This window comes from Dasypus novemcinctus, chromosome 8 (assembly GCF_030445035.2).
Source record: "Dasypus novemcinctus isolate mDasNov1 chromosome 8, mDasNov1.1.hap2, whole genome shotgun sequence".
In the NCBI taxonomy this organism is placed as follows: Eukaryota; Metazoa; Chordata; class Mammalia; order Cingulata; family Dasypodidae; genus Dasypus; species Dasypus novemcinctus.
Genome location: NC_080680.1, coordinates 88,257,300 through 88,316,722, shown reverse-complemented (window position 1 = coordinate 88,316,722; position 59,423 = coordinate 88,257,300). Strand labels below are relative to the sequence as shown.

Genomic DNA, 59,423 nt, shown 5'->3' with positions numbered 1-59,423 from the left:
AAAGACTTGTACATGAAAGAATATAGAAACTTTATTTGAAATATCAAATAAATCCATCAATAGGTGAATGGATGAATAAACTGTGGTATATTCATATAGTGGAATACATACTGCCTAAGAATAAAAAGGAATGAAGTCCTTATATATGCTATGACATCGGTGAGTCTCAGAATAATTAGGCTGAGTGAAGGAAACTTGATTTTTAAAAATGTATATATAGTGTATTATTAAACCCTGTATTAATCAGCCAAAGGGGTGCTGATGCAAAATACCAGAAATCTGTTGGCTTTTTTTTTTTTAAGATTTCATTCTTTTTTTTTTTTTTAAGATTTATTTCTCTCCCCTTCTCCCCCTCCACCCCAGTTGTCTGTTCTCTGTGTCTATTTGCTGCGTGTTCTTTGTCCGCTTCTGTTGTTCTCAGCGGCACAGGAATCTGTGTTTCTTTTTGTTGCGTCATCTTGTTGTGTCAGCTCTCCGTGTGTGCGGTACCATTCCCGGGCAGGCTGCAGTTTCTTTCACGCTGGGCGGCTCTCCTTAAGGGGCGCACTCCTTGCGTGTGGGGCTCCCCTGCGCGGGGACACCCCTGTGTGGCAGGGCACTCCTTGCACGCATCAGCACTGCACATGGGCCAGCTCCACACGGGTCAAGGAGGTCCGGGGTTTGAACCGCAGACTTCCCATGTGGTAGACGGACGCCCTAACCACTGGGCCAAGTCTGTTTCCCTATTGGCTTTTATAAAGGGTATTTATTTGGGGTAAAACAGTTACAAGGCCCTAAAGGGTCCAGCTCAAGGTTACTTCTTCACCAAAGTCTGTTGCCCTGTGTTGAAGCAGGATGGTGTGTGACCTCTGCCTGGTCTCTCCTTCCCTCTTCCTCTTAAGGCTTCATGCGCCCAGCTTCTTCTGATCTCAGCTATAGGCTGGCATTGGGCTTGTCTCTCTTCTTGAGGCCTTAGCTGTTTGAGCCTTCTCCTTTCTGTCACATGGCAGGACCAAAATGACCAAGCTCTCTCCTCTTTAGTATCTTCTTCTGTGTGTCTTCTTGAGTGAGTGTCCATTTATATGAGCCCACCAAGAGGGCAGGGACTTAAAGTGAGTTACACCAGACTGACGTGTTCAAATCGAAACTTAATTTAATCAAAGACATCTCCGCTGAATCTAATACAATCAAAGGGTATCACACCCAGAGGGATAGACAAGTTTAAAAACATACCTTTTTTTTGAAATTCATAAATAATATCAAACTGCTACACTTCCTTTATATAAAATTCTCAGGTGGCGGACTTGGCCCAGTGATTAGGGTGTCTGTCTACCACATGGAGGTCCGCGGTTCAAACCCCGGGCCTCCTTGACCCGTGTGGAGCTGGCCCATGCGCAGTGCTGATGCGTGCAAGGACTGCCCTGCCACACAGGGGTGTCCCCGCGCAGGGGAGCCCCACGCGCAAGGAGTGCACCCCTTAAGGAGAGCCGCCCAGCGTGAAAGAAACTGCAGCCTGCCCGGGAATGGTACCGCACACACGGAGAGCTGACACAACAAGATGACGCAACAAAAAGAAACACAGATTCCTGTGCCGCTGACAACAACAGAAGCGGACAAAGAACACGCAGCAAATAGACACAGAGAACAGACAACCGGGGGAGGGGGGAGGGGAGAGAAATAAATAAATTAATCTTTAATGAAAAAAAAATATGTAGCAGCAGGTGTAGTAACTACTATGCCTGTTTTTTGTTTTTTTTAAAGATTTATTTCTCTCTCTTCCCCCCCCCCCCGCCCCGTTGTCTGCTCTCTGTGTCCATTCACTGTGTGTTCTTCTGTGACCGCTTCTAACCTTATCAGCGGCACTGGGAATCTGTGTCTCTTTTTGTTGTGTCATCTTGCTGTGTCAGCTCTCCGTGTGTGCGGCGCTATTCCTGGGCAGGTTGCACTTTCTTTTGCGCTGGGCGGCTCTCTTCATGGGGTGCACTTCTTGCGTGTGGGGTTCCCCTACGTGGGGGACACCCCTGCGTGGCAGGGCACTCCTTCCGCGCACATCAGCACTGCGCATGGGCCAGCTCCACACAGGTCAAGGAGGCCCGGGGTTTGAACCGTGGACCCATGTGGTAGACGGACACCCTAACCACTGGGCTAAGTCTGCTTCTCTACTACTGTGTCTTAAGTGCTGATATTTCAAGTTATCTTCTACTACTATAATGTGATATGAGAACACCTTTGCTTTCTACTGATGTAACTGTCAACAGGTATTGCTGACAGTGTGGTTACCTGCACTTGCAAATGAAGGAAATGCTTCACTTTTTCCATAATAAAGATGTCATTCTGCCACCCCCCCCAAATTGGGAAAACTGGGTGAAAGGTACACTAGACTTCTCTGTACTATCTCTGCAATTTCCTGCTAACCTATAATTATTTTAAAATAAAAAAATTACAAGATAACTAAAAAATTTAATTAAATTTTTTAAAAAAAGAACATTGAACTCTAACAAAAAAAAATTAAAAGAAGCATAAAAATTGCATTGGGAAATTGGCTCAAGCATTTGGGTGCCTGTCTACCACATGGTAGGTCCCAGGTTCAGTTCCCTGTGCCTCCTAGAGAAGACAAGCAAGACAGCAAGCTGACAGGATGGGCTGGTGTGGCAAGCTTATGCAACAAGATGATGCAACAAAGTAACGCAACAAGGAGACAACAAGAGGAAACACAATGAAAGACCCAACAAGGGGGAGAGTGGAGAGGGCTCAAGTGATTGAGCACCTCTCTCCCACATAGGAGCTCCTAGGTTCAGTTCCCTGGTGCCTTCTAAAACAAGATAAGCAGGCACAGAGAGCATACAATGAATGGACACAGAGAACAGACAGCGAGCACAAACAATGAGGAGGGAGAAATAAATAAATAAATAAATATTTTTTAAGAATTGTATTAGAAGGGAGCAGGTGTAGCTCAGTGGTTGAGCGACTGCTTCCCATGTATGAAGTCCCAGGTTCAATCCCTGGTACCACCTTAAGAAAAATTGTATTAGAATCTGTCACATTGTTCGCTGAAAAGGCTGTACCAATTCAACTCCCTTTAAAGTTGTCAAGAGGGAAACGGACTTGGCCCAGTGGTTAGGGCGTCCATCTACCACATGGGAGGTCCGTGGTTCAAACCCCGGGCCTCCTTGACCCGTGTGGAGCTGGCCCATGCGCAGTGCCAATGAGCGCAAGGAGTGCCGCACCACGCAGGGGTGTCCCCCGTGTAGGGGTGTCCCCCGCGTAGGGGAGCCCCACGCACAAGGAGTGCACCCTGTAAGGAGAGCTGCCCAGCGCGAAAGAGAGTGCAGCCTGCCCAGGAAAAGACAACGGGGGGGGGGGGGAATTAAATAAATAAATAAATCTTAAAAAAAAATAAAATAAAATAAAGTTGTCAAGAGAGGTCTGTTTCCATGGAGCTGCCCTGGATGGTGCTTCAGAGGTAATCACCGGACATTGTAAATCCTCACAGGGCCCACTTGATGGAATAGAGGAGAGTATGGGCCATGATGTGAACCAATGTATATGAGGTGCAGAGGTGCCCAAAGATGTACTTACCAAATCCAATGGATGTGTCATGATGATGGGAACGAGTGTTGTTGGGGGGGGGGAGAGGGGGGGTGGGGGGGTGGGGTTGAATGGGACCTCACATATATATTTTTAATGTAATATTATTACAAAGTCAATAAAAAATAAAAAAATTAAAAAAAAAATTAAAAAAAAGAGAGGTCTGTTTCTCCACAGCCTACCAATGGTGGATTAATAAATATTAATTATTTTCTTGAATCTAAGGGGCATGATATCGTTGTTCTCTTCATACTCTTGTGTATTCATGTAATGTAATGTCATTTCAGGATTTGCTGGATCATTTTTATTTATTTATTCTTTGAAGTGCCTGCTTATAAGCCGCTGTCTTACTTCTTTCAGGTGTTTGCTTAGCTGTCCCCTCAGAGTGGTTTTCCTGATCCCGTTATTTAAAATTGCATCTCCCTTAACCCCATACTCTCTATTCTTGCTTTATTTTTTCCTCCATTTATCACCAGCTGACACACTATTCAATTTGTTTATCTTATTTAACATCTGTCTCCCCGTACTAACACATAAGCTCTAGGAGAGCACGGATTTTTGTGTTTTGTCCCCTGCTAAATTCTCAATACATAGAACATGCCTGGCACATAGCAGGCACCCAGCAAATATTTTATGCTTTTTTTCCCCCTTGGAGTGGGTTTGTCTTTTTCTTGTTAATTTAAGAGCTCTTTATATGTTAAGGACAGTAACTTTTTATCATAAAGGATGCAAATATTTTCCCCTCTTGATGTTTGCCTTTTACTTTACCCTCAGAGAAAGTTTTATGTAGTTACATGTCTGTCTTATCTTTCATGGCTTCTGGACTTTGTGTCTTCCTTGGAAGCATCTTTCCTTCTCCAAGGTTATAAACATTCTTCTCTCCATGTATTTCTTTTTCTTTTTAAAGATTTATTTATTTCTCTCCCCTTCACCCCCCCCCACAGTTGTCTGCTTTCTGTGTCCATTTGCTATGTGTTCTTCTGTGTCCGCTTGCATTCTTGTCAGCAGCACCTGGAATCTGCCTCTCTTTTTGTTGCGTCATCTTGCTGCATCAGCTCTCCGTGGGTGCAGCCCCACTTCTGGGCAGGCTGCACTTTCTTCGCGTGGGGCGGCTCTCCTTACGGGGCGCACTCCTCGCGCGTGGGGCTCTCCTACATGGGGGACACCCCTATATGGCATGGCACTCCTTGCACACATCAGCACTGCCCGTGGGCCAGCTCATCACACAGGTCAGGAGGTCCTGGGTTTGAACATTGGACCCCCCATGTGGTAGGCAGATGCTCTATCCATTGAGCCAAATCTGCTTCCCCATATATTTCTTCTAACATTATAGATTTTTTCCCATGTAGAGCTTTAATTCACCTAGAATTTATTTTTGTGTTGGATGTAAGCTAGGAATAGAACTTTATTTTTTTTCCAAATGATAGCCTAACTGTCCTAATGTCATCTGGCTTGTATTTTTCTTAACATATTGTTTGTATTTTTTCCTTGTTTTCCTAACCAACATTATAAAGGGTTGTCTGGCTTTTTTTTTTTGGTGGCACTGGAGATTGAACCTAGGAACTCATATGTGGGAAGCAGGCACGCAACCACTGAGCTACATTCACTCCCCTAACTTTTTATTTGGAAAAAATACTAATTTCCAGCTGTGCAATTAAGTCAACGTTTATTGACTTCTTATATTTCATATGAAGAAATGTATCTTCATATTCTATAGGAATATTTAGCACAGTGCCTAACATGTAAAGGAAACAAATCATTTATGGAATGAGTGAAATAAGGAACTGATATGCACGGCCTGTGCCAGTTTTGGATAATGAACTCCTGGTGGGCAGGCACCTGAGAGCTGGACACAGTGTAGAGATCATATAGTCCAGTGGACATGAAAGAAACCCCACAGGGGTTCCTCTGGGTTCTTACCCAGAGCAGATGAATTGAAGTCTGCACTGGGATGGTCATGAAAGAAAACAGGTTTACTAATGCCGGTGAAGGACAGGCTATTGAGGTGTCTCAAATCTCCCTTCCCAGACCAGGGGAGCAGACGTTCTTATTGATTCCAACATGGAGGGAAGGGTGGTTACCATCACAACGGCAAGTACACAGAGGGGGGAACCTAGTTCTGAAATCACCAGAAACAAAGGTAAATTCAGTCTAGAATTACCATCACAAAAAGGTATACACAAGGGTGAGGCTAAGTCAAGAGTAACATAAATAGGGGTGAGACCTATTTAGAATGTCCATCACAATAGCAGATCTAGGCTAAATTCTGTCAGTTTCAGGAATTTCAGACATTAACTTTTTCTTTTCTTATATGTGCATCTATACAATGATTTTTTTTTTTTAAAGATTTATTTTTATTTATTTAATTCCCCTCCCCTCCCCAGGTTGTCTGTTCTCTGTGTCTTTTTGCTGCGTCTTGTTTCTTTGTCCACTTCTGTTGTCGTCAGCGGCAGGGGAAGTGTGGGAGGTGCCATTCCTCGGCAGGCTGCTCCCTCCTTCGCGCTGGGCGGCTCTGCTCATGGGTGCACTCCTTGCGCGTGGGGCTGCGCATGGGCCAGCTCCACACGGGTCAAGGAGGCCCGGGGCTTGAACCGCGGACCTCCCATGTGGTAGACGGACGCCCTAACCACTGGGCCAAAGTCCATTTCCCTACAATGATTTTGTAATCCTAATTATTTGTTAATTCTTATCCCTCCGTTGCAACTCCTTCCTCTGTTTTGTAAAATTCCCAATTTGGGGATAATCTCTGTGTGTTAACGTTGAATTTTTCTAGTATTTTAATATTTTCTAGTATTATAATATTCTAATTATATAATTATGTAATTATATAATGCTTTAACCTTTAACTATACTGTGCCTTTAAGCTATACTGTGTTTTTCTTGTGCTACATAAAAGTCAAGGAAACACAGAGTTGTCCTCTACTACCAATTTTTACTGAGCCATCTCTTCTGCGAAAGTCCTGTTAAAGGTCTTGCGGATTCAGCAGTGAACAAGGCCTGCGTGGGTCCTGTCGCACGGGAGGACGACATTCATCAGGCATTATGCAATAGTTAAGTACAGAAGAGACACATGTAACTAAGAGGACACTGTGGCAAGCATATTGCGCAAAATAGAAGCCGAGGCCCAGGGGAGCACAAAGTCTAGCCCTTCTCACACTTGGGCGCCCCTCCTACCCGCTCCAGCGGCGGCAGCGTGAGGGCAGGAGGAGGCGGTACGTGCGCGGGGCGGGGCGGAACGCGCGCGCTGGTAGCCGGGTTTCCGGCGGGAGGCTTTTGGGGAGCGCCTCTCGTCCCTGGGGGGCGGTGGCGGCGGCGGCGGAGGCGGCGGAGGCGGAGGGGGTATCCGGAAGTCAACACCATGTCGAGTCTGCACAAGAGCCGGTAAGGGGCCACGGGGACTAGCTGGTTTATACCATTCCCGGGCGGGCCGTTCCCTCTGTCCACGGAAGGCGGAACGCGGGTGCAGCCGGGAACCGGGACCACCCACCCGGCTCCCCGACTTCAGAAATATGGGCTGGGGCGCCCACTTTCCAGCTTCGCTGCCTGGGGGCCTGAGGAGCGACGACGGGGCGGGAGCACCTCTTGCTCCAGGTGTCACCCCTTCTCTCCTCCTCACCTCAGGCACCTGGTTTCTCCCTTACCTTCTTCCTTATCCCAGGGCCTCGTTGCCCATGTTCTTTCCCTTTCTGCCTTGTTACCCCGCTGTTCCGGTACCCTGTTCAGATATTTCCCAACCCCTTACCCCGTTCTTGCCAGGGATACTAGAAAACCTGGATCCTCTAGTCCGTTCTTCTCCTGGTCAGATCTTGCAGCATTGGCTAAATTTTGCTCACGCTTCAGTTTTGCTCCAGGACTTGTTTTTTTTTTAAAATCTTTTGTCCTTGCCTGCTGTGGGACCCAGAGGTCTTATAATGACTGTATTTTTGAGCCTGGAGAGCTGCATGCAGATTACACACGTCTCTTGTCTGTGAGTCAAATTACTCCTGGTTCCTAGGAGTCATTGAGTTCATGTGGTAAGGTGCTATGGGCTGGGCCTGGCCAGCAGGAAGTGCCTCGTAGATGCCCGCTAGCGAGATATTATTAACAATGTGTCTAATTTTATGGTGCTCTTTTGAGAACCTCTAGACAAGAGTATCAAGTTTCTTCACTGGTATTTATGTCTCTGGGCTTAGTGAACTAAGTGATAATGGGAATATCTTATCAACAGTTCCCACAAGTTTCCTTTGGTGAGGACCTGGACTGAGCTTGCCATCTTTGTGTTCTGAAGTGGGGTAGGGGTAGATTGGAGACTGGTGGGGAGAACTGTGGGCCCCATACTTGGGCACTAAGTCTGCCACCTTGGGAACTGAGTGTGCTTCATTTGCCTTTCCCTTCTCACTTCTAGGATTGCAGATTTCCAGGATGTCCTGAAGGAGTCCACAATTGCCTTGGAAAAACTCCGGGAACTCAGTTTTTGTGGTAAGAGGCAACACTGCATTTTCAGGGTTTCCTTGGGGGCAGTGTTGTGGCTAGGATGGAGGGGAAGATGGCCAGTACCACACCTTGTCAATTCTGGGGATCTGAACAACTAGTGACTGCCCTGAGCTTGGAGGGGGTTCCCAGAGAAGTAATGGTTAGCATGGCAGTAGGCCTTAGACAGGAGGGAGGTGCCAGGTTGCTGAGAGTAACTGCAGAGGACCCCAGATGGGAGGATAAGAGTGGGGAGACCTTTTGAGCCTAGAAGCAGCCTTTCCTCATTCCTCAGCAGGCTTCCTGTGTTGTTAGCCCCAGGGTGGATCCTGGTTTTCTCCCTGACTTGGAATCAATGCCAACTGAGGTAACAGTGAACTTTGGTTACTAGTGAAATTCCAGCTTTGGGACCCTGACTTTAAGGAGCTGAACCTCACCAATGTTTGACTTTACCCTTCTTGGCATGGTTAACCTGCCAGCCCAGAGATTACCTACATTTTGTTTGTCTCAAAAAATATCCCAAGGTGTTCTTTGTGGCTTCTTGTCCCTGTCCTGTCCTGTACTTTGCCAGCAAAGAATTGGAGTTGATTCCCTCATCCTCATACAGATTCTCAGGTGGGGACATTAGCTCATGTTTGTGGTACCAAGAACACCATAGCAACGGCATTTCAAATGAAGATCCTGAGACTATTGAAGAAGTTTGTCTTTCTGTAGGCCTGAATGATCTTGAGGGATTCTGGGATCTGTGCTGGACTGAGGAATCTGCTCAGATCTCAGGGGTGGCATTCTGGGGTAGTGGTTCAGAGTTTGGGCTCAAGAGTCATTTGGACCTCTGTTTGAGACCTTGATTGTCATCGTTTCACAGATGGGTTTACATAGCTATAAGATGAGAGCAATGATACTAATCTTCCCATTTTAACTGGTTTTATAATGAGGATTAAGTGATATAATGTCTGTGAAGCACTTAGCATTCATAGCTCAGTTTATATCACACATACTTATGGAATACTTTTTGTGTGCCATGCCCTGTGCTAGGCACTGGGAAACTAAGACAGATGTGCTCCCTGTCTTCTTGGGGCTTAATTGGTAGTAGGGGTTACAGATATTAAGTACACAAATTAAGTTATACAGTTCCAATTGTCATGAATGCTCTGAAGAGGAAGTCAAGGAGCCATTATGGTTTATAATAGGGAAGAGATGGTAGTGATAAAGGCTGCTCTGAGGAGGAAAGATTGAGGATGAGAAGATGTTATCCTCAAAAGAACATTCCAGGAAGCAGACTTGGCCCAATGGATAGGGTATCTGCCTACCACATGGCAGGTCCACGGTTCAAACCCCAGGCTTCCTTGACCCATGTGGAGCTGGCCCATGCACAGTGCTGATGCGCACAAGGAGTGCCCTGCCACGCAAGGGTGCCCCCACGTAGGGGAGCCCCACATGCAAGGAGTGCACCCTGTAAGGAGAGCTGCCCAGTGCTAAAGAAAGTGCAGCCTGCCCAAGAATGGCGCTGCACACACGGAGAGCTGACGCAGCAAGATGATGCAACAAAAAAGAAACACAGGTTCCCGGTGCCACTGATAAGGATAGAAGCGGTCATAGAAGAACACACAGCAAATGGACACAGAAGAGCAGATAATGGCGGGGGGGGGGCGGGAATAAATAAAGATTAAAAAAAGTTTAAAAAAAAAAAAAGAACATTCCAGAGGGCACTCTGGACTGGGGGCTGAGGCCATGGAGAGAAAATACCCACAGGATTAGCATCTAGTCTGCTGATCTTTTTGTTGGAAAATGATTCTTGAAAAAATACTTCTTGCCAAGTTTGTTCCTGCCAACTGGCTCTTGAGGTGGAGGACTGGGGGGTTTGGGGACTCTGGCCTGGGGCGTGACCTTTGCCTGCTGTGTCCACAGGCATCCCCTGTGAGGGCGGACTGCGGTGCCTCTGCTGGAAGGTGGGTGTGCCTGGGGTGGGGCTTCTGCTCTGCTGAGAGTCCCTGGGTTCCTGCATGGGCTGTCCCTACCCCCGGCCCTTTCTCCTGTCCTGCACCTTTCCTTGCTTGCCTGAGGAAGCTTTTGTGGGCAGTTATAGATTTTCTGTTCCTCTTGACATCCTTCAGGATCTCTTGGGGATGGGGCATTTCCTAAGGCCAGTGAAGCCCTCTGCTTTCTGGTCTATACAGTGTAGTGGAAGTGAAGCTTATTGGAACAAAACAAAGGCCACGCTTTGCCCAAAGCTATTAGCTGAGGTGGGAGTGGAAGCTCAGTGTCCTGGTTTCCAGTGCCTTCAAGCACAGGGTTGTACTATCATTTGGAAGTGTCTGTGTGAGGAAAAGCAGAGAAAAGGGCTGGTTTGGGGTAAAGGAGGAAACAGTAGGGAGAAAAGGGGAGGCTACCCTAAGTTCCTGGGTTTTAGCTCCTCTTGTCTTCTTTGGGCTTTATCAGACAGTCTTCTCAAGGCTTGTCAGCCTCCAGCCCTACCTGAGGTTGGGGAGTGGGGGGAGTTGCCAGAGCCTTGGTTCACTCTCTTTGTGCAGGTTCTCTTGAACTACCTCCCCTTGGAGAGAGCCTCATGGACCTCCATCCTGGCCAAGCAGAGGTAAGACCCTGAGGGAGGGTAATGATAGGAGGACCTTAGTATCAGGCAGAGCAGCTGATCCTGTTTCCTGCTGCTTTGGGCTACCTGGGCAGGACCTTTGGGAATCACCCCTCTCTCCCACTTCTTTTCTGCAGGGGGTTGTATTCTCAGTTCCTGAGGGAAATGATTATCCAGCCTGGCATTGCCAAGGCCAACATGGGAGTGTCCAGGGAGGATGTGACCTTTGAGGACCATGTGAGTAGGGGTTGGCAGTGGGGATTAAAGATACAGTGTAGGGAGAGGTGGAGGCTTTGCAATAGCTAAGGTCCCCATCCCCAGAGGACAGGTGCAACCTGGCCTTGGTCCCCTCCAGATCCTCTAGTATTTCCCTTTTGTTTAGTGCTTAGTCTCTGAAGACCACTGTCTCTCCCCTCCTCTCCCTTGGCCTGGCCAGACTGCAGAAGCCCTGGGCCCAGTCAGTGATATAAATGATAGCTGGTTTATATAAATAAGTGGTGTGCTGTGTGCAGCACTGTGCCAAGTGCTTTACATGCATTTTCTCCTTTAATCCTCATCTCAGGTCTGTGAGGCCTCAAAGGTACTGTGGTTTCATAGTTGAGGAAAGGTAAGAGAAGGGCAGGAGTGAGGATAATCTGCCATTCTGTGGCCTGGAGGAGCATTCTGAGATCCTCCCTGTGTGTTTTGTTCTGGAGGAATTGGAGATGAATTGGCAATTCAAAGCATTGATGAATTAGATTCGAAGAGACCTAATAATAACAATATTCATTCATTCAGTGAGCTGAGTTCTAGAGCTCCTGCAGTGGACAGAAAGAATAGAGTCCTGGCCAAGCAGGGATCTACTCAGAGCAGACTGCTGGCCTCAGGTGCCAGCTGGGGAGTTTGAACATGATTTGGAAGCCTGTGGGGAGGCCTTTGTTGCCTCTGAGGTGCTCCCAGGCTTTCTCAGAAGCACAGGTGGGTCACTGGTAGCATTGTTAGTATGTCTACTGGTGAGGCCACTAGGTTAGTGTCTTCCCCTGGGGTCTCTGGGCCCAGGATGGAGCAGCTTCTTTTCTTCCCACAGCCACTCAATCCCAACCCTGACAGCCGGTGGAACACATACTTCAAGGATAATGAGGTGTTGCTGCAGATTGACAAAGATGTCCGGTAACCTGGGAACTGGTAGCTGGCTCATGGGACTTCTGGGGTGTTTTCCAGATCTGTTTTCCTTTTCCAGCCCAGGCCCACAATGTGGGTGTTTGGGAACTATCTGTGGGTTGTGCTGGTAGTTGGATCCAGGCCTCATTGATGATGGGCCTGAGAATGGGGTTGGCAAGGAAAGTGAGTGGTGGGGATTCTGTCCTTACCTGTACCAGACTCGCCTTGTAATTACAGAGTTATATATACATACACAATGGCTGTATTGCTTTTATATATGTATATATATAGCTTTAAAAATAAAATGTTATTAATTAAAAACAAAACAATTTTTTAGAATGCTTGGGGTCTCCTGATAGCAAGGCACTGATGGAATGACTGAAATCTCCACTTTGAGCAACAGTACTCTCTCCTTCTGTTCTTCACAGGAGGCTGTGTCCAGATATATCCTTCTTCCAGAGGGCCACTGAGTACCCCTGCCTTCTCATCCTGGACCCCCAGAATGAGTTTGAGACCCTTCGTAAACGGGTGGAACAGACAACGCTGAAATCCCAGACAGTGGCCCGGAACCGGAGTGGGGTCACAAATGTGAGAGCCAACTGGGGCCATAAGGACTCCCTGTGACAGCCTTTCCCTTCTAGCCTCCTTTGGACCACTTGCCATGGACCTCAGGTCCAAGACCATCTGTCCTGGACAGTTGCCTAAAAGTAACCTTGGTCCTTTGATCCACTTCTGGGGCTCTTTCTGAAAATCAGATATCAAATGTTCCTTATACTCCAGCTTGGTGCTGGGCCCTGTGTCAGTGAATTAGCAGTGAGTGAACTGGTTTCTAATCTTTTGGTTAAAATGGCCCCTGAAAAAGTAATTACAAATGTGATGAGAAAGTATAATGGGAGCAATAATGGGCATGGGGAGTGGGGAGTGGGGAGTGACCTAGTCTGGGTATCAGGGAAGACGTCCTGAGGGAGTGACTCATAAGCTAAGGCTTGAAGTATGGAGAGGAAAGAGTATTCCAGGTGGAGAGAGAGCCTGTGCAAAAGTCTAGGGCAGGAATGAGCATGGTATGTTCAGGGAGTGGGGGAGTCCAGCATGGCTAAGAGGCAGGGAGAGGGGGTTGAGGAGAGGGTTGCTAGAGGGTCACTGGTGGCAAGGCCATGTGGGACCTTTATCCTGAAGGTTGTGGAATCATCAAAGCATTCTAAGTAGAGTAGTGAGACATGATTTGGTGTGCTTTTGTAAAAGATTGCTCTGGATGATGTATGGATATTGGTTTGGAGGGAGCAGGAGTGGAAGTGGAGAGACCACTTGGGAGGCTGCTGCAGTAATCCAGACAATAGATGGTGTTGGCCTGGGAGGGGGTAGAGTGGGGATAGAGCTGAGAGATTTAGGAGATGGAATCAACAAGACTTCTTTTTTTTTTTAAAGATTTATTTATTCTTCCCCCTCCCCCCCTCACCCCCCCCCCCGGTTGTCTGTTCTCTGTGTCTATTTTGCTGCATCATCTTTGTCCGCTTCTGTTGTTGTCAGCAGCACGGGAATCTGTGTTTCTTTTGGCTGTGTCAGCTCTCCGTGTGTGCGGCACCATTCCTGGGCAGGTTGCACTTTGTTTCGTGCTGGGTAGCTCTCCTTATGGGGCGCACTCCTTGCACGTAGGGCTCCCCTACGCGGGGGACACCCCTGCGTGGCAGGGCACTCCTTGCGCGCATCAGCACTGCGCATGGGCCAGCTGTACACAGGTCAAGGAGGCCCAGGGTTTGAACCGCGGACCTCCCATGTGGTAGACGGATGCCCTAACCACTGGGCCAAGTCCGCCACCAACAAGACTTCTTGATCTGATATGGGAGTGGATGGTGAAGTAAACAAAAGTCCAAGGTGACTTCTGGGTTTCTGGCCTGTGTATGTTTTTAAGCAGGTGAAACACTGCTGGGCAAGGCATGCTGGTATTTGAACCCTAATCTTCTAGTAGATTCCTGTAACTGAGAAGCTGCTCATAGTCAAACAAGTGTATTATTCTTTAATTTACGCCTACTGCTTTTGTACCTGGAACTCCAAAGTTTTTCAAAACTTTTCACTGTCCTCCAACAATGGAAAAATTGTTCTTTGTATCCTCCAACAAGCTGGAGGTAGATGCTACTATAGAAGCTTGTTTTCCTTAAGTGGAGTGACATTGATCAAGGCTCTGTGCATCTAGGAGAGCAGCCATGGTTCTCTGCAGGAACAGCAGGGGCCTGCATAGGTTACAGCATATGCTATGGACAGGGTACCATGTGCCTATGACTGAGTTGGGTGTCCAGCAGGGGTGCTGTGAGGTGAAGCATGCTTGATTAAATAACTATAGTGCTTGGTGGGTAGCCCTCTCACTTAGCTGCTAATTTCTTGGCTGAAGGGCCCAGTGGGTACTCTGCCTATACTTTAATATTTGGGGTCTGAGATCTGAGCTATTACCCATTTTAGCATTTGGGCCTGGTTCTGGTGGCAGAGAACCCAACCAGAAGCTTCATTCAGACCCTCTGGACCTGTGGTTCTGAGAGTTGAGTTAAAGTTGACTGTTTTTGTGATTCTGTATATACTAGGCTCTCCTTCCTGAGCTTCCATTTTCTCTCCCATAAACTGGGCATGGTCATCTCTGCCCTTTCTGCCTTTTGAGTTGCCAGGAGGATAAAATGAGGTCATGGCTGTGCAGATTCCTGGAAAGTTGGAGAGTATTGGCTATTCTGAGAGGCAGTCTGGACCTCAAGTGCCAGACTCAGACAATCTATATTCAAGTCCCAATTATACAACTTATTATGAGCCATTTGATGAGTGACCTAACATTTCTGAGCCTCAGTTTCTTCATCTCAGAAATTGAAAGAATGTTCTAGGATGTTGAGAAGATTAAGTGGAGGAATACTTGTAGAGCACTGTCTGACATATAGAAAGTGCTTGGTAAATGTTAGCGATGTATGTGTGCATGCACATATGTACACATGTGTCCGTAGATATGTAAATATAACGAGAAGGGGCATTTAATATTCCCAGGACCCTACCCTTCCAGGATGTCTTTATGTATTGTCTTTGCCTGGGTTTGCCTGTAGCTCTCTCGATACGTGTAAGCCCAGTCCTAGAGCTGCTGATTGAGTAGGTCTGGGACGGAGCCCAGGCAATGTTTCAGCAGGTCACTGGTGTGGGGATTCCACTTCTCTTGCATGAGTTTTTGGCAGGGATCACCATCTCTAATTAGCTCCCAACATTCAGAAAAGTTGGAAGAACAGTACAGTGTATGCCTAGATACTTTCTACCTAGATGAAACAATGAACATTTTACCACATTTGTTTATATAGAGAGAGAAAGTTGCAGATGACCTCATCTTTCACCTCTGAGTACTTTTGTAGGTATCTCTTATCAATATGGACATCCTCCTACTTACTATTCTCACACCTAGGAAGAGTAACAGTAATTTCATAATATCACCTAATATCCAATCTGTGTTCATATTTCCTTAATTGTCCCAAGAATTTCAATCCACCATCCAATCAAGATTGATGCATTTCATTGGGATTGGGATGTTACATTTCTTTAGTCTCTTGATCTGGAGCAGGCCTCTACTATTTTTCCCCACTACATGGGGTTTTTTGAAGACTCTTGCCCAGTTGTCTGTGCTTGACATACTTAAAGTTTTTTTTTTTTTAACTGAAAGGTAACTTTCATGTAATAAAAAGCACAAATCTTAAGTATATGACTAGACATTTTTTTAATGCATGTGTCTATGTACCTACCACCCAGATCAAGACACAGATCATTTCTATTATCTAGAAAGTTCCTCATGCCTCTTCCCAGTCAATACTCCCCACCCCAGAGGTAACCACTATTCTGGTCTTTCTTTTGTCACCATAAAGTAGATTTAGTCCAGTTGTCTTGAAGAAAGTTTCACATTCTGGATTTGTCTGCTTGTGTCCTTAGGGTGACATTTGACATGCCTCTATTTCTAATAAACAGGAAGCTAGGTTTAGGCTTAATGGTAAACATGTTGACATTAAATGGTAAACATTTTTGGCAAGAACATGTTGTTGGAAATACCACCACCTTCTTAATGGGCTCCTCCTCTTCTCCCCCAGATGAGCTCCCCACACAAGAACACTGCACCATCATCCTTGAATGAGTATGAGGTGCTCCCCAACGGCTGTGAGGCCCACTGGGAGGTGGTGGAGCGGATCCTTTTCATCTATGCCAAGCTCAACCCCGGCATCGCTTATGTGCAGGGCATGAACGAGATCGTGGGCCCCCTCTACTATACCTTTGCCACTGACCCCAACAGCGAGTGGAAAGGTAAAAGGACTCTTGGCCATCCCCATATCATTGTTGGCTCCTTAGAATAACAGCCTGAGGAAGGCTGGTTTCATGGGCTTTATCAGGTCGAACAGCTCTTCCTCTCTCTGGGCCTCCATTTCCCTTCTGTCAGATGAGTGGGTTGGCCTGGATCCTCTCTAAGGTCCTTTCTGGCTCTGACTTTCTAGAATGTGAGAGGTTTACTGATGTCTTGATATTTGTAATTTGAAGCCTGGTCAAATAAGTTAAATGTATACACAGGAAGCTGAACGATAGAAAGGATATACGTAGTGATTTGAAAAATGTCATCAGGAGAGCATGTAATAAATTGCTAAGTGAGTGTATATAGTGTTGCCAGAGGATGTGAGATGAGAGAGGCAGTGGCTTAGTTTGGGGGTGGAGAGTGGTCAAGGATAGAGGAAGGACTGTGCCTGACCTTGAAGGTGGGGGTGACTTGGGGAGCATTGGAGGGGAAGGGGGAGATCGCATTTAAGGGGAGAAGTGTGGGATCGGACTTGAGAGGATACCACTTCTCTGCCTCTGTCCACATCCTGCCCATCTCCCCCAGAGCATGCTGAGGCAGACACCTTTTTCTGCTTTACCAACCTCATGGCTGAAATCCGGGACAACTTCATCAAGAGCCTGGATGACTCGCAATGTGGCATCACCTACAAGATGGAGAAGGTGTACTCCACTCTGAAGGAGAAGGATGTGGAGCTCTACCTGAAACTGGTGAGGACCCCCAGGACTATACGGGCCAGGGCTGACCGACAGAAAGGGGCAGAGGACTGTGGGCTTGGGCTTCCTGAACATCTGAGGCCCAGGGTGTGGTTTGGCTTGATCCTGGGGCTGAAAGCCTACTGCTGTTGGGAACACTATGCCACATGCTGAGATGGGGCTGGTAGACTGAGGCAACATATGGTGAGAAGCTGGCAGTGGAAAGAGAAGTTGATAACAGTTACCAAGCGTCTATTCTGTGCCAGGAATAGTGTGGGCATTTACCATATGCTAAGTTAGTTGACTTTCTTTCTTTTTTTAAAGATGTGTTTTGTTAATTTATCTGCCCCCCTTCATTATTTGCACTTACTGTCTGTTCTCTGTGTCCATTTGTTGTGTGCTCGCTGTGTCTGCTCGTCTTCTCTTTAGGAAGTACCGGGAACCAAACCTGGGGACCTCCCATGTGGGAGGGAGGTGCTCATTGCTTGAACCACCTCAGCTCCCTGGTTCGTTATGTCTCTCATTGTCTTTCCTCTCTGTATCTTTTTGTTGTATCATCTTGTTGTGCTAGCTTGATCTTTTGCTTGTCTTCTCCAGGAGGCACTGGGAACCGAACCCGGGACCTCCCATGTGGCAGGCAGGAGCTCAATCATTCGAGCCACATCAGCTTCCCCATTTTCTTTTTTTTAAGGCGATAAGGGGGATCGAACCTGGGACCTTGTGCCTGGGAGGCAGGTGCTCAACTACTAAGATACACCTGCTCCCCATCTTTATTTTAATACTTAAAAATAGTTTTAAAAATTATTGTAGTGGCATTCATGTTTACTTTAGGAAACAGTTCAGTCATAAAAAGAAACTTTATAATAAAAACAGTTCTGTGAAAAAAGTAAATACATATGTAAATATTTTAAACGAATAATGGAATCATATTTATGCTGTTTCATAAGGTGCTTTTCCACTTAATAATACTGCCCTGCAGTCTCATCTCTAAAGTGGTAATAATTGCCTCGTGGGGATGTTGTATGGATTAAATAAGTGAGGAAATACATGTGCTAAATAAAGTGCAAGGCCAGGTTTGTAATAAGTGCCTGATAACAGTCACTGTGTATGCCCATAAATTCAAGTTTATAAACCTCACAGTATTTTAAAGGAATTTGAGCCTTCATTTATACGTCTGGAGAATTTATGTAAAAGTCTGGGTTTCTGACTTCTCTTGAAAAATCGGTTGATCTGATTACTGGTGCCAAGAGCAACAGTCGCTTTAGCCAAGTGGGGCTCTCCAGTGGCCCCAATGCCCCTCTCTCACCTCCATAATGTTCCTGGTACTCATTCCTGCCCTGCTGAGTCCCTGACGTTAGGTTCTGGGCCCTTCTGTTTATGGTCATCTAAATTCAATTTTAAATAGGCTGTGTGATACTCCATGACAGCGGCAGCACACATAACACACTACCCCGTACTCCTCTCTCCCCAGCAAGAGCAGAACATTAAGCCCCAGTTCTTCGCCTTCCGCTGGTTGACGCTGCTGTTATCCCAGGAGTTCTTACTGCCTGACGTTATTCGTATCTGGGACTCCCTCTTCGCCGATGATAACCGCTTTGACTTTCTGCTCCTTGTCTGCTGTGCCATGCTCATGTGAGTGACCAGGTGTCTGCTCAGCTGGCCCAGGCCTTGGGATAAATAAAAGGGAGGGTCCTTTGGCCCCAGAAGAGTGGGCAGGGGGCTGCTCTCATAGGACTGGAGTGAGTCTCTGACCTTCTTGGGAGAACTTTGAACCAAACTCACTGGGGGTGGTGAGGAAGGAATGGGAAGGGGCTCAGCTGTGCCTGCACCTTCAGAGCGACCCAGGGTTCTAGTGCTTTTGCTGTTTTTGTTTCTTAGACTGATCCGGGAGCAGTTGCTGGAAGGGGACTTTACTATAAACATGCGGCTTCTGCAGGTAACGGGAGTTTGGAGGGGCAAGCTCTGTCTTTAGTCTTGAAGCAAATGCTTACCAAGCACCCACCCCTGTCCCTACCACTGTCACAGGCTAGAATTGAGAACTGTAGAGTGTAGAGTGTAACAGAGTCCAGACCCCTGAAGCAGATCTGGGTTTGGATCTTGACTGTGCCACTGTCCCTGAGTGTCATGTGGCCTTGAGTGAATGAAGCCTCTTTAAATCAAGTGCTTTCCATAAGTTAAACGTACCTGGGATCCAGTGGGCACTCTGGAGTGCTCATTGGTAATCATGCTCAGCCCAAGAAGGGAGGGACTTGGGAAGGAAAGTGTGGAGTATCGTGGTTAAGATCATAGGTGCATGGGAAGCAGTTTGGCTCAACTGATAGAGCATCTGCCTACCATGTGGGAGGTCCAGGGTTCAAACCCTGGGCCTCCTGACCCGTGTGGTGAGCTGGCCAACGGGCGCAGTGCTGATGCGCACAAGGAGTGCCGTGCCATGCAGGGGTGTCCCCCGATTAGGGAAGCCCCACATGCAAGGAGTGCGCCCTGTAAGGAGAGCCGTCCCATGTGAAAAAAGCACAGCCTGCCTGGGAGTGGCGCCGCACACACAGAGAGGTGACACAGCAAGATGACACGACAAGAAGAGACACAGATTCCCAGTGCCACTCACAAGAATACAAGTGGACACTGAAGAACACACAGTGAATGGACACAGAGCAGACAACTGGGGTGGGGGGCGGGGAAGAGAGAGAAATAAATTAAAAAGCAAACAAACATGGGTGTGAGAATCAGACAGCTTTGGATTCATGTCTTTGTGCTACTGTACTAGTACAGTCATGTGATCTGAGACAAGTAACAGTCTCTCTAGGCATCCATTTCTTCAACTCCTGGCTTAGGGCTGGTTTTCAGTAACTTCATTGACTAAATCAGCTACATCATAGAACTGTTGTGATGATTCAGTGAGCTAATGCATGAATAGGGTTCAACACAGTATCAGGCTCGTTATGAATGGAGCTCAGGGTCTGAGGGTGGGGTTGGGGAGAGGTGATGTGGGATGGGGTCTGGTCCCAAGGAAGGAGCTATGACCCTTTTGGTGGTACTGGTTGAGTTAGTTAAGTTATTGCTGCCGTGGTTGTAACATTATTTACCTGCAGGCCTTTGGGTAGCATGCATGGTATCTGGTTTTCCATGACCCCTGCCCTTGAGGCTGAGGTCCCAGCACCGTGTCAGGTCCCAGTGGGGAGTACATGGATGAGGCAAAAGTGCAGAGTCTGCTGACTACACAGGCATGTTGTTGGCCTTTCCCATGTCTAGGATTATCCCATCACGGATGTCTGCCAGATCCTACAGAAAGCCAAGGAACTCCAAGACTCAAAGTAACCTGGTGACAAGAGGCCTAGGTTTGGGAGAGAAGCCGCCCAACCCCTGTGCCCTTGCCTCTGGGATGTGCAGAAGCCTGTGGGATCTCCAGCGGAGAGGAAGCTCCAGAATTGGCCACACTCCAGGCCTTTTTGCCCTGGCTCCCGTGACTTAGGCCGCTCCCACTGGGGGCACACTGTGCCGTTCTTCCTAACCCTGTCTTCCTTCCTGCTCTTCAGTCCTGGGACTGTCTGCCCACGCTGCTGAGCAAGGTTGGGAAGTCATGAAGTTCTATTTCTGGAGCTGGGAGCAGCTTCAGGGCACTGGGAGACTAGCAAGGGTCTCTTTTTGCCTCCATTCTGCTGCCCCTTTTTTCCTTTCCTGCATCTGATCTTCTGGACTCTGTTGATGGGGGTGGAGGTGGGGGGGAGGCCCTGGGCAAATGGCCCAGTTTCTACTTCTGGGTGTTGGTGCTTAGGCTTCTCCATGGGAAAGTAACACTGTGAAGGAGCTAAGAGACTGCCAGGCCAAGGTCACATCCTCTGTCTCTCTCCACTGAATATGTGTATCTGGTTGTAGGTTGGCCTATATGTGTCTCTGAATCCTGGGTGTCTCTGCTTCTTCTCTGTCATGTCTTTTAGTCAGTGGGTATGTAAGGGTATCTTTGAATCCCTCTAGGCCTATCTGCTTCTCTGTCTCTCTACCTTTCTACCTCTGGTTCCTTCTCTTTTCCCTCCGTCTTTTTCACAGAGGGTGTAATACTCTCACCCTGTATGTTCCTCTCTCCACTGCTCTCCTCTGTCCTTCTCTCTTGGGGTGCCTTATCCTGAGCCTCTTTCTCTCCCTCTTCCTTTCCACTCCGGAGAACCTGTGAGACAGAATGTGAGAAGTCTAACTCAGCAAAGTCCCAGGAGATCATCTTGGCCTTTGCGCTCTGTTCCTGTCCTCCCAGTTCTAAGATCCCAGGTCCCCCAAATTGGGAGGTAGTCTACAGTGCCTCAGTAGAGGTCCCTCAACCTGTTCCCCACAACAGAAATCTTGAAACCAAAAGCTGCTAAAAATTCATGAAGATGGGGTAGATCTGTATTTTTCCAGAGAGTCCCCCAGAGACCTTTTTTTCTTTGGGGTGGTCCCTTGGGCTCCAAGGGAAAGGACATTATAAGGCTGGAATCCCTTTTCCAAAGGTTGTGATCCAAGTGCTTCTGAAAAGTCATTCTCTTGACTTCCAGGTCCCAGCCCAGGGTGGGTGAGTCCCCAAAAGGGTAAGTATAACCAAAGGGCACCTCCCTGGGCCAGGTATAGCTGAGCTCAAAGGTCTTGGGTCCTGTTTGTGCCATGAGGGCCTTGTCTTTGCTCCTCTCTCTGTCCCTTCATCCCCCAAGCAGGCTGAAGGAGGAGCTGACCCTTCTCTTACCTGTTTTGGCTGTTCCTAGTATTTGGAGGACTGGGAGGAGCAGCTGGCTACTCCCAGAGCTAGGCTGTGGGAGGACTGTGGCTTATTCCGACCATGGCCTCTCTCTTTTGTGAGAAGGCTGGTGCTTTTGGTCTGGGAGGGTGGGTATTATAGCAAGGGTCCTCACCCTTTTCCCAGACTGGCCAGCAGGAGCAGGGCCCCAGGAGGCCTCTTGCCCCCAAGCCTTCTTCAGTCTGGCAGGCAGTAGTTCTAGTTGGCTTCTCAGACCCAGCTGGGACCAGGAATAGCTTCCCCCAGCTGGCTTCTTTGCAAGCTGTATGTTGAATTCTTCTGGAACTTTACATCTTTGCCTTTTTTGCCACCTCTTCTCCCAATACTCAGTATTTGAGAGAGATTTACTATTTATTAAGACTTCTGGTTATTTATTGCAGATTGGCAGGTGCTTAGTTTGGACTTGGGGCTGGAGGTTGGAAGGTAGATTTGGACACATGGCCCTTCTGATTTCCCAAGGTCAGAGCCAGCATCTTCTCCCTCTGCCTCTTGGACCTTCCTGGGTTTCCTAACTGGGAGGGCCCTGAACTCTGTATTGGAGCTGGGTAGTAGGGTAGAGAAAAGAGCTGGTATCCTTGACAGACTCCAGGGCCCCTGAGGTGGGGCAGAGACATACTGTTTTCTACCAGCCTGGCCCACCCTCTTCCAGGGACTGTCAGCTGGTGTTTCAGCCTGTGTTTCAGCCCCAGCCTTGATCTCTTCACAGCCTGAGGCCTGGGTCGTGGCTGGGACTAAGCAGACACTGCCCAGGACAGTTTATGCATCCCCTTTCCTCTTCACCTGCCTTCATTCCCGGGGCCATACTACTTGAATCACTGTATCTAATTTGCCTCAGTGAGAGACCTGTGTCCATTGCCCTCTCCTTGACCTTGGGATGAAGGTCAAGATCCTAGGGACCATGTCCTAGTTAGGATGAGCTACCCACTATGATATACTGCCTGAGGAAAGGACCTGCCCTTTACTGTTCCCTCTCCCCAGATTTCTCAAGGGAGTTCCCCAGAGAGCCAGAGTGCCCAGGCCTTCCTACTTGAGAAGCTGCCCCCCAGGACTTCAGACACTTTGACAGATTAGGCTGTGTGAGTTCAGCAGGCCTCACTCCAGAGGGTCAGAATGTTAGCCTGCTTTGTGTTTTCATCTGTTTTGTTTCTTGAATCAATGCGGTTTATGAGAAAATGTCTTTAATAAATCATGTGTTCTTTGCAATGGGCATTGGTACTATCCTGGTCTGAAACCTCTAAGAGACCTCTGGGAATGGGGAAAATTTTTGAGCATGGGTGGAGTCATAAATCTCAGTGGTCTAAAACAAAGGAAATCTTGTTGCAAGGGACAATTCCAATCTTCTGATTCCAACTACAGCAGTTTACAGCTCGAGATAGGAAGGAATGTAGACTGGGGAAGTAGGTATTACATGATTATATAGCGAACAATTTTTGAATTGAGAATTCAAAAACATGTTAATAAAAAAAATCACCCATAATTTCACAATCTGGAGAAAATCATTGATAATGTTTTTTTAATGCAGACGTAGTTTTTGTTTTTTTTTTACATAATTGTCATTTTTTTTGTATATTTTACCTTCCCCGACTTAGCAGGCATGTTGCTTTAAAGTATTTTCAAGGCTACATACTATTCCACCTAATATGCTAAAAAATGCCTGCAGCCAGTCCCTATTTTTTTTGGTCTATATTGTCAGATTAAATTTTCTTACAGAAATATTTTAATAAAAATTGGCCATTCCAAGAAACAGCCACTGCATGCCCATCAATAAAGAGAACAATAACAAAATAGAAAATTTACTTTATGGCTATGATTTTTAAAGAGAAAAAAAATTAGACACTCGAGCACATCAACAAAATCCAATATTAAAATCACATTTCTTCTAATGGGTTATGATTAGGAATCTAAATACATACAAAAATAGAACTTCATACAAATGTTAAATTACTTGAGTAAAAGAACCTCTATAGAAGCATCTGACCTCAAAGGCATTCCAGTTTGAGACTCAATTTCAGAATAAGGCATAACAAAATGTTAACAGAAGACATACAAGGTAAAAGAGGCACTCTAAATTCCCCATATACCCTGAATCTCATAAAAACAAAGATTTTAAAAAAATATTTTTCTTTAAACAGTTGCCACGATGGAAATAAAAAATAGGGAAGCAGGTGTAACTCAAGTGGTTGAACACCTGCTTTCTGTGTATGAGGTCCCAGGTTCAGTGCCTGGTTCTCCTAAAAAAAAAAAAAATAGAAGGCAGAACAGTTTCCCTCTGGTTATTTGTTTCTCAGATTTTGGAGATTTTATTTTGTTTTTGTTTTTTACATATTCAAATTAAACATGAAAAAACTTCAAAAATTTTAAAAGTTCAAGGAAAGCATCAGTTTCACTGAAGATATTTAAAACCCATCTCACAATTTAAATTCAAAGGTAAAAATAGGTTTTAGAATTGTCTTGTGATCATATATCAAAAGGGGGAAAACACATTTTATTCAGTTTTTAACCACAACAGCAAGAACCAAAACAATTTTTCCAGAGGCAATTTTCCACACCAGAAGGTAGGTATGACTTAAAGAAGAAACAATTTGTGTTTTTCCTGCCTTCAAAATATTTATCAAATCCTGTAGCTCTTACAGACTTTTGGAACATGTAGAAAATAAATATTCCAATGAATGGAACATACCAAATGTCAGTAATAAGCAAGGCACATTCCTTTGGGGAAATGAATGTTTAAAAAACCACAAATCCAGTCTGTATATGCAAAATAAGCAAGGAAGTTCAGTCCTTTTTTTTTTTTTCTTTAAAAATTCTCAAGTGTCATTCACAAAATTGGAAGTGAAGGACTAAAAGCTCAGGAAAGGAAAGGGAGGAGAGGGAGCACACATCATTAACAGGAGTAAGGTTGTACAAACTTATGCAGTCTATAACACTAGTAGGGCAGGGTTGGTTGTTTTTGTTCTTGTTTTTTTTCGGTCTTTTTTTAAAAGATCACACAAAACGTCACATTAAAGGGCCAGGGTTCTTAACCAGGGGTCCACAGGGGTCCATGGAAAGATTTCAGGGGTCCATGAGCTTTAATTAAAAACAATCATCTTTATTTGACCTCTGATGTTGAGTGTCATAAAACTATCTGTTGCTACATTCTGAGGAGTCCATGATTTTCACCTGACTGGCAGAGGGGTCCATGGAACAAAAAAAGTTAAGAACTCCTGGACTAGGCTCATACTCCAGGATATCAAAGGCTGAAGAAATTCACTATTCTGCAGGACCTAGGGTTTGTACAGCTGCAAGAAGATCAGCGAAGAGCAATTCATTCACTGCCTTGGAGCAATTCCCTTCCCACTCCAAATCCTGGTTTCTGTACCATTCCTCTGAGAGGAGGGCTGCTCAAGTCTTCTCCACATTCAGACGAACCTCACCTTTGAACATGAGAGCCTGTTCCAAGGACCTTCTGAACAGGTTCAGAGTCATCAAACACAACAAAACCGAAATTAGGTAATCTCCCACAGCTATCAATGCACAGCTCCACTACATTCCCATAATTAAGAAAGAAATCTTTAAGTTAGGGTTTGTCCATCTCATGAGGCTGATGCCAGTTAAGAGCTGGTGACTGTCAGGGTGTCACAATTCTTCAGGGTTCAACATCCCCTTGCTCACCAGCCTCAAGGACTGGTCTAGGTCCCCTCTGTGGAGGAATATTTATTCCTTGTTCTCACACTCTTTGATCCCTCTGAGGCCTCTGTGGTGGAATCTGAGATTCAGGCTTACTTTAATCACACGAGGTGGTATCCCAGTATCTAGAACTGCGCCACTGCGTGGAAGGTTCTTACTAGTCATAGATGACCAGGAAATGTCAAGTTTTCCTGTACAGTCTGAGCTATGTCTGTAGGTGCTGGAGAAGAATTTTTCTGAGCATCCTCAGGAGCAGTTTCTTCTAATACTGGTTCAGATTTTTCCTTTTGGATTTCAGATATGGGTTCTTGCTCCAGTTCTGGTTCAGGATTTAGGTTCCTCTAAATGTTTTTCCAAGTCATTGTGGACAGTGTGATCACAGAAAGTTCCAGAATCATCAGGTAGCACCTCTGGTGTCCACTGTCTTTTTCTTCCGTTTCTCGACTTCTGCCTCAGCTCCTCCTAAGGCTCAGTGATGAAGTCACCAAAGACCTCATATTGTGAACGTAGTAGTTATTTGCACCGGAGCACTCAGGAGCAAGGACAAAAATCTGCACGAATGTCCTTAAAGCCTGGTTGCTGTTAGAAAGCAGTCCCCTCACCTGGACACCACACCGTCATTTAGATGGCGTGAGCATCAGCATGGTGAAGCTTACTGTGGCAGTTGGTAAAGTTTGCGACATCACATTCCTATGGATTTCTTTCAGTCTATAGACCACATCTGCTGGTTTTCCATTTGAATCCAGTCTCCCATGGACATAAGATGTTTTTCTTGTTTTGTTGTTTTTTCCCCATAAAATCTGTGTACATGTCTGGGCCCTGGTTCAGCAGTATATAAATAACTTACAAATTCCTGCCTGATCAGCAGGGGCTAGGCTTCTACATAACCACTGCTTTGGTCAGTTCAACTGTGTGGCTGAATGGGAGAGGAACAAGCTTTTTGCTCCTTAGCACAGTGGAAGGCAAAAAAATTCCCTCAAGCAACTGCATTCACACCCCCTATTTCTGAATATTTTGCTTATTCCAGCACTTATCTAAATAATACTGTGGTGAATAGTCGTGTTAGAAATCTTTGCATTTCTGTTTATTTCCCCAGCTCTGTCCTCTTAAGCAAGTTTAAAGGCTTTTCAGGCATCCCGCCGAGCTGTTTTCTGGAGTCACTGTAGGAGGGTCCGTTCGTTCAGCTGTTTGCTTGGCTGCCTGCATCCCTGTCTCAGTGCTGGGTGTTAAGGAACTCCTCGACAGCCGGCTGGAGTTTTGGCTTAGCTGATGGTGTAATGGTTAGGAAGATAGACTCTGACGTCAGACCTGCGATCCTGTCCTTGTTCTCAACTAGGAGCTCCTTGTCGGGGCTCTTTTTGAGGATTATGTGAAGTAGTAAAGAGCTTAAACCAGTGCTTGTCCCTTCTTGGCCCTCATTAAGTAGGAGTTCTTTCTGTGGCCTTGGAGAGGGAGGGCCCGCGGCGAGACTGTGGGGGAGGGCGGGCGGAGCTGGGCCTGGCGGCCGCCGAGCACGACCTCTAGCGGGCGGGGCCTCGCTCAAGCCTCGTCTTGAAAGGGCAAAGAAAGGACGCCGAGAAATCCACCCGGGCCGATCCTGCTCTTCTCGTTGCCAGTCCTAAGGCCTTCTGAGAGTTTGTGAGGGGCAAGGACGGACCTCCCCCCGGCCCCACGTCCCCGCGCGCCCCCAGCCCACCCGCCCCGGCCCAAGCGCCTGGCGGGGCCCCTTTAAGTGCCTCCAGGCGCGGCAGTCGGAGGCCGCCGTGTTCCCGCAGCCCTTCGCGCTCGCGCCGCCGTCCGGGAAGATGCGGGCGCTGCGGGCCGGCCTGGCCCTGGCGCTGGGCGCGGGGCTGGGCGCGGCCGCGGAACACTGGCGGGGGCGGCGGGCGGGCGCGCGGGGGGCGCCGGGGCTCCTGGGCCGGCTGCCCGTGCTGCCCGTGGCGGCGGCCGAGCTGCCCTCGGTGCCCGCCGTGCCCGGCCCCGGGGAGCTGGCCAAGTACGGGCTGCCGGGGCTGGCGCAGCTCAAGAGCCGCGAGTCGTACGTGCTGTGCTACGACCCGCGCACCCGCGGCGCGCTCTGGGTGGTGGAGCAGCTGCGGCCCGAGCGGCTCCGCGGCGACGGCGACCGCCGCTCCTGCGACTTTCGCGAGGACGACTCGGTGCACGTGTACCACCGCGCCACCAACGCCGACTACCGCGGCAGCGGCTTCGACCGCGGCCACCTCGCCGCCGCTGCCAACCACCGCTGGAGCCAAAAAGCCATGGACGACACTTTCTACCTGAGCAACGTCTCGCCCCAGGTAGCGCCTCGCCCGAGCCGAGGTTTGCTCCCCCAGAATACCCGGCCGAACGCACCGCGCGCCCTAGGGCGGCTGGGAGTGGGGGGTGGAGCCCCGGAGCCCGCGTGTCCCGCCCAGCACCGGCTCTGCCTGCAGCGCGCTTGAATTCACGGTGGACCCCTGGGCACCTCCTGGCGTCAGTTTTCCCGTCTGTAAGACGGGTAATTCCTTCTTGCGGTAGCGTTGAGGGATTCAAGATACAGAGCATGTGAAGGTACTGAGCACGCTTCCTGGCCCTTGGCAAGCATTCACTGTATGTTAATTATACTGAGAAAACGGAAGCTCAGAAAGGTAAAGTGATTGGCTCAGTGTCGCACAGCAGGCCTTGGATGGAGGACCCAGGCCCTCTATGGGAGTGTGAGCTTTCAGCCATTGTTCTACACTGCCTGCCTGGGAGGAGGAAATGGGAAGATAGCTGGCATGCAGGCGGACTGTTAGTACAGATTACTGTGCACCCTAGTCAAGGCACCCAACATATGGCCCCGCTCCTTACAGCACGTGGCACCCAGCGCCTGGGAATTGATGTGGGGCTTTGGATGAAGCCGGGTGTAAGCTCTGGACCTGACTTCTACAGCCCCCTCGGCATTTTATTAGACCTTGTATGCGGTCTGGGGAGCTAGCTAAGCGTTAGAGTCGGCAGCAGATTCATAAAGTTCCCAGCCAGGCTCTGCATGTGCTTCCGATTGGAAGGAAAGGAGAGGTGGTTGGGAGAGCGGCCTTCCGTGAACCCCTCTGGGGGCCAGGCCTCAGTTTCTTTCTCCTAATGGGGGAGATGTGCCCCTTCCCTCTTTGAAGCTGACATCTAGGGGTGCTCATCCTCCCATTCTAGATGGTGTGAGGGTAAGAGCTAGTAGCATCCTCAGCCCTCCCCAGACTCTGCCCTCATGGCCACGTCATCTTGGGGCATGACTCTCCAGTGTGAACTTCACTTTCCTGCTCTTGCTTGCCCCCAGCTAGATCTCTCCCCACTTGATGCTTATGTCCCCTCAGGGACTGAGGCAGCCCAGGGAGGGGGGAAGGGGTCCCACCCCTCATGCCATTTAAGGTCCCTCCTCACAGGTACCCCACCTCAACCAGAATGCCTGGAATAACCTGGAAAAGTACAGCCGCAGCTTGACCCGCACCTACCAGAATGTCTATGTGTGCACAGGGCCACTCTTCCTGCCCAGGTGAGGCCTCCCACCCATCTGCAACCCCCCTCTTACCACTCACGCTTTTCCCAGGCTCTGGATCTGGGTCAACACCATCAAGTTACTACTCTGAGTTTTTGAAAGGTCTGTCCTTCTCCCTGCCTTGGGTCTCCCATGCTACTTCCACAGCCAGAGAGACCCTCTAGACACCCATCTATACCACTTCTGTCCTGTACCCAAGGGCACCAGGCACTGAGTCTGCCCCTTCTCCTTTCTCCATTATCTTTTGCCATACCTACCCCAGCCAAACCTGTGTTCAACCCAGATATCAACCCAGATATGAACCCTTGTGGGTCCCTGAATGCCCTAAGCTTTTTTGCCTTGGGTCGCTCCTTTGCTTGGAGCACCCTTCCCCTAGAGTCAGCATTTGAACTCAGATCTACCTGACTCAGAACCTTCACTCTTGTCCTTTCGTAGCCCTTCCTCTTGGGTCAAACGGAATGAGGTTTTCTGGTCCACTGAGGACAGGGATGAGCAAGGCGGTAGGTTATGGCTAAGCAGCTGGCTCTGGAGTCTGGAGACCTGATAGGGAATCCAGGCCCTACCCCCTAATGCTTTGGTGACAGTGGGCAAGTGAGCTGTGAGCCTCAATGTCCCCTCCTGTAAGATGAGGACAGTACCTCTTTCCTACCTCAGTGTTCGGAGGACTGAGTGGGATGGATGTCACCTGCTCAGCCCAGGGTCTGGCCAGCAGTAAGGGCTCACTCAGCATGAGCTGGCTGGGGGGTGGGGGGAATGGCTGGAGCCCTGATAAGCCTTAATTACCGAGTGCCTCCTGTGGCCTGCTGACATGGAGTGAAGCCATCCATCCTGCTACACAGCAGGCCCTATGCTGGTGCTGGGGATTCAGCTGCCATGGTCCTTGTTTACTCGCTGTTTACCATCCACAGGGAGACAGTAATTAAATGCACACACAGGGAACTGTCATGTTTAGAAAGCCTGGTTCTCTCAGCAGTATTTATTGCCACCCACTCTGCCTGGCTCTGGGTTGGGCATGAAGAAAACACCTGAGGGTAAGAGGTAGCCCTTACCCTGGAGAGTTTCAGCCTCCTGGGGGAGTTAAGTAGGACAAAGAAGCCTCACACTGAAGGGGTTGCCCTGCAGGTTGACAAAAGGTAGAGTCTGGGTCAGGGAAGGCTTCCTGGAGGAGGTAGCATTGGGTTGGACCAGGCCTCAGGCCCCTGGACGCCCTAAAAGGACACCTGTGCCTGGGTGGGTCTGCCCACAGGACGGAGGCTGATGGGAAATCCTACGTGAAGTACCAGGTCATAGGCAAGAACCACGTGGCAGTGCCTACACACTTCTTCAAGGTGCTGATCCTGGAGGCAGCGGCTGGGCAGATTGAGCTCCGCTCCTACGTGGTACCCAATGCGCCTGTGGACGAGATGATCCCGCTGGAACGCTTTCTGGTGCCCATCGAGAGCATTGAGCGGGCCTCAGGGCTGCTCTTCATGCCAAACATCCTAGCACGGGCAGGCAGCCTCAAGGCCATCACTGCTGGCAGCAAGTGAAGGAGGCAGCCTGGTGAGACTGGGGGTAGGTGGGAGCTGGGTTTCATTAAAGGTGGTTAATTTTGGAGACAAGTCTTGGCTGTGTCTGTCCCAGGTGACGAGTAGGAACCCCTGGCTTCAGTGCTGCTGCTTCAATGTCTTGGGTCAGACAGAACCTTCAGCTGGGCCGGGCACCCGCCTGGGTGAGGCCAGGTTGCAGGGCAGCCAGGGAGATGAGGATGGCTTCCTGGAAGAGAAGTGTGACAATGGCCTGGGCCAAGGCTGCTGGGTTCCCTGGCTCCCAGCCTGTCCTCAATGTCTGCTCAGGACGGAGCCCCTCGGCACTCCCTGCCCTCAGCAGTGCTATGTGGAGGTTAAGGACAGGCCCAGGGAGGAGGGCTGCCAGATCCATGGTCATACAACAAAGTGGGAAGAGCCTGGGCCTGGGAGTGGGGGAGGGAGCTCACCTCAGTGCGGATGGTGCGGCTGCCTTGGCTGGGACAAGTGTTGACATACAGGTCAAAGAGGACACTGGGTTCAGCCACCTCCAGGTTAGGGTCGGCGTCCACTCCGGCTTCTAACCCCTGAAGGCCCCCAAAAACCACGAGGGCATGCCTGGCACGCACAGGAGGTGGAGAGATGGGGGCCTGATCATCAAGGGACCAAGTGATCGCAGCCCCCTGTACACAGCAGGGGCTGGGTCTATACAGCTCTGCCCCCATCGGGCAGTTTCCCAGGCCATTCCTCCCACCCCCTTGCTTCCCTTGGCTGTGCCCACCTGAAGCTGGGGAGCTGGGCAGAGGCCACATCTGAGCCTCGCTCTGATGTCCCAATGGTCAGGTCATACCCATCCTTGAAGGGGGCCTCAGCAAACACAGCACCTGGGCATAGGGTCAGCTCAGTGGGGGTCCGGCTCCCCATCAGACATATATATGGGGAGGGACACTCAGGTAAGGGAGTCACACCCAGACCCTCCACTGTTCCTGGGAGGTCAGAGCTATCTCTGAATGGGGACTGGGCAGGGCAGAGACCAAAAGTGTGCTAGATTGGGGGAACGAAGCAGCAGGTGGGAGTGGGAAGGGGCTCCAAGAATACACAGTAGAGCGATATACTATATCTGACCCTATTGCCCCCATTCCCAATCACGACAGACAATAATTATGATACTTTTCCTCAGAAATCATCAACGTCACTCCAGGTAGCACTTAGATATCACTGATCCACTGTCATGGACTGAGAAGACAGGGAGAACATGGCCCCAGAGAAGGAAAGGCCCAAGGACAAAGAGCCAATTCAAGCAAGAATCTCTGCTGCCTCTCAGACAGGGAATAGACAGATATTCACAGGAGAAAGCTTGTCCTTACTGAGGCAAGAGGCCAGCCGGACAGTATAGCCCCAGTAGAGACCAGCTTTGCTACGAGGGTCCTGTGATGATACGACTTTTCCCCGGTAGGTCTTGCTTTCTGGAAGGGAAGCGGAGAGGCGGTGAGGCCTGGGCTCTGAGCCCGAGGCAGGCCAGGCCACCACAGCGCTGGGGAAATGCCCAGATACCTGGGAGTTGCTTCTGATTCAGTTGTACAGTAACCCGAAGTCCAGGCTCCAAGTTCTTGTCAATCTTCACCTCCTGAGAGAGAAGCCACAAGAGATGGGTGCTGTTCTCCCCAGGACCAGCAGGGGTCACCCCTCTTCTAGCCACCAGGGGTACTAAAAGGCTGGCAAGGGACGGGAGGGGTCCAGGTCAACTCCATCACGCTCATCTCTGGCACCTGGGCCAGGTCTGCTCATAGGACACCACTTGTGGTGAAAAACAACTATCAACACAAGACACTGAGTGAAAATGAATGCTTCCTGCACAGGGCCTGGCACAGAATAGGTAGTAAGCATTTCACAAATAGATGAAATCCCAGTTTGCTACATTTTGGTGATACTGGCTAGCTGAAGGAGTTTGGGCAGGTCCCTTAACCTCTCTGAGCCTTAAGTTTCCTCATCTGTCAAACAGAAAACTTTCCATAAACAATAGCTATTGTCATATTGCACACCACCCGGCATGAAGGAAGAGCTCTACACACAGGAGCTGTTCTAATAACTGACATTCGTGTTTTATGCCAATTTTGAATTTATCACATGGGGTGGCACTTTTTCCTCTTTTGAGAGTTTCTCATGCTTTTCCCTATTTTTGCCTGTGTCTGTCATGTTATGATTCACTTTCAGCCAGTTATTTCTGGTCTTTTTCTTGGGGTGGTGTGAGGGGTAAGGGTGGGGAGAGAAAGCAGATGGAAAATTAACATTCCCAACCCTGGCATGGCTTTTCAACACACTGGAGCAACCTCAGAGTGACTGAGCTTTTTTCCCCCCCAGTTTGTTTTTGTTTTTTGTTTCAGCATAAGGACCATCTGATGGTGTTCTGCTTTTTACAAAGCAGTAAATTCATTCCTGGCCTCATTTATTGAGGCTCGTCTTTGTCACTTCTCTGGCTCAAATCTGCGTCAATAGAGGATCTGTAGGTAAGAGATGCCTGCGTCCAGGCTCCCCACCCACATGCCCCAGCCTCCCCTCCAGAGCCGGATGTGTCCGTACAGGTGGCAGGCCCAGCCCCCTCTGCATTCCTACCTTCTTCATGCCACAGTTGACGAAGGAGCCGTGGCCCGGCCGGGTGGGCCGGTCCAGCACCATGCCCTCTCGGAACTCAGACTCCTCCTCCTGACGCATGTGGTGAGGGCTGTCCAAGGGGTTCAGGAGCCCTGTGGGTGAGGGCAGCCAGGAGGAGTCTGGGCAATGCCAAAGAATGATGGCGTGTGGCAGGGACCTTTGGTTCAAGTTCCACCTCTGCCACAGACCTGCTGTAAGACACCAGGCACAGGCCCTACCCCTCTCAGTCCAATTTTTCCAACTTTACAACGGGTGGTTAGAATGGAATTTCTCAGTGTCTGGGGGATAATACACAGGAAATGGGGATAAGGACCACCCAGACTTACCTGCAAACTGCAGATCCTGGTGCTTGGGGAAGAATGCCTTTCGCAGGTACCTATTAAAGAACACAGGTCTCAGGACGTTGCCAGGGAAGCCACCTCCCACCTAACCACTCACCAACCACACACCCCTCACTCGGGGACATCTGCACTTCATCCCCTTACTGTGGACACTCGAGGTACTGCAGGATCCGGGCCAGCTGTACACATGCTTGCCCCTTCTTGCCAATTCCCATGAATTCCCCCTCCACAGTCCTGGAGAGAGAAATAGGGCTCAAGATTTCACTGTTTCCAGCTCCACGCAGTGCTCCCTCAAGAGCTCCTCCCTCCCAGGCTGACCCTCTATAGTCAATGCCCAAGCCTTGTAACCCTCCCCACTAGTGATGACAGCAGGGCATTTCAGGCAGGGCACTCGGCAAGAAGGGCACCAGACAGGTAGGCAGAGGACAGGGTGAAGCCACAGCCAACCCTGGCAGCCCCTCCCTGCTCCCTGAGACTCAGCGCCTTATGGGATGGTCTCTCACTTGGCATCTTGGCCCTCTTCGTCAAATACCACAATCTCATCCACACAAAAGATGGTACAGGCTCTGGCGATCTGGCCAGCCAGGTAAGTGCGCAGCTCGGGTGACTGGGCATTGTCCATGATGGAGCCTGGCAGGGCCACGCTCAGGGTGTAGGGCCGCCCTGGGCATAAAAGGGGAGACTGTGGTCAGCCTGAGAAGCCAGAGTCCCCCTTCCCTCCTTCCCTCTGCCTCCATGGCCCAGTGTTAAAGAATTTTCCAACTGGGAGGAATTCTGAGATCAGCAAAATAGATCCAATTCCCCTCTCTGGGCATCAGTTCCCCCAGGAGGAACATGGATTTAGTGATCTCCAAGGTTCTTTGAGCAGGGCAGACCACTTGGCAAGGCTACGGAGTAGTCAGAAGCATTGGCCAGACCCCTTTTTGCCAGTTTTCCAGCTGGAAAATGGGGATAAAATGCATTAATATCTAATAAGTTTTTTATGTGTATATGTTAACTCAGTAACTGTAGGAAATAAGTACTGTTTTTATCCTCTTATCCCCATTTCCAGGGGAGGAAGCTGCAGCCCAGAGGTAAAATACGAGGCCCCACGTTACACAAAAAGGTGGGGCAGCTGAGATATGGGTTCAGGCCGACTGGCTCTGAGGGACCATCACACCTCCTCCCTCCCAGGGTCATCTGGAGAGAGCCATGTGAGATAACACCTGTAAAGGGCTTCCCTGGCCTGGCACAGATGACATGCTCAGTCCTTGTCCCCACTGTGACAAATGTCAGTAACTACTGGGCTCCATGAGGGTGGAACCTCTGACCGTTCAGAGGTTCGGATCTAGACAAGGAGCAAAGACACAATTTATTAGGTGGATAAAGATGTACTGATGTGGAAGGTTATCAAGGACATAATGTGGGATGAGAAGAATCAGATTTCAGAAGAACCTGGACAAACTCTCATGGCAGTTTGGGAGGATTTTTCCTTTCTTCTTTGGAGTTTTTGGTATTATTTGGGCGCTTTTGTTTTCAGCATGTGTTATTTATAATGGGAGAAAAACTGAGGCATTTTTATGACAAAATTAAAATAATTCTATGAAATGTGAAATTAAAACAAGCAGAAAGTGCTCAATAAAAATGTAAATAACAATTACGGTTACAATTATGAGATTCTGGGGATCTAAAAGTATGAGGTATGATGTGAACCCTCTAGAAAGCTGAAATCTACCTAATAGGAAGTTAGAACTCAATTTGCTATATGACCTGGGGCAAATCCTCCCCTTCTGTGGGCCTCAGTTTCTCCAATAGTACAAGATGTTTGGATCCACTGGTCTCTAAGGGCCCACCCCACTTCCAGATGGGACATTCTCTGTACTTCCCACAAGACAGCAGCTGCAGGCCAGAATATGCCCAGGGAGCCCCTTTCCAAGAACCAGCCTTCTCACCCCGGTCCTCCTCCTGCACAGTCGCCTCCTCCTCCTCCTGGAGCTTTGCCTGCTCCTCCTGTGCCCGCTGCCGCTCAAGTTTTTTCATCAGCTTGAGGTCCTTCCACTTCTTTTTCTCCTCTTTCTCTGAATAAGAGATGGTCCTGATTGGGGGTGGGGCACTTGGAGGGATCATGGGAGCAGTCCCTTCTAAAGGATGCCAGCCTGGGTTCTGGAGTGCTACTGGTTGAATGGACGGGCGCGGTGAGGGGAGCCTCCCCAGGACTCCTGGCCCCTTCCTCCCTACTTTAGTTCTTGTGGGACCAAGAGGGGACAAAGTCGGTGGCTTTCCCCAAGGTTTAGCTATGTACTTCTGGAACAGTCTCCGGGAACAGTGAGCACAGGCACCCCCACAGCCCCCATCGCCTTTACCCCCAGTCTCACACTTACTCTGTCGCTTCCATTTCCGCCACTCCACCCTTTGGCCGTGTTCACCCTGGAGCAGGAGTGGGAAGAGGATTAGGAGAGTGAGGCTGGATGTTCCCACCTGGGTGGGGGTCTCCTTCCCCGAAATGGCAGCCAGGGAGGGCCTGCACACGGCTGGCCAGGAGAGGGCATCAGGAGAGCAAGGACCTGCTGCTCCCCAGTGCCTGGGACGTGGCACTAAGTTGGTGAGTGGGTTCCCACTGGACAGAAAAGCAAAGAAGGACTCAGAGGACTTGCCGCCCTGGGAGCCAGGAAAAGAAAGAACGATGAACCACGGCTGGCCGTCGCGAGCAGGAGCCCACCTCCCGAAACCCGGCTCGCGCTGGAGAAAGCGCAGCGGGGTCCAGCCACGGACTATTTGACGCGGTACCTGCCCTAGCTCCAACCCTGGCTGCCCTGGTTCCCATCCGGGCTGGGGCGCACGTGGCACAAGCATGAGGCACCTTCAGGGCTTCCGGCCCCGGATTGGCGAGAAGCACAGCGGCAGGGAAGCCGGACCACCACAGACCCCCGCGCGCCTCCTTCTCTGGCCCCCGCCCGGGACTCGCTCCTCTGGCTACCTACCGGGCCGCAGGGCCGCTTCCCAGCGCGCTCCGCCATGTTCCACCGCCCACTGCCGGTCACGCCCCCGCCAATCGGCCCCACCTCTTCCGGCCGCTCCCTCACCGGGCGGCCCAATCGGAGAGCCCCCTGGCGCGCCGTGGGCGTAGCCCAGGCGCGGGGCGGCTGCACCTGCAAGTGCGCGTGGGCGGGGCTGACTCCACACGGTTGGTTTTTGGGTATGATTGTGGCTGAGACCAGTCTTCGAATATCAGTGTTAGTTGGAGGATGGTTGGAGGGTAATATCGGGAATGTATAACAATGATTTTGGAAGTAGATGAGGATGTGGTTAATAACAACTGAGGAATGTTCTTCTCCAGGGTAAGAGTGTGGTGATACGTTGGGAAAATAATGTAATTTAAAGACTAAGTTAACAACAACATTGTGATGTTATTGTAGCAAAAGCAAAGCTGGTGCCATATTAATTCTTTTTTTTTTTTTTACACCCATATTAATTCGAAAGGTAAAAAAAGGTTTGGTTTTGTGAGACATGAAGACGATCAAGCTTTTTTCCTCTTCATTGTCTTTCATTCATAAGAACTTGACTATGTCATTTAACTAATCTGTGTTCATGTGTGTATCTTTCTGAACACTAGAGAAACAACTGAGTTAGCAGGTGGAATTATGAGATAAACGTGCCTAAAAAAGCACTTTTTAGGAGTAATGTTTCCATAACTTGTTGAGCTGCCTTTTCTGTTATTTTTGTGAATTTGAAATAAAGTTGTTAATAAAATTAATAAATTAGCAAATTTAAGATTCAATATTAATTAATTCAACCAGCAAATATTTATTGAGCAGCACCTATTTTGAACCAGGCACTCCCTGTATTAACCTCCAAGAGACAGGAGAGTAAACCAAGCAGACACTGGTCTGGAACTTACAACCTAGTAGAGGAGAGAGATTTTAATCAGATAACCACTCACTTAAATATAGACCAGCCTAAAACTTCTTAAATTAAAATAAATTTAATATAAATCAAGATCTTAATTTAAAATTACAAGTTTAATATGCTAGTTCTCATAAACATTTCAAACACCTTAATAAGAGACATACATGCTGATCAAAATGATTGTAAAACAAATTTCTTGAGGGTTGTGTTTATTTTCCCATTATTTTCCCTTTGTACCTGAATGGAAGGCAAAATTATTTACCCTTCTAAAGGAAGATCTTCCATCTCAGGCAGGCTGAGCTTAGTCAGTCTAAGATTTGAGTTTCTGTTGAGTCACAGATTTAAGCTATGGGCAGAGATTCTGGACTGGTTCCTGAGACATGTGCACTCTGACCAGGGTAGTGTCACCCAAGAGATCTACAGGTTTGCCCCTCAGAGGGCTTTCTTACCATCAGGCTATGTACAGTGTGGCAAAGGGCCTTTGAACTGATACTTTGTTTCACAATCCTGACTTCCGAATTGTGGCAGTACCAAGGAGTGGCTTGGAAAGGGAAGAATGGAAGAGTTGCCATCAGCTCTCTTAATTAAACATATGATATGAACAAAAACTATGTACTTGCTAGGCTTGAAGACAAGTCCCTTAGCACCGCCCTCCCAACAAACTGGAATGTCCCGGGGTAAGTCGCCTCACTTCCAAAGTGGTTTTCTCACTTGTAAAATAGGGCTAACTCCTGTCTCATGGGGTTGTTGTGACTGTTCAATGAAATGATAAACATTTAAGTGACTGGCACATAGGGACTGCACAATAAATATTAGCCCATTCCTTCCCCTGGGCTCTCCTGGCCTCACCAGTGCTGTTGGCGAAGCCCTGTGGGACTCTGTCTTCCCTGTCAGACACAACCTAGACTCTACACACACACACACACTACACTACCAAACTCAGCCACTATACCCGACACTACTAAGTGTCCCTAACCACTTGTCCTTGACGCCATCTGAGGATCCATCTTAGTTTTAAGTAGTTAGGAAGCACCCAGTTTTATTTTAAAGCATTGATTTAAAAATAATATATGGAAAAATTATCTTATATCAAACTGCAGTTTGCTTCCAAGATACCAGTATTTGGGAAGCGGACTTGGCCCAGTGGATGGGGCGTCCACCTACCACTTGGGAGGTCCGTGGTTCGACCCGGGCCTCCGTGACCCATGTGGAGCTGGTCCATGTGTGGGGCTGGTGCGTGCAGGGAGTGCTGTGCCATGCAGGGGTGTCTCCCGTGTAGGGGAGCCCCACGCATGGGGTGTGCGCCCCCAGGGACAGCCGCCCAGCGCGAAACAAAGTGCAGCCTGCCCAGAGTGGCATCTTGCGCAGGGGCAGCTGACACAGCAGGAGGACACAACAAAAAGAAACACAGATTCCCAGTGCCGCTGGTGGAGATGGAGGCTGTCACAGAATAACACGCAGCAGGTGGAACCGGAACAGACAACGGGGGTGGGGGAAGGGGAGAGACATTTTTAAAAATAAAATAAATAAATCTTAAAAAAAAAAAAAAAAGATACCAGTATTTTACTGTAATCTCTTTTGAATACATTTATGGTACCTAAATTATTCTTTGTTCTTTTCATAAGCTAAATACAACTCTAAGGATTCAGTTTTTAGCAAACATTCACAGCCTGCTTTTCTTAGTAGCCAGTCCCGGTTTGGCATACAGTGTAGATTCTTAAATAACTTTTTTGCTTAAGTATTTGTATGACTATTAGTGCTTCGAAGTCAAATAAAAAGTTCACAAGTTATAAATACAGAAGAGCAATCTATCCTACCAAACAAGGACCCCTGAAATTGCCATACTGAGACTGGGAGTAGATTTCAGTTTTGTGTTTCTTTTAAGTTAATCAAAATGTCTGGAAAAAATGACTGAAACTGCATCTTTGTATGTATTTATTTTTCCTCAAAAAAAACACAGCTTTATTGTGGGCAAAGAATACTGATTTGAGGAGCCTAAAGGCAACTTCCTGATGTAAAGGTTAGAGAAGGAAAGGCAGGGCAGGGGCAGGAATGCCTGTGCTCCAGCTGGAGCCCGTGCAGGGCTGAGAACAGGGCTGGGCCTCGAGGTCTAATGCGTTGCTGGACTATCCTCTGAGTCTGGGGAGGCCAGAGGGAACCCTGCTTGCAGCCTGATCTAGGGATGGGCAGGGAGAAGCTTCAGAGGCAGAAGAACTGTGAGAGGGGAACTCCTGGTCCCTCAAGACCCAAGACCCAAAGGACTCTTCCCTGGGGGTATTCCATTTCACAGGGAAGGGATCTCCCAGTACGCCAGTACCACCAGCTGTCCCCAACCTGGGAATGGCTGAAACCTAGACAAAGGCAGACAGACCTCTGCAGGGCATGCAGGGACCAGACGGGGCAGGGCCAAGTGTCGACTTCAGGGCCTGAGTTCAGCCTTCCACTCCTGCAGCTTCTGGTCCATGGCCTGCAGCGTGGATTCATCCTGCACCAACACAGTTCCTTCGTACCCCTCTCCCCATGTTCCCAGTCCCAGGGGGCCTGGGGGAGCTTGGGGAAGCCTTCCTTCTCCCATCCCTGCCCTTTACCTTCATAAAACAGAAGCGGATATAATAGTCAAAGTGCTTCTGATGCGGCACACTGTAGAAGATGGAGGCTGGGATGGCCATCAAGCCCTGGGGAAGAGAGAGCCCGCATCTCAACACTGCCGCAGGGCCCAGCAGGCCTGGGGACCAGGGGGACAAAGAAGTCCCCATGATGGGGTAGGGGAAGGAAAGTTAGTTCCAATGATCACTTCCAGCCAAAGGTCAGAGGAAAAAACTCCAGAGCATCCTTCTATGTTCCTCTTCATAGGGAGGGGAAATGGAGGCTGAGAGAGGGAATGGTCCCTCTCTGGCAGGTCAGGGCAGAGCCAGAGAAGAAAGAAGCCTCATACTCAGAGAGTGGGGCTGGAGGGGCCTCAGAGACCATGGGCCAATTCCCCGCTGTACAGACGAGAACAGTGAGGCACAGGCAAGGGCAGGAACTCCTGCCAGCCCACATGGCATTTTGGTGAAAATTAGAAACAGGCTCCCTTTCCTTGAAGTGGATGGAACCCTGCACCAGGGCTCATGGCAGTGGCTGGGCTGGATTTTGGCCCATCAGTTCCTTGGCCAGGCACCCTTGAGCAGTGCACAACCTGTAAAACCCTACACAGTGATTCTCGCAGTGGCTCAGCTCACCTTGTTCTTGATCATCCACTTGACAAAACGTCTGTCATAAGGCTCATCTGCGGCACCAGGCAAATTGGGCATCTTGCTCTCTGGGGGACAGAGGCCATGCTGAGCCTTGGGCAGTCTCCAGCCCCCTTACCCTGCTCGGCCCGGCCAGTCTCACTCACTGAAGTCTGAGATGTCTGCCATGAGGAAGTAGCTGCCCTGGGGGATCACAGGTCTCAGGTCCACTGACTGCAGGCTGCGTATCATGTGGTCACGTTTGCGCTGACTGGCCTGTGGGAGCTGCACAAAGTAGCTGCTCGGTTGGCCGAAGTGCAGCTGCTCCCGCTTGAAGCTCTGGGCTACTGCAGCCTGGGGGGCGGTGGGGTGGACGTGGACAAACATATGTCAGGTGTGACCTGGCTCTGGGGCCAGCCTGGGCTCTTTCGTAGCTTCTCCCCTACATCGGTGGGGTCCCCTGCCCCTGCTCACCTGGCACTGCGTGGGACAGTGAAAGACAGAGTTCTGGTGCACGGTCCGCAGGTGCTTCATGAGATTATCTGGGCCCAGGACCCAGCCCACCTGGACCAGGATCACAGGTAGCAGGTGAGGGCCTCTAGGGCCTGGCCAAACCCTCCTTAATTCCCAGACCCACCTCACCGGCCAAAGCCCATGGCCATACCTTGACCCACTCACCTTCCAGCCAGTGGCACAGAAGGTCTTGCCAGCGCTACCGATGGTTAGGGTCCTTTCCCACATGTCAGGGAGGCAGGCTGCCCAAGGCCAAAGAGAAGAGGGGCTGAGAAGGGGATGGGGGGCAGGGAAGGGGTGGTGGCCTGGGCTCCAGGGTGCACACACAGGCCCTCAACACCCTGGACAACAAATGTGCTAAGTATTTACAGGACTTATCTCATCTCATCCTCACAACTACCCAGGAGGCAGGTGCTACTGTGATCCTGTTTTCAGAGACGGGAAGTCACTGCCCCAGGTTACACAACCGTGTGGCTCCAGACCCCTCGCTCCCAATCGCCAGGCCTGCGCCGCCTCCCATATTGGGTTCACGGTCCTCCCTCTGGTGAAACAGGCCTGGCCGGAACAAACATCCTGGGCCGGGGGCCTGGCTTGGCGCCGCTCACCGATGCTGATGTGCTGGCTCCCGTCGAAGACCAGCCACTGGTAGACCTCGTCGCTGATGCACAACACGTCATGCTGCCGGCACAGGCTGGCCACCAGCTCCAGTTCTGCCTTGGAGAAGACCTGCAGGACGCAAGGAGGGCACAGGCCTGCAGCAGGGACCCTCCCCGCCAACCTCAGTGGGGGGGGGGGAGCTGCTCAGAGAGGTTAAAGGTTGTGCCCAAAGCTAGGACTAGAGCCTAACTTGCATTATTCCACTGAATCATGGCAACACCAACTATGTGAGGTTGGCGCTGACATGTTTTCACTTTCCAGATGAGGAAACACATTGAGAGGCAGTCACTGCCCCAAGGTCACTGGGAAGTGATGGAGGCACCTAACCCATTTCTCGATCTGTGGTCCTGAAACCTACCCCTGGGACCTGACCCTGGGACTTCTGGCAGCCTGTCCTCATTGAATGCAGCCATCCCACTTGATAGATGGAAGAAATTGAGGCCCAGAGGCAGTCAATCAGTAAAAGAGATGGGAGAACCCAGTCTGCAAGGGTTCCAGAAAGAAGCTTCTCTCAGGTACCTTTCCCAGGGGGTTGTTGGGCGTGTTGAGGACCAGGGCTTTGGTGCGAGACGTGAACTTGCTGGCCAGCTCCGTGGGGTCCAACTGCCAGTTGCTGCTGGAATCTAGTTCCCCATCCTGGATGGAGCCCTGCAAGCAGCAGGAGGGGGTAGGCAATAATCGCCATCCCAGACCTTCCATGGCAGGGATTTGGCCTTCCTCCCCCCGGCATCTGTCTCCACCCTCCTCCTCTGGGACTAGGGACCACCCTCCCCTCCTCATCTCTGAGGAGGAGCTGGCCTGTTGCACTTCCTTCCTTCTTTCCTACCTCCTGAGATCCAGTCCCAATCATCCCTTAGAGCCCTCTGCCCACGCACATCCCACCCAGCAACCTTACCGGCCTCAGGGCCACAAACACAGGGCGGCCTCCTGCCATCAATGTCATGGGCTCATAACAGTCAAAAGAGGGTTCGATGATGATGACCTGGGTACAAGGGCCAGAATTAACTGCAATCAGCCCTGTCTTGGGCCCTCACCCTCATCCAGCCCAAGTTCTGTCTACTCACCTCGTCTCCTTCATCTACCAGAGCCTGGAAGGCTGTGAACAGGGCCCCATAGGCACCCACAGTTATCAGCACATTCTTGAGCGGGTCCATCTCCTGTCCCAGCAGCTTCCCAAAGAAACTTGCCAGGATGTTTGCCAGCGGTGGGTAACCCTGCCAGGATGGCAGAGGTCAGAGCCTTCACTGCCTGGGTATAGCCTGGGCCCAACCTCGCCCTTAGCTGGATCCACACAATTCTAGTACCTTCTAGCTGCAGATGCCAGGGAAAAGTCATCTCCATGAGGTCAACTCTTTTATCCCTTCCACCAAAACCCTGAGCCTGTTCTGAGCCAAGTGTAGTGCCAGGACTGGGATTCAGCAGAAAACACGTGATTAACAGAGCCCCGGAAGTAGTGGGAACTCCATTCTTTAAACATCTCTCTTTACATTTTAGAAGCACATCTGTGCCCATCGGATCCTCCTAGCAGCCTTGTAAGAGAGGCATTATTTGATCCCTACCACTTGACAAGTGGAAAAATAGAGACATAGAAGAAGGGAATTGACTTGCCCAAGCTCACACACAGTTGAGGCACAGGAATAGGACTTTATATATTGCAGCTTTGGGAGTATCCCACTTTGAGAGGGGGATTGGATCTGTAAGCTTGTTCGTTGAGGACATATATAAAACACTCAAGGCTAAGCCAAGTAATGCAACCTAGAGCATAACTAAATAACTTAACAAACCAGATTTGACCACTTAAAATTAAAATTTTCTGTACAGCAAAAGATACCATAAGCACAGTTAAAAGACAAGAGAAAAACTGCAACACAAGAGAAAGATATGCCATATAAAGAGTTCTTACAAAGCAACAAAATAAAGATATATACCGATATACGAAAAATAAGCAAAAGTAGTTCATAAAAGAAAAAACACTGATGTGAAACACACATATGAAAAGAATAATTGAAGAAAAGCAAATAAAAGCAATATTGAAATTCCATTATAATATCATAAGATTATAATGTTAGTGTTAGCAGACACTAAAATGATTGATATTGCCCACAGTTGGGAAGGGTGTGCGAGAAATGAACTCTTTGTTTGGCTTGAGGAATTATTATGAGTCCATTTATATTTTAAAAAATGGATATACACATACACATATGTGTCAGGGTCCTCCAGGGAAAAAAAACCACCAGGAGATATACATTTTGTATACAATATATACACGTAAAACTCCAATGAAGGAGAAGCTGGCTGATGGAAATTCTTTCTTCTGAATGCTGAAATCAGCAGTTCTTCTTTAACTGATTGGATGAGACTTCTCTCATTGTTGAAGGCAATCTCCTTAGTTGATTATAGATACAATCAGCCATAGATGCAATCAACTGACTGATTATTTAAATCCATTAAATATCTTCACATTAACAAGGGACCAAACAACTGGACACCATAACCTTGCCAGGTGACACATGAACTTAACCATAAGAGTTCATCCCTTGTCAAACTGGCACCCATACACATCTCCTTAGACCATATTTAATCTCTAAATTAAAACAATAACGGTCATATTTCTACCTAAGAGTACTCAACCACCTTGTGTATAACTGGAAACATACTAACTCTTTCCCCAGAAGAGGGTGCAAGTCCTTGAGTAATACTCACTCTTAAAGTTAAATACTATGAGAAACAATTAATAGACCTTGTGTTATATGATAAGGACATAAGATAGGGAAGAAAGGATGTTTGCTTTATATATATATACACACACACACATATATACATATATATATATACATATTCATACCAGAAATCACTATTCATAACCATTATAGTCCTCATTTCTGTAGCCAATCACATGGTCATAGCTCATAATATTAATAGTTAACTTCTTCCACTACCCTTTTCATATTCCCTTTACCCTGAGCAAGCACATGAACTCGCTGTGGTTCTTTGCTCAGCGGGGTAACCCAAGCCTTCATTCCTGAAGTTTCTGGGCCATCAGTAGTCCAGCCTGGATTGGGTTGTTGCCGTTTTCCATTGACTTTAGTCACAGGACACATTAGTGCTAAGAGACACCCTAGGGAATTGCCTGTACTCTAGGCAAACTCTTCTTCACTTCGATTGTGTAGTTGCAGACCCATTTCCCCTTAATGGTCAGGATCAATCACCCCAGCCAGTACAGTAATTCCCTGTTTTGCCTATTGATTCAGAGGCATGATGAACACAAAGTGGCAGGGTGGCAGCCTGAACTCCCAGTTCAAAGCAACTGTTGTGTTCCCTGTGGAAACACTCCTCCTTTAGGAACTAAGCCTTGTAGATCAGCAGAGCCTAAGGTTGTGGGGATGGGAAACAAAAATTTTTCTAGTGGATCACTAGGATAGTGATAATGAGAGGTACCACCCCCATTTCCACCCCTTGCTTCCTGGACCTGTATATCCTGGCTATGGGAGAAAGAGCACCATAGAGTGGATGCTGATTTAGGCACACACAGCCTCCTGGAGAACACTGCCCCAGCCCTGCAAGGTATTGCCACCCAATTGGCACCATAATTGAGTCTTCAAAAGGCCAATCCACCATTCTACCAATCCAGCTGCTTCAGGATGATGGGAATATGGTAAAGCCAGTGAATTCCATTAGCACATTCCTATCCCACACTTTGTCATGAAGTGGGTTCCTTAATCAGAAGTAATGCTGTGTGGGATATCATGATGGCAGATAAGGCATTCTGTAAGTCCATGGATGATAGTTTTGGCAGAAGCATTCCATACAGGGAAGGCAAACCCATATGTGGAATGTGTGTCTATTTGAATTAGAGTAAAGTGCTGCCCTTCCATGATAGAAGTGATCCAATGAAATCAACCTGCCACCAGGTAGCAGATTGATCATGTTGGGGAATGGTGCCATATCAAAGACTGAGAGTTGGCCTCTGCTGCTGGCACATTGGGCACTCAGTGGTGGCAGTAGCCAGGTTGGTCCTGGTAAAATCCATGTTTCTGAACCTATGCATAACCTCCATCCTCAGCACCACGGCCACTTTGTTCAAGAGCCCATTGGGCAATGACAGGAAGGGCTGGGGAAAGACTCTGACTGGTATCCAGAATGGGTCACCCTCTCCCGTTCATTATTAAATCTTCCTCTGCTGAAATCACCCTCTGGTGAACATTCACACGGGAGACACATATCTTCATGATTTTTGCTCACTCAGGGAGTCTATCCTCACACCTCTCCCCCAGACCTTCTTGACACCAATTTTCCAGGCATGTTTCTTCCAAGTTCCTGACCATCCAGCCAAACCATTGGCCTGAGCCTATGAGTCAGTGTAGAAATGTACCTCCAGCCATTTCCCCTTCCAAGAAAAATAAACAGCCAGGTGCACTTGCACTGTCTGAAGTTCTGTAGGATTTCCTTTCATCGCTGTCTTTCAGGGATGTCCCAGAAAGGGGCTGTATTGTTATAGCTGTCCACTTTTGGGTGGTACCTATATATCATGCAGTATTGACTATAAACTAGCCCAAGTTTTCTCTTCTTCAGTCAACTGATCATAAGGAACTCCACAAGAGGCCATAACTGTAGGCTGGGAAAGAGAAGGTAATGTGGTGGGAGTGGAGACCACAGGCATTTGGGCCACTTCTTCATGTAACTTGTACCTTCAGGACGCCCTCGGGCCCTATCTCGTATATACAACTTCCAGTTTATGATGGAGTGCTGCTGTGCATGCCCAACTTTATAGCTTGGTGAATCAGACAATACCCAGCTCATGATAGGCAATTCAGGTTTCACAGTAACATGGTGGTCACATGGTTGAGCATTTGGTCTCTACTAAGGCCTAGCAGTAGGCCAAAAGGAGAGTAGTTATCTTGAGAGGATGGCAGGGCTTTGCTTCAAAATCCTAAGGGTTTGTACTGTGATTCTCCTATAAGGGCTGCCAAAGGCTCCGGACAGCATCTCTGTTTGCCACTGACACTTCTAGCACCAGTGGATCTGCTGGATCATATGGTCCACGTGGCAGAAAAGCTTGCACAACAGCCTGTACTTGTTGCAGAGACTCTTTGTTCTGGTCCTCACTCAAAACTAGCAACTTTTCATTTCCTTCAGTAAATGGGCTGGAGTAGCACACCCAAATGAGGAATGTGTTGTCTCCAAAATCCAAAGAGGCCAACTAAGTATTGTGCCTCTTTTTTGTTTGTAGGAAGGCCAGATGCAGCAGCTTATCCTTCACCTTAGAAGGGATATCTTAATATGACCAACACCATTGTACCAAATCTGTATTACTCACGGTTTTTAAGGGCAACAGAACCAAGAAGATATATATGTAATATTATGTACATATTACATACATGATAATATATATAAATATTATGAGATTTACTACGGTTCACGTGACTGTGGGAAAACACACGTCTGAATTCTGGAGGACAAGCTGCAAGCTGGGAACTCTGATGAAGGTTCTCAATGAATTCCCCAGGAGGAGCGGGCTGGCCGAGGTAGAGATGGAACTTCTCTTTTGGATTACTGAGATGATCAGTCCTCCTTTTCAGGCATTCAACTGATTAGATGTGACTTCTCTCACTGAAGGCAATCTCTTTAGTTGACTGTAGGTGTAATCAGCCACAGATGCAATCAACTCACTGATGATTTAAATCTATGAAATAATAGTCTCACAGTAATTATCAGGCCAGTGCTTGCTTGACCAAGTAACTGGACACCGTAACTTTGACAAGTTAATACATGAATTTAACCATCACAATATATAAATGTGCATTTGGGTATATAATGTGCATTTATATAGGATTTTAAAAAATTAAAAAGGGGAAGTGGCTGTGACTCAAGCTATTGCGCTCCTATCTACCATATGGGAGGTCGATTCCTGGGGCCTCCTGGTGAAGGCAAGCTGGCCTGTGTGGCGAGCTGGCCCATGCAGAGTGCTGGCTGGCACAGGAGTGCTGGCCCATGCAGCAAGCTGGCCCAAGCGTACAGCTGGCACAGAAAGATGATGCAACAAAAGGAGACACAGAGGAGAGACAATAAGAGACGCAGCAGACTAGGGAGCTGAGATGGCACAAGAGAATGATCACCTCTCTCCCACTCCGGAAGGTCCCAGATTGGTTCCCAATGCCACCTAAAGAGAAGACAAGCAGACACAGCAGAACACACAGCGAATGGACACAGAAAGCAGACAGTGAGCACAAAACAATGAGGCGGGGGTGGATAAATAAATAAATCTTTAAAAAACAAGTTTAAAAGTCTGGAACACTCTACAGCACACTATCAAATTGTTGGCAATGGTTATCCCCAGATGGTAGAATTGGAGAGAACTGCCCTCCAGGTGATTCTAAAGCACACCCAAGTTTAAGGACCACAGCTCTAATCCAAGGTTTGGCAAGTATTTACTACCTGGCCCTTTACAAAAAAAGTTTGGATTAGAGTCTCATCCCATCAGCGCCTTGTCTTTCAGAGCTCAGTTTAGGTGCCACTTTCCCCAGGAAGCCTTCTCTGATGTTTAGCCTCCTCCCCCATTCCCTCCTTGCTGCTCCCCCCTCTTATCGACTGGCTGTGTTAATACTGGTTTCTTGTCTGCCTTTCCCAACAGGCAGTGAAAACCGGCACAGGCCAGGAACAGAAGAGATGCTCAGTAAACAATGAACTGGACTGAATTTCCCACACTCTACCCCAAGTTGCCTTCTGGCCATTAACTTGATTTTCCGTGAATCCTGATACCCATGATTGGCTTGGTCCCAGAAAGGCCTGTCCCCTTCCTCCCCAGGACCTCCGCAGAGGCCTGCACCCAGGGCCCTGTGGGGCCAGGAGACTCACAAATGCCTTGGTATACTGGTTGAGCATGGGGTCTCCACTGACAGCGTGCTGAAGGGCTTCCACCGCGAAGTCCGGGGGCGCAAAGTCGGGGATGCCCTCTCCCAGGTCCACGGACTCATGCTCACTGGCCAGTTCGATAAATTCCACCCTGGGTGACAAACAGAGAGTTGGTAGCAGCCTATCTCTCCACTCCGATCTGAACTTCTGCCTGCTTCTAGGACAGGGTGAAGAAGTACGGGGCCCCTTCTAGAAAAACTGGATAACTAGCATCTGCTGCAGGCCTGGAGACTTGTGCTTTATTCTTCACATGCTTTGAGCTTAGATGGGCTGGGCACTGAGGTAAGAGCAAATATCAGCCCACGGGTTTCCAAACTTTTTGGACTGTGACACAAAGTAACAAATAATCTTTACATCACAAACCTTGTAGAACACAAATTTCAAACAACATTATCTTTCTAGGTGTGATCTACTGTAGATTTTCTTGTTTTGTTTTGCTTTTGAGGTACCAGGGCTGGGGTTTAAACCTGGGACCTCTTATGTGGGAAGCCAGCACTCACACTGAACTATACTGACAACCCTGAGTTGGTTTTTTTTGTTTGTTGTTTTTAGGGGGTACCAAAGGATAGAACCCAGGACCTTGCACATGGGAAGCAGGCACTCAACCACTTGAGTTATATCTGCTCCCTACTGTACTATATTCTTTCTTATCCTATCCTCTAAAAATATTTGTCAAGACCTGTTAAATTAATTTCATGACCCATTAGTTCATTTGTCAAGATCACGGTTTTAAACGCTCTGCTCAAATAATTTTCACAATAGTCTGATGAGGTCACTACATAGAGGGGGAAGCTGAGGTTTGACGTGACTTGCTCAAGGTCACCCTTTTAGTGCATGGCAGGGCCGGGCTTTGATTCCACACTGCCCTGGACAGGAGGGGCCCAGCCACACTGGCACATGCCACCTTTCTTCTGGCTCTGCCCGGTGGCCACCCACCAGGAGAAACAAGAAGAGAAGCTGAGAGGCCGGATGAAGGGGCTGGAATGTGGTTTCTGGCTAGTTGAGGGCAGAGGAATCAGGCTGGACTGAATTGAATTTGCATAGAAATCAATAAATATATGCCTAAAATTCATCATTTTATTCCCAGAAATTCACAATGCATTTTTTTTTTCAAGGTATATTGAACCCAGGACCTCATACATGTGAAGCAGGCACTCAACCACTGAGCTAGACCTGCTCTCCCACTATCCTTTTTTTTTAAAGATTTATTTTATTTTATTTCTCCCCACCCCTTTGTTGTTTTTTACTTGCTGTGTCTGTTTGTCTTGTTTCTTTAGGAGGCACCAGGAGCCAAAACCAGGACCTCTATTGTGGAAGGGAGGTGCCTAATTGCTTGAGCCACCTCCACTCCCAGCTTTTGTTGGGTCTCTCATTATGGGTTTCCTCCCCATGTCTCTTGTTGTGTTATCTTGTTGCATCAACTCGCCACACCTGCCCATCGAGTCAGCTTGCTGTCTTCTTTAGGAGGCACTGGGATCTGAACCAGCGACCTCCCATGTGGTAGGCAGGAGCCTAGTCGCCTCAGCCACATCCACTTCCCCACGATGCCTCTTGAAGACACACAGAGAGGGGCGGTAACGTGCAGTTACAGTTGGTTGACGCCACACAGACTCTGGAGAAGGCATGGCCTACCTATAGCTTGATTTTGGATTTCCAGCTTCCAAAACTGTGGGACAATAAATTCCTGTTGTTTAAGTCAATCAGTTTTTGGAATTTGTTATAGCAGCCCTGGCAAAGTAAGGCACCTGCCTAGCGTCACACAGTGGCTAATGGCAGAGCTGAGACTCAAAATCAGCTCTAGTAGTAGATGCTCCATGGTGGCTGGGACAGGGAGGAACCAGACCCAAAGGCCCTGCAGAAACTGGCCGCCCTCTAGGCTGTGCCTTGAGGGTCCTTGGGGTCGCCAGGAGCTGGGGCCCTCTTTTGCCCTGACCTGCACGGGCCTCATCCTTTCTGGCACTCCCTCGGCTGCATGCCATCCAGGCCAGCTCCTGCTCTTCCCGCCATTGCAAGGTACCCAGCTTCTCCAGTCTCAGTCTCCCCCTCTGTACAATGAGAGTCTCCAGAAGCCTCTTAACTCTGCTGGCTTAACTCTGTACCACCTGTGAAATAGACTAATCCCTGGGAAGCCCTAGCCTGGTCCCTAGGTCAGAGCAGGTACCAGGTAAATGGCGATTACTGTCATACAGTATTTCGACTTATCCTTCAAGGTAAATATAATTATCTCTGTTTTGCAGTGGGGAAGCTGAGGCTCAGAGTACGTGAGTCACTTGCCCCAGCACTTCTGCCAAGCAGGGAGAAGCTGAGACTCAAACCAAGCCTGCTGCCTTGGGCCACAGTGCCTGCCAGACACCAGCAGCCTCCTCACCTCTCACTGGCCATAGCTGCTAATCTTTCCGTCCCAGCAACCCTGGATCCTGGGTCCCACCGTCTGACCATCTTGCAGCAGACCCCTGGACGGCTAGCCCTGTGCTGCCCCGCACCCACACCTCCCCAGCCCTGCCCAGCTCACCTGGGGTTCTGGTCGATGCCTTCCAGCCTTCGGGCCTGCAGTCGTTTGGCCATGGTGAGCTGGGGATGGAGGAGAGGGAGGTCAAGGTTGGTCCAGGTGGTGGTTTTCAAGGCCACAGCCCCAGCCCTTCCACTCCCTGGGAGGAGGCAGAAATCAGCCCCCAGAGAGCAAGGTGGGCTCCGTTTGCCACCCGCACCTGTCCCCACAGGCCCCACGCCCGGTGTCTCCCCACGCCTCCAGCCTTGACCTCCCCAACTTCTGGGACTGACAGATGGAGTCCACTGCCCGACTGCCCTGGTCTCCCCAGGCTTCCCAGGAGGCTGGGCCTCCCAGAGTCCCCCACAGCAGGATTAAAGTTTAACCCTGGAAGGGCCGTGTGCTGAGGAGGAGCAGGAGGGGGCGAGAAACAGAAGGAAGGGTGAGGCTGTAGAGAAGTAGGAACCTGTGACCACCCCACCCGAGAGGAAAATTCACAGCCCCCTAACCGCGTATATCTCGCTTCTGTAACAAGCTTGCTCGACTGTAAAACCTTATCTCAAGGCCTCCTCCTGTAGAAAGTCTCCTCAGCCCCTGCCAAAAAACCAACCTGACCCAGACCTTTGTAGATAACAAGAACTCCCCAACGGCTTTTCTCCCCTGATAGAATTCCCAGCACTTAATTAACCGCAAACATCTGTTTCTGTACATGCTTACATGCTGAGCTATTGCCCCCGCCCTGAACCTAAAAGCCCATATAAACAAACTCCGCCCCCCGCGACCCGGGGCTGCTCTGTCCTCTGCATAGGATAAGGCAGTCTCCCCGTGGCTAATATAGCTCTCAATTGCTCAATTGGAACTTATTCAGAGTCTGAGTCTGGTCCATATTGCTGGTCTATAACAAGGCTCCTATTCCCTGAGATCATGCACTGGGCCCCACCCTGGCCAAACTCACTCATTTAATCCTCAGAACAACCTCTAGGCAGTAGGACTTGGTCCAATTTAAAGGTGAGAAATGAGGTGAGTAGGAAGCAGTCATAGAAGAAACACTCACTCAGCTCTGCTTGACACAAGACCAAGTTCTGACTCAGGTGAGGGGCACACTCACCTGTTCCCAGTCTGCCTCTCCCCTCACTTCCCCTGCCTTCCTTCCGGTCCAACTTTCTCTTTACCCCCCACCCACCCGTGTGCAGAAACTGGATGGGCCTTAGAGCCACCAAACTCAGGACGAGACCCTGCCTTGGCTGGGTCCAGAGGACAAGTGATTTAGCTCGTCCTGGCCTCAGTCTCCCCATCAGTGCAATGGAGGGGAGCCTGGGCTTTGGTCTGAGTAATCTTCCACCCCTGGGAGATTGTGAGTCCTGGGTGGCTGGGAGGTAGTGGAGCCAGGTCTCTGGCATTCTCAGTTGCGGCTCATGATCTCACTCAGTCACCAAAGCATCCCCAACAGGAGCTGCCTGATAATCCCCACCTAACAGATGGAAACGCTGAGGCTCAAAAAGGCTCAGGGACCTGCCCAGGGTCAGTGGAGAAGCTGGCCAGGACAATGGTCAGGGCGGTGGCAGCGGCAGAGGTCCAGCATAGGCCCTTTCCTTGGAGGGGGACACTGGGGCCATTTGTGCAAGGGCCAGTTTTTTATCCATAGCCCAGGGGTCCCGCTGATGAGATTCGCAAAAGGCCTGGCACCTAGAGCGTGCACTGCCAACGTCCGCTGCCCTGTCCCTTCACCGAACCCCTGGCATCTAACACTAGGCCTGGCACTCAGGACATGTCAAAATATTTTAAAATGGGGGTGATCTTTGCCAAGGGAAACCACGTTCTAACCATATTGTAAGGGATGGTTATCTTTGGTTTGTTATGTTAAAAAAAAACTTTTCCTACAATTTAGGATCTTATAGCTTTATTGAACGATTCATGGATCCAGCAGCCTCGCGTTCAGAGAGAAGGGAGCTCTGCTGAGGCAGTGGGAAGGGAAGGTCAGACAGGGCGAAGCCGGAAGCCAGCCAGGAAATGTTCTCATGGCCTGAGGTGAAGCTTCCATTTTACACAGGGTGATCTTTCAGAGTGGGGAGCAGATACACCTTGATTAGCATGGAATGCCCAATCTGGTAAGTGATAGCTCCTGGACTGAAACTGGCTTATCACCAGGTGTTACTCATTTGCAGTTCCCAGAGTATGTTCCATTGTTCCATTTTCTGGGAAAGAGGTTCTTCCTATAGACACCCAATGCGCGCCATTTTATTTTATCTACCAGATGTTTTTTAATTATCTTCTTTATAATTTGCTTATTTTCCAAGTTTTCTGAAGTAAACGTTTTAGTTTTATGATTAAAAATGTGAGAGAAAATCACATTTTAGCTGAATATTTATTGATGTGATATATGGATATTCAAAAAGTACATACAGTACATTCTGCTTGGTAAAAAAAATTCCCCACTAATATATATTTCTATATACATAAATGTTTTCTACGACCATATGTACATAGAAAAAAGTTTGGAAGAAAACATGTTAACAAAATACTAACAGATTCTCTGTGAGTGATAGAATTACAGATGATTTTAATTTTGTGTATGTGTTTTTCTGTTTCAACTTTTTTTTGTATGGTGAACATACTATGTTTGATTGAGTCTAATATGTGTATTTTTTCACATCACACCATCTCTGAATTCGGGAGAGTCTTACAATTGATGACATGAGTTTAACCGGCTTTTATTCCCCATACTGGTCCATAAACATGCTATTGATGGCATCTTAGATTTGATATAGATGGAATTACTTTTGAATTGGGGATGCATAAAAAAATATAAAGTGAGGATGAGTCAGGGACTGCACAGGGGGAGATGGGAGATGGAAGTTGGAGTGAGGGGAGTTTGAAGAGGGGTGGGGGAAGAACAGAAGAGGTGAGTGGAATTGAATGGGTTTAGGAAGGTGATAGAAATCATGAGAGAACCCCAGAAACTTGGGGTACTCAAAGGAGTGACCTTCAAGTATTTCAAACAGTGCTTGGATAAGTGAGCATATAGTACCTGTTCTTGGGCTTATGGATAACTCATCCATTCAGGCAAAATTTATCGTGCACCTACTGTGTGCTGGGCAAAGGACAATGGGGGAGGAAGCAGTACGAAGCAGACCATTCAGATGCAGAATGACAAGTTCCAGACTAGATGCAAGCACAAGAGAGGGGCCCACATCCCGCTCAATCAGAGAAGGCTTCCTAAAAGAGGGGGCTTATGCACAGCTTTGAAACCAGAGCCAAAACAGACCCAGGAGCCCAGGGCCACGCAAGCAGTGCAGTGAAGGGGCTGGAGCACTTACAGTCTGGTGCAAGCACTGGTTGAGCGAAGTTCCAGCCTTCTTTCCCTGGAGGGGCCACGCCAGGCGCACAGAGACGGTGGCTGCGTTCCTGAACATGCCTCCCCGAGCCACAGGGCACTGCTGACTCCTCCAGAGGCAGAGGAGAAGGAAAGGGAGAGCCTTGGCCAGAAAACAGCTCCAAGTCCAGGACTTGGGTCTCACACACACAGCTCTAACAACAACAACAACAATAACATAAAGTGGATAATACTTTTGGAGTGGTTGCTGTGTGCCAGCACTTTGTTGAATGAGTTTCCCCTCAATCATTAGGACAATCCTGTAACCCATCTACCTTGCAACTAGAGTGATCCATTCAAAATGTAAACTTCCTCCAATGAAAAAATAGTCCAGCCAATGATCATCAATGGACGGGAACATCACAGAGTTAACCCAACATCATGTCCTGCCTCTGGAAGCACACACACTACCTGCAAATCATTCTGCTAAAAAACTGAACCTAAGTCATGGGAAGCAGATTTGGCTCAACTGATAGAGCGTCTGCCTACCACATGGGAGGTCCAGGGTTCAAACTCAGGGTCTCCTGACCAGTGGGGTGATCTGGCCCACACGCAGTGCTGATATGCACAAGGAGTGCCATGCAGTGCAGGGGTATCCCCCATGTAGGGGTGCCCCATGCACAAAGACTATGCCCCATAAGGAGAGCCACCCCGTGCAAAAAAAGTGCAGTCTGCCCAGGAGTGGTGCTGCACACACAGAGAGCTGACGCAGCAAGATGACACAATAAAAAAAAAGAGACACAGATTCCTGGTGCGGCTGGATAATGCAATCAGATGCGGAAGAACACATAGCAAATAGGCACAGAGAGCAGACAATGGGGCCGGGGAGAAGGAGGGGGAGAGGAGAGAAATAAATAAATCTATTTTTAAAAAGGAAACTTAACAGATATAAAATTTTAAAAGTTAATGCCTTGAAAAAGAATGAAGTTGGAAGGACTCACTGCTCAATTTCAAAATGTACTATAAAAGGAATCAAGATAGTGTGACACTAGCATAAAAACAGACATTTAGACCAAAAGAGCAGAATTGAGAATCCATAAATAAATAAACCCTAATATTTATGGTCACTTGATATGTGACAAGTGTGCCAAGACAATTCAAAATGGGTGGAAGAAATTGTTTCAATATATGGTGCTCGAACAACTGGATTATCTACATGTAAAAGAAAGTATTTGGACTCTGCCTCACAAAATCAACTCAAGTGGATCAAATGCCTAAATATGAGACCTAAAACTATAAAACTGCTAGAAGAAAACAGAGGAATAAATCTTCATGACTTTGGGTTAGGCAATGGTTTCTTAGATGGCTCATGGTTTTGAGGCTAGGAAAAGTCCCGAATCAAGGTGTCATCATGGTGGTGACTTCCTTCTGAAGACTGGCATCCTGGTGCTGGCTCTTCTGTCAGGGGGCCTCTCCTGGTCTCCTTTTCTCTTCTGGTTCTATTGACTTTCAGCTTCTGGTTGCTCCCTCAGGCTTTTTGTGTCTGACTTTCACGGTGAGTATAAAGGACTCCAATAATCTGGACTAAAGCCCAACCTGATTCATTTGGGCTACATCTTAATTGAAGTAACATCTTTTTTTTAAAAAAAGGTTTATTATTTTTATTTATTCCTACCCCCCTACCCCCCCACCCCCATTGTCTGCTCTCCTGCTCTCCGTGTCCATTTGCTGCATATTCTCCTGTGTCTGCTTATATTCTCATTAGGTGGCTCTGGGAACTGATCCTGGACATTCCGGAGTGGGAGAGAGGCGATTACTCTCTTGTGCCACCTCTGCTCCCTGTTCTGCTACATCTTCTCATTTTCTCTTCTCTGTGTCTCTTATTGCATTGTCTTGCTGCGCCAGCTCTCTGCATCGACCGGCACTCCTGCGCGTGGTGGCTTTCTTGTGCGGGATGGCATTCCCACGCAGGGCGGCACTCCTGCGTGGGGTGACATTCCCTGCATGGGCCGGCACTCCGCATGGGCCAGCTCACCACACGGGCCTGCTTGCCCTCACCAGGAGGCCCTGGGCATCAAACCCTGGACCTCCTCTATGGTAGACGGGAGCCCAATTGGTTGACACACATCCATTTCCCTGAAGTAACATCTTGAAGAGATCTTATTTACAATGGGTCCACAACCATAGGAATGGATTAAGTTAAAGGGTACATAGCTCCAAACCACCACAGTCCATCCTCTGGACCCCTAAAATTCACATTTTCCCCCCACAGGCAAAATACATTCATTCCATCACAACATTCCAAAAGTCTTAAATCATTTCAGAAACAATAGTAAGTACAAAATCTTATCAAAATAGATTATAGGTATGATCTGTCCTGGGGCACAATTCCCCTCTGACTGTGGACCTCAGGAATCTAGAAAACAGGCTATCTGCTTCAAATGTACAATGGAAGGATGGACATAGGAAAAACATTTCCATTCCAGAAGGGAGAAACTGAAAGAAAAACAGGAGTCCTGGGTTCCAAACAATTCTGAAACCTAGCAGAACAAAATCCATTAGGCTTCAAGGTCTGAGGATCATCTGTGCATGGATGATTTGTCCTCTGGGCCTGCTGGCGTGGCAGCCCCGTCCTTTCCAAGTACTCACACAGAACCATGCAGTTCCTGAACCCTGGGGTGAAGGCTCCACTCTCTCTGAGCACTATGGTGGCAGCCAGGCTCCTGTGAACACTGGGCACAAGCCCCACCATCTCCGAGCATCGGAGTGGAAGCATTCTCCCTGAACAATGGGGCGGAAGGCCTGCCTCCTCCAAATATATGGGTGGACCTGCCTTTCCACAAACATGGGTGGACCTGCTCTCCTAGCCTGAGGAGATCTCTTTGGTCCAGACCTTGTTTTCCATGGCTCTGCCCTTGAAGTCATTCTTATCTCAATTTGTCCTTTCTCTGTCCCTTTCAGTCCAGGCTGGCAGTGGTTTGGTTCATACAAATTTTGCAAAAATCCTTGTCTTTGTGTACAGGTCACGAGGGTCAAAACCATCAACAGCTATTTCCACAGATCTTTTGTGGATAACTGCACCTCCAATCTTGACTGCCACTGAAATGGCTGGTGGATCCATGTTCAGTTAAACCCTCACACGGAGCCCTATTCCCAGAGACTCGCTTCTTGGAAGCTCAGGGAGGTCTGTGATAGAGCTGTTTCTGGCTCTAGCCTCAAAGCACACTATCTGGATAGTCTCAGAATTTCCCAAGCAATTTCTAGTTTCTTAGTGCATAAGAGTTTACTTCTCAGTTTATCCCTTTCCTCTCTCATTTCACTATAAGCTGCAAGGAGAAACCAAGCTATACCTTCCACACTCAGCTTGGAAATCTCCTTGGTTAAATATTTAGTTCATGGCTTTCACGTTCTGCCTTCCATGTGACATCAGACCTCATCTTCACCAGGCTTTTCCTTAAAACAAGGATCACTTTCCTCCAGGTTCTAAATAACACATTTATCATTTATTTCCTTCTAAGGCCTCATCAGAAGTAACTTTAATGTCCATATTTTTACCAACAGTTTCTTTAAAGCAATCTAGGATTTTACTATCAAGCATCTCACAATACTTCCAGCCTCTGCCTTACCCAATTCCAAAGCTGTTTTCACATTTTTAGGTATTTGTAATAGCAGCACCCCACCTTCTGGGACCAAACACTATTTTAGTTTCCTTGTTGCTAAAGTAAATACCATGCAATGGTTGGCTTAAACAATGGGGATTTATTGGCTTACAGTTTTGAGGCTAGGAGAAGTCCAAAATCAAGGTGTCAAGAAAAGGAACAAAGTTCTGATACATGTGACAATGTGGATGAGCCATGAAGAAAGACATCATGCTGAGTGAAGTAAGCCAGACACAAAAGGGCAAATACTGTATGATGTCTCATATATGAAATACTTAGAATAAGCATAGTTATAGAGACAGAAAGCAGGAAAGGGATTACAAGGAGTGGCAGGAGGCAGGGAGATGGGCAGTTATTACTAAATGAGTATGAGTTTTGGTTGAGGATGATGAAAATAGTCTACAACTATACAGTGGCAAAAGTTTCACAGCATTCTCAATGTCAGTGATTTGTCAAAGAATTGTCCACTTAAAATGGTTAAAATGATTTTTATGTTACATGTATGTAGCAGTTTGATATTGTTTATGATTTCCAAAAATAGATATTGGATTGTGTTTATAAACTGGTCTGATCCTCTGGGTGTATTAGATTATATTATCTTCAGAGGTTTCACTTTTACTTGATTAAATTATGATTAGGGTTATGATTGGGCCATGTCAGTAAGACGTTGAGTCCCAGCCTCCTTGGTGGGCGGGGCCTCACAGAGAAAACGACAAAGCAGAGGAGTTACTGTGAGTTTTAATGCTGGAGCCCCAGGAAGTAAATACACAGAGAAGCAGATACATGAGGAAAGAGGGAAGGCTCCAGTAGACATGGCAGAGTCTAGGAAGAGAGACGAGCTGTTTGCCTGATAGTTCACAGCTGGCCTTGTAGAGAGAGCAGAGCAGCTGAGCCTGGAGAGAAATGAGCCCTGGGAGAGAGACAAGACTTATCCCAGCCTACAGTTGATACTGGAAGAAGCTGGGACCACGGAGCCTTGGGAGGAAGAGGAAGGCTGAACATCGGCAGCCATCTTGCTCCAACACATGGCAACAGATTTTGGTGAGGGAAGTAACTTATGCTTTATGGCCTGGGAATGGTAAGCTTCTGCCCCCAGTAAGTGCCCTTTATAAAAGCCAACAGATTTCTGGTATTTTGCATCAGCACCCTGTTAGCTGACTAATATAGTATATTTTACCAATCTGTTACCAAAAAATTAAAGCGAAATTTTTAAAAAACCCACAATGTGCTACCACTTCACACCCACTAGGACCACTATCATAAAAAAAGACACAATAGTAAGTCAAGTGAGGATGTGGAGAAACTGGAACTCTCATACTTGGCTGATGGGAATGTAAATGGTGCAGTTACTTTGAAAAAAGTCTGGCAGGTCTTCCAAATGTTAAATACAGAGTTACCATACAACACAGTCATTCCATTCCTGGGTATATATCCAAGAGAAATGAGAACATATGTTTACAAAAGCACCTGCATACATAAATGTGGATAGTAGCATTACTCATAATAGCCCCAAAGTGGAAATGATCCAAATGCCCATCAAATTGATGAAAGATAAACAAAATGTGGTGTACCCATACAA

At 48.3% G+C, this 59,423-nt stretch overlaps 3 protein-coding genes and 1 pseudogene across 6 annotated transcripts; 2 read left to right on the top strand and 2 right to left on the bottom strand.

Annotated features, from left to right (window-relative positions):
• The first annotated feature begins 6,036 nt into the window (after positions 1-6,036).
• TBC1D13 (TBC1 domain family member 13) lies at positions 6,037-22,730 on the top strand. Of its 4 annotated transcripts, none has more exons than XM_023590126.3 (13): positions 6,800-6,948; positions 7,952-8,025; positions 8,312-8,383; positions 9,925-9,965; positions 10,548-10,609; positions 10,744-10,843; positions 11,673-11,755; positions 12,175-12,334; positions 15,841-16,051; positions 16,620-16,783; positions 18,240-18,400; positions 18,647-18,704; positions 20,018-22,730. In XM_023590126.3, exons 6-13 carry the CDS (start codon positions 10,772-10,774, stop codon positions 20,081-20,083), a joined length of 975 nt encoding a protein of 324 aa, XP_023445894.1. In that variant the 5' UTR covers positions 6,800-6,948; positions 7,952-8,025; positions 8,312-8,383; positions 9,925-9,965; positions 10,548-10,609; positions 10,744-10,771; the 3' UTR covers positions 20,084-22,730. The 4 variants fall into 4 exon arrangements, with proteins under 4 accessions (XP_004463131.1, XP_071073026.1, XP_023445894.1 ...); XM_071216924.1 differs by having other exon boundaries at positions 6,805-6,948; positions 8,315-8,383; XM_004463074.5 differs by lacking the exon at positions 8,312-8,383 and having other exon boundaries at positions 6,037-6,948.
• Positions 22,731-24,772: 2,042 nt separating this feature from the next.
• LOC139439385 (ras GTPase-activating protein-binding protein 1 pseudogene) lies at positions 24,773-25,879 on the bottom strand (annotated as a pseudogene).
• Positions 25,880-26,877: 998 nt separating this feature from the next.
• On the top strand, positions 26,878-30,308 carry ENDOG (endonuclease G). The gene is made up of 3 exons (XM_004463077.5): positions 26,878-27,496; positions 28,595-28,704; positions 29,954-30,308. Exons 1-3 carry the CDS (start codon positions 27,002-27,004, stop codon positions 30,234-30,236), a joined length of 888 nt encoding a protein of 295 aa, XP_004463134.2. The 5' UTR covers positions 26,878-27,001; the 3' UTR covers positions 30,237-30,308.
• Positions 29,650-54,378, bottom strand: SPOUT1 (SPOUT domain containing methyltransferase 1). The gene is made up of 24 exons (XM_071216529.1): positions 54,190-54,378; positions 50,897-50,955; positions 48,328-48,475; positions 42,537-42,686; positions 42,368-42,454; positions 41,992-42,120; positions 41,421-41,541; positions 40,981-41,057; positions 40,777-40,866; positions 40,470-40,656; positions 40,312-40,391; positions 39,679-39,765; positions 39,517-39,575; positions 35,566-36,044; positions 35,137-35,262; positions 33,709-33,868; positions 33,350-33,439; positions 33,191-33,240; positions 32,826-32,956; positions 31,767-31,839; positions 31,580-31,678; positions 30,994-31,096; positions 30,683-30,830; positions 29,650-30,462 (listed from the first exon to the last, which is right to left on the bottom strand). Exons 1-24 carry the CDS (start codon positions 54,283-54,285, stop codon positions 30,394-30,396), a joined length of 2,898 nt encoding a protein of 965 aa, XP_071072630.1. The 5' UTR covers positions 54,286-54,378; the 3' UTR covers positions 29,650-30,393.
• Positions 54,379-59,423: the final 5,045 nt, after the last annotated feature.

What these genes read in the sequence shown, in the direction of transcription:
- TBC1D13 (XM_004463074.5), top strand. Translation starts at nt 6,926, where the DNA reads ATGTCGAGTCTGCACAAGAGCCG. An exon ending in CAGATTGACAAAGATGTCCG is followed by an intron (nt 11,756 to 12,174) that starts GTAACCTGGGAA and finishes TGTTCTTCACAG; the next exon opens with GAGGCTGTGTCCAGATATAT. An exon ending in CCCCAACAGCGAGTGGAAAG is followed by an intron (nt 16,052 to 16,619) that starts GTAAAAGGACTC and finishes CATCTCCCCCAG; the next exon opens with AGCATGCTGAGGCAGACACC.
- ENDOG (XM_004463077.5), top strand. Translation starts at nt 27,002, where the DNA reads ATGCGGGCGCTGCGGGCCGGCCTGGCCCTGGCGCTGGGCGCGGGGCTG. An exon ending in TGAGCAACGTCTCGCCCCAG is followed by an intron (nt 27,497 to 28,594) that starts GTAGCGCCTCGC and finishes CCCTCCTCACAG; the next exon opens with GTACCCCACCTCAACCAGAA. An exon ending in GGGCCACTCTTCCTGCCCAG is followed by an intron (nt 28,705 to 29,953) that starts GTGAGGCCTCCC and finishes GTCTGCCCACAG; the next exon opens with GACGGAGGCTGATGGGAAAT.
- SPOUT1 (XM_071216529.1), bottom strand. Translation starts at nt 54,285, where the DNA reads ATGTTCAGGAACGCAGCCACCGTCTCTGTGCGCCTGGCGTGGCCCCTC. An exon ending in ACTGTCCCACGCAGTGCCAG is followed by an intron (nt 40,657 to 40,776) that starts GTGAGCAGGGGC and finishes ACCGCCCCCCAG; the next exon opens with GCTGCAGTAGCCCAGAGCTT. An exon ending in GAATCAGAAGCAACTCCCAG is followed by an intron (nt 31,679 to 31,766) that starts GTATCTGGGCAT and finishes CTTCCCTTCCAG; the next exon opens with AAAGCAAGACCTACCGGGGA.